This window comes from Dromiciops gliroides, chromosome 3, assembly GCF_019393635.1.
Source record: "Dromiciops gliroides isolate mDroGli1 chromosome 3, mDroGli1.pri, whole genome shotgun sequence".
NCBI classification, from domain to species: domain Eukaryota; kingdom Metazoa; phylum Chordata; class Mammalia; order Microbiotheria; family Microbiotheriidae; genus Dromiciops; species Dromiciops gliroides.
Window position 1 is genome coordinate 652,526,169 of NC_057863.1, and position 71,964 is coordinate 652,598,132.

The following is a 71,964-nucleotide window of genomic DNA, read 5'->3' on the forward strand; positions in this document are numbered from 1 at the left end:
CCACTTGTTCTAATAAAAATTAGGAGTGTGCCAGATTTTCCAGAAACAGGGTACTTTATAGGATGTTGTTTAGTCACTTCAGTTGTTATTCATGACACCATTTGGGGTCTTCTTGGAAAAAATACTGGAGTGGTTTGCCATTTCTTTCTCCAGCTCATTTTGTAGATGAGAAAACTAAGGTAAACAGGGTTAAGTGACTTTCCCAGGGTCACAAAGCTAGTAAGTATCTGAGATCAAATTTGAACTCAGGTCTTTCTAACTCCAGGCAACAGACAGACAGACAGATAGACAGAGATAGAAATAGAGACAGAGACAGAGAGAGATAAACAGAGATAGAGATAGACAGAGATAGAGATAAGACAGAGATAGAGATAGAGAAATAGATAGATAGATATATACATAGAGTAATAAACACCATTAAACCACAATTTGCGTCAGTTGGTAGATGATAAATTCATCATTTTAAGGGGTTCAACTAAAATATGGCATTCTTAATCTTTTCAGTCATAGATCCATTTGGCCACCTGCTGAAACTTATAGACCATTTTTTAGAATAACATGTTATATCCAGAAAAGTACATGGAAGCCCTAACAAAGGAAACAACAAAAAAATATTGAACCTGATGATAAAGAAACCACTTATACTGAAATATGATTTTCTTTTCTTTTATTTTAAGTTCACAGACCACAGGGAAAGAGTCTTTGAAATACAATTGGGATGACAAATAGGGGTGTTATGTAGTATTAGGTGTGTATTAGGTGTGAGGTTGGAATAGATGACTAGTAAGAACCTTTCAATTTAGCTATTTGAAGCAGTATGGTGAGATAGAAGGAGAAGATATCTGAGTAATGTGAGAAAAGGAAAGAAGCAAGAGAAAGGGGAAAGAATAAGCATTTATATAGTGTCTATTATCTGGCAGGCACTGTACAGTGCTTCTATAAATGTTTTCATTTGATCTTCACAATAATTCTGGGAAACAGATGCTATTATTTAAAAAAAAATTTTTTGGTGAGGCAATTGGGGTTAAGTGACTTACCCAGGGTCACACAGCTAGTAAGTGTTAAGTGTCTGAGGCCAAATTTGAACTCAGGTCTTCCTGAATCCAGGGCCAGTGCTCTATCCACTGCACCACCTAGCTGCCCCCAACAGATGCTATTATTACCCCCATTTTACAGTTGAGGAAATGGAAACAAAGAGAGGTTAAATGACTTATCCAGGGTCACACAGCTAGTAAGTCTCAGGCTGTATTTGAACTCTGGTCTTCTTGATTCAGCACTCTGTGCCACTTAGCTGTCCAACCTAAAATTCATAGTTATACAGAATAGTACCTGAGGCTAGATATCAACTCATGTACTCCTGACTCCAGGCCCAGAAACATATTGAATCACCTAGATGGAAAGGAGTTATTAGCAAATTGCTAATTTAACAATTTTTTTTTCAGTGAAATATGTGAGTTGAGGTTCTCAGCTGAGAGTTTGGGGGCCAATATCAGTGTGAGAGCCTTGAGGTATCATCTGGAAAATTTATGAGAGTGACAACTACAGTTTTCCCTTCCACATCTTGACTTTCTCCATTGTGGTTTTGATATAATTCAGATTGGCATAAGAAATTAAAAGGGTGGGGCAGGTAGGTGGCACAGTGGATAGAGCACTGGCCCTGGAGTCAGGAGGACCTGAGTTCAAATCCGGCCTCAGACACTTAACACTTACTGGCTGTGTGACTCTGGGCAAGTCACTTAACCCCAATTGCCTCACCAAAAAAAAAAAAAAAAAGAAAGAAAGAAAGAAAGAAATTAAAAGGGAATTTGTGAGTTTTGCAGAAGCTGCAGATGATATACAAAAGCCAGCAGATAACAGAAAAATGCTTCAAAACTCAGGAATACATAACATATGTGCAGTATTGTATAATATCAACATATTTTACCTTTTAAAATAATTCAGGGGTCAGCTAGGTGGCACAGTGGATAAAACACTGGCCCTGAATTCAGGAGGACCTGAGTTCAAATCCATCTTCAGACACTTGACACTTACTAGCTAGGTGACCCTGGGCAAGTCACTTAACCCTTATTGCCCAGGAAAAATAAAATAATAAAACAAAATAATTCAGACTTCTTCTCTGGCACAAAGGGAAGGCCAAAACGCTTTATGTGGATTTTCTGGATCACAGGGATGCCATGTCCCTAACCCCCATGATGTGGAAGGCACAACCATATATCTTTTCCAGAGTTCACAAGTTGGAAAGAACCCTTACCTGAAAGATATCTAACTCTTATCCTTGTGAAGACTAAAGAAAACTTTGGTTTGAATGATTGCAAGAAACTAAAATGTGATTTTGAAAATTATTCTTTCTTATTCATAATGTGTCTTTTCCCATTGTAGTCCTTCTTCAAACCCTGACTTAGTTTGCTGTTAGGGCCACAGATTCTAGAAGGCCATATTGGTGCAGAACACTCCCTGGTGTGGTTTTCCTCCATGGAACTACTAGAGTCATACCCCTGAGTCTGATGACAGCTAGAAGGATGTTAAGAAAAAGTCTATGGGGGCGGCTAGGTGGCACAGTGGATAAAGCACCGGCCCTGGGTTCAGGAGTACCTGAGTTCAAATCTGGCCTCAGACACTTGACACTTACTAGCTGTGTGACCCTGGGCAAGTCACTTAACCCCCATTGCCCTGCAACAAAAACAAAAACAAAACAAAACAAAAAAAGAAAAAGTCTAGGGAAGAATTGTGTCAATGTGCCAAGAGCCAATCTAACCTAAGTACTCAAAGGCTCTTGGAAGGAAGTTTGGCAACTTAGATGATGAATGGATTTTAACCATAATGACTTGGGAAGACCTGTCTACTCAGAAGAAAGACTACCTGCAAGGTTTTCTACTTATTTGGGGAGATAGGAGCGTGGAGGAAGGGAGTAGAACTGTTCTATAGTACTGAGATGAAATATTCAAATCCAGCCTAAAAACTTAGCACAATGTCTGGCACACAATAGACAAAATATATACTTGTGGGTTGATTAAGTAAATACCAATTAAGGACAGAGAATAAAGAATAATGTAAATGGTGAAAATACAAAAAAACAACAAAGGACTGTCTCACATTATACTAGTCACTTACAGGAAGGTATGTTCATGATAACTTGAAGAGGGAGCAAGTAGCAACTAGAGAATCAAGAATTAATTCTTGTAGGAGAGGTGTCACAGACTTAAGAGCATTGAAGGGAGATCTGGATTGTGAGAAATAGGAAGGAACAGGCATTCAAATTATGGGAATCATCCTGTTCATGGCAATAAAGAAGAGACATAGGAAATCAAAATAATTCATCCCACCATGAAAAAGTAGTAGATAAAATACTGAGAGAGGAGAATCATATAGGCCAGTTTATCTGGAATATGGAGTGAAAGATAATGTGCAATAAGGCTTGCACAGAGAGGCTTAAGGGCTTCAGATGCCAAATTGAAATCTCATTTTGTCCTAGGAGTAATAGGGAGTCAGTGATGGTTCTAGAGCAGTGGAATATCATGAGATTTGTTTTAGAAACATATTTTGACTTTATGGGAGCTGGATTGGAGAAGAGAGAGAATGAATCTGCAACCCCTATTAAGGAGATATGAGGACTGGAACTAGGGAGGTTGTTGTATGAATGAAAAGAAAAGAATGAACGTAAGAGATGTTGTAAAGACCAAAATGGCAAGACTGGTAACTAAGTGACTATGTGTGGAAAAGGAGAAAAGTCTGGTATTAATGAACATTATTCCTACCTGATACATTAATGACTGTTGTTCATCCATTTCAGTCTCTGGTTTCAGAGGGACATGGAAAATTGGTGTGTGTTGGTTTCTGGAGGTCAGGTCATAAGTAGGTCCAAAGTACAACATTGTAGAGGATGAAGCATAACAATCATTAAATTTACGTCTTGTCCGAGAAACATCTGGAAAGAAAGAGAAGAAAATGAAGACCTCATTTGCCTTGACTCATTCAATCTCATACACTAGAGAGATTGAATTCGTAAGAGGGAGAAACAAAACAGCAGGGACTTTGAAGGCACTGTTTACCTGGATTAGCCAGAAGATGCAGACTGATTTATTTTGAGGTCTTTGTTCATATATCTACAAATCTTACCTTTCTTCCCCACCAAAATAAAGCAGAGACTTAATCAGTGCTGATGCAGCACCTTGAATATTATAGCAGGGTTGGTGCTACTATTGTTGATCAATCATTTCAGACATGTCTGACTCTCTGTGACCTCATTTGGAGTTTTCTTTTTTTCTTGTTTCCTTTTTTTTTTTTTTGCAGGGTAATGAGGGTTAAGTGACTTGTCCAGGGTCACACAGGTAGTAAATGTCAAGTATCTGAGGCTGGATTTGAACTCATGTCCTCCTGAATCCAGGTCCAGTGCTTTATCCACTGTGCCACCTAGCTGCCGCCCATCTGGAGTTTCCTTGTCAGAGATCCCAGAATGGTTTTCCATTTCCTCCTCCAGCTCATTTTACAGATGAGGAAACTGAGTCAAATAGGGTTAAGTGACTTGCCCAGATTTGAACTCAGGTCTTCCTGACTCCAAGCCTGGGGTTCTATCCACTACATTACCTAGCTGTCCCTTTTTAACATATAAAAGTAAAAAGTGGAATATAGTCCTGGAATCATGCTGCAGAATCTCTATTCTGTTTGCCTAGACATCTGGACCTAATGCCATTCTATTGAAGGATGAGAAGGGAAATGGCAAACAGTAACAAGCAAAGATGGGATTCTTTTTTAAAGATGGGATATTGTTCTCTCCAGAAGTGTCATCCATGTCCAGTAGTGTAATAGATGATTATCTCCCATTTTATCTGAATATTGAGGATGAAAATTATTACTACAAGTAGAAACTCTTTAATCCATTTGTGTATTTTTTCCTCAACCATCCACACTAATGGTCAAAAAAGTGGTTGGATGAGTCTTTGTTCAATGGCCAAGTGATAGGAAATACAGCTTTCAGGGAGATGATTCTAATAATGCAGAAGTGAGAGACAGCTAAACAGGCCAAGTCACTGAGGAAGAGCTCACAATTATCTGGATGAGGGGCTCTGTGAGGAGTATGAACGCCGGGGGGCAGCTAGGTGGCATAGTAGATAAAGCACCAGCCCTGGATTCAGGAGGACCTGGGTTCAAATCCAGCCTCAGACACTTGACATTTACTAGCTGTGTGACCTTGGGCAAGTCACTTAACTCTCATTGCCCCACCAAAAAAAAAAAAAAAAAAAGGAATGTGAGCATCTTGAGGGCAGGCATTGCTTATGCCTTTCTTTTCATCCCCAGCACTTAGCTACTGGTAAGCACAGAATCTATATTATTTGTTGGTTGGATCTGGCAGATGTAAACATAAGAAAGGAATTTTGACCAAAAGAAAATCAAACTTCTCTAAGTAATAATTATTACCTTCTTCAAGTCTTATAGCTCGTGGAAATGGCTGAAGCAATCTAGGTTGTAGGGTTCCTGAATTATGACCCTTTCCACAATCACATCTTGGAAATGGGCATCTTTGGGGTGAGACCCAGAAGGAAGAAGGCCACAGGAAGGGATCTGGCTGCAAACTTGGGGATGAAGCTTCAGCACCCTCGGGTTGCCTTTGGAAGAGAGGGTCAGCATGATAAGGAATATAAGGCAGTGAAGTTCTTGGATTGGAAAAATTTAAGAGGTAAATAGGGATGGCTGGGGAATAGGGTAGGGAGGGAAAATGATCTAATGAGTGACTGAAGGAAGGCATCGAGCAGTGAGAAGGCCTGGGAAGTGTAGAAGGTGTATAAAAATAAGGAAAATGTTGGTAACTAGTTGGATCTTCAAAGAATCGTTGAAATTTTGAGACCTGGAGAAGAAAATAGGAAGATTAGTGAAAAAACAAGTGGTGACTCAGTCCCAGACTTCACTCCTAAATATTACCTTAGACTTCTCCTTTGAGTGTCTCGACCTGTCCTAGAAATAATCGATTTGCAGTTTCATGTGCAATCTTTTATTGTTATTATTATTATTATACTATCTTATGGAAATTTGTTTTAATTCAATAAATTTAAAATAAAATAATAAAGATATCAGTAACCTTCCCAAACTTGTAGTTTGCCAGCCTCTTACATGCTCCCACTCCCACTCACCTATTTCCAACACACACACACACACACACACACACACTCTTTTCTGCACTCTGAAGATATTCCAGCTGACCATATCTTTCTATAAGAAATATTAAGCTATGCTAAGGTTATAATTCCTTGGAGGACATATAGTAATGTTGTATGGTGGATTGAGTGTTGGGCTTGGAGTCAGGAAGATTTGGATTCATATACCACACCTCTGATCTTGGAAAAAGTCACTCCCCTTCTCTAGTTCTCAATGTCCTCCTCTGTAAAATGGGCTGAGGGTGGGGCAGCTAGGTGGTGCAGTGGATAGAGCACCGGCCCTGGAGTCAGGAGTACCTGAGTTCAAATCCGGCCTCAGACACTTAACATTTACTAGCTGTGTGACCCTGGGCAAGTCACTTAACCCCAATTGCCTCACCAAAAAAAAAAAAAAAAAAAAAAAGAATCTGTGATTTCAAACAAGTAAGTGCTCCCTCCATTAATGAGATTGCAGTTGGTCCTCTCCTCCCCCATGTCTTAATAGTCTAATGGGTTACTATGGTTTAGTTTGGTTTTTTTAGTGAGGCAGTTGGGGTTAAGTGACTTGCCCAGGGTCACACAGCTAGTAAGTGTTAAGTGTCTGAGGCCGGATTTGAACTCAGGTACTCCTGACTCCAGGGCCAGTGCTCTATCCATTGCACCACCTAGCTGCCCCCTCCCTGCTAGGTTTCTAAAGCCCCTCATAACTTAGTCCTTTTTACCCTTTCCAGACTTCTCACAATATCACTTGTTTCCAAATAATCTGACACTGGCTTCACTGTTCCTTACACAGAACAGATACTTCACCTCCCAAATCCAGGCATTTTCAGAGGATGTCTGGAACTCTCTCCCTCCTCATCCCCACCCTCATTTCCTTCAAATCTCTGCTAAGGTTCCATCTTTGGAAGGAAGAAGAAAAAAAGAAATTTAGCCCTGTAGTAGAAATTTAATAAATGCTGATGACTTCCTTGGCTTGAGGCTGCTTTCTCCTAGAAGCCCAAGGGGTCCCTTTTTGACCATCGTAGACCTAGCCATCAGTTTCTCCTTTTTGAAATACTACTTCGGTAAACTGACTGGAATATAGGACTCAGTGTGAGATTTGGGAGGGTAAAGTATACTTTCTGGTGAAGAAGAAAGTGAGTGTTGAAGGGGAAGGGCAGAGAACCAGGAATCTTTACATACCTGGATTCTGGACTCTGAGGTGCTCCTTCTACTAATATCCATTACTGAACTGATGGTGTTGGTAGTGTTAACTCTCCTGGCCTCACTATTCCTGGTGTTACTGGCCACTGTTGTTGTCATTGTTGTCACTGCTGTCCTCTTTCTCTGGTAATCATTGTTGTTTGCATTCTTCTTCAGTTCTGGCAAAAAGAAAGTCCCAGAGAAGTTGGAGTGGGGGGGGGAGAGAGTAAAGTTCTCTGTATCCTTCTGCAGGCCTTCGGGGTCAGGAGATGTTAGTGTGAAGCTGGAGGAGAATGGGGAAGGTGGAGTGCAGAGGATTTGGCAATTGACAGCCTACATTAGTCTACAACTCCTTGGTTTTTGCTTGTTTGTTTTTGCAGGGCAATGGGGGTTAAGTGACTTGCCCAGGGTCACACAGCTAGTAAGTGTCAAAGGCCAGATTTGAACTCAGGTACTCCTAAATCCAGGGCTAGTGCTTTATCCACTGTGCCACCTAGCTGCCCCCAGCTCCTTGGTTTTTAATTCCTAAATTCATTCAAACATTCATTCCACTCTCCTGCCTTATGTCATTTCTGAACATGGAAGTCTACCCCTGTATAGCTCCTTCTGATAAAATTAACTCCCTCTGGGCCATCTAGGTGGCACAGTGGATAGAGCACCAACCCTGGAGTCAGGAGTACCTGAGTTCAAATCAGGCCTCAGACACTTAACACTTACTAGCTGTGTGACCCTGGGCAAGTCACTTAACCCCAATTGCCTCACCAAAAAAAAAAAAAAAAATGAACTCCCTCTGCTCTTGGTACTTTTAGAACTTTCTCTGGCTCTCCTTTGTACTCATCTCACTGTCTGCTTTGTCAGAGGAGCCCCATCTCCATGATCCTTGCCCGATCCTCTATCTTCCAGAAACATTAGGTTCCTAGTCAAACAGCATCCCCCATAGCCCCAACCCATTTGCTCTTACTCTTCATTGCTTATCTCCAAGGAGTAAAGGTTGACTGCTCACAAGGTCTGTTGTTGCTCCCAATGCCAGTGTTCTACTGGGGAGGGAGTGAGCAGTATTTATGCCCCTCTTTCCTGCCCTTTACCAAAGGTTTGGGGGCTGGGCTTAATTTAAAAGTAGGCAGCTCTCCTTGGCCCAAGAATGGGAGTTTTAAGCCTCTTCTGTTCCTGCAAGAGCATGATGGAGACACTCCCCTCTTAGAGGCTCAGTTCCCTCCTCTCCTGAATGAATGAATCAAGGAGCCAAAGGCTTTTTTAATCACTAAGTGCTTAGTAAGTGCAAAGCACTATGCACAAAGAAGGTTGAATGCTTAAGACAATGTCTCTTCAAGCTGAGATCCTCAATTTCAAACGACTCTATATTTATTCTTTTTATTTTTATGTTTCCTGTGTTATCCTCCTGGTTAGAAATAGAAATTATTTAATGTATTGTATTTGTAGAACTAGTGTCTGTCACTGGGCTTTTCACATATGGGCATTAACTAAAGGCTTGATTAAATCAAATGAGATAATAAGGCTCTTTCTAGGGATCCAAATTCGATAGCCACAGACGGAGAGTTCTTCTTCTAGGCCTCAAGTTAGCAGCATCTTGGCTTTTCTTTGAATATAGCCCAGGCTAGGGAGAGTGAATCAACTCTTCCTTCAATAAACAGTTGAGATGTAGGCCTCACCCTTCGAATCCTATTGTGTTTAGGTCTTGACCACACTCACCAGCCTCTCATATCCATGTAACTAAGAAGGGTTGGTTCAGCTGCCAAATGAAAATAAAGTCTTTCTTATTCTTCAGCCATCTTTAGCCTTCTCTTTGAACAGGTTTCTATGCCTCTAGTCACTCTTGATTTTACTCTCTCCAATTATTCATCATTCCCGCTCTCCTTCACTACCCTTTTTAATCAGTTTCTTAGTCTTACACAGCCTATCTCCAAAAATTTATTACAGTTGCCCCCTTTTCTCTCTCACAGCTATCCTATTAGCTCAGACTTTCATCCTCTTTCCAGTCTAGACTTCTGAAATGGCCTCCTAACTGATCACACACACACACATAGACAACTCACATGTATACATATATAGAGTATTGTTCCAGGTAGGGGGTCTTAATTAGGGTTTTTTTGTTGTCTTCATTGATTTTCTTGAGTATTTTATAGTTGAATTTCAATGTAATTTGGGTCCTTTTCTAAACACAGGTATTTTATTTTATTATTACTATTAATATTCTAAGAACCAGTCCATAGGCTTCCCATGCTTCTATAAATGTCCATGACATATGTGAAAAGGCTAAGAATCATGGATCTAAGGGAGATTCAAAACCCTAAGCCTGCCATTTAAAGGCCTCCACAATTTGACTCCCATCTACTTTTCCCATTTTCATTTATTATATTCCCATTACTAGTCTCTCTATTCCAGTCAATTTGTCTTAATTGCCGTTCCCCAAAAGAACTTCTATTTCTCACCTCCCTGACTTTGTCCCACATCTGGAATCTGTTTACATCTTGTTTTCTCTTCATACAAAGAACATCTCCTAAATTCCCCAGTTATGAGCACTCTCTCCCTTAAAAACATCTTGGATGTGGGGAACAGAGGGAAGAACTGATTTTCCCAATGGGAAAAAATTCTTTGATGAAAATGAGAATTGGGTTCTGACTCCAGATAATCCTATCAATTCTTAATTTCCCTATCTGGGTTGATGATAATGATTGGGTTATGAATTTTGCTATTGTGGTTCAGTTGTGTCCGACTCTTTGTGATTCCATTTTGGGTTTTCTCTTGGCAAAGACTAAAGTGGTTTTCCACTTTCTTTTCCAGCTCAATTTATATATGAGGAAACTGAGGCAAATAGGATTAAGTGAGTCACCCAGAGTCACACAGCTAGTAAGTGTTTGGGGCCTTATTTGAACTCATGAAGATGAGTTCTAAGCCCATTGTTCTATCCACTGCTCCAACTAGCTGCCCGTAGATTAAGAATCGTCAGTACTCTCATCACTTAGCACATATTTGGCATTTAGTAAGCACTCAATCAGCCCCTTAAAACAATTTCATAAAGACTTTTAGTCATTTGGTATGGAAGGTGTACCCAGAAAACACCTGGATAAAGTTAACAGCTGTTAACAAGTTTAAAGATTGAGTGTGTGTGTGTGTGTGTGTGTTTTCTGGTATTATATTGTCAAATCAATCAATCATTCACTCACTGGGATACAAAGACAAATGAATTGTACCTAAATAAGAGATCATCCCTATTTCTTTGGAGTCTCAAGGTCCTTGTGTGTAAAGTGGATACAATAATCCTTGTATTGCAGGTTTTCTAGAGTTGTTTTGGTGAATCATAGAATTTGAGAATAGCATGGAACCCCAGGTATCACCTAAGTCCCACCTAAACATAGAGAACTCCCCATCATAATGTATCAGATGAGTTGGTGTCCAGTTTGAATTCTTAGGAAAGTTTCTTTCTAACAAGGCTGAATTGCCCCCTTTTCTATCTCATTTTACTTGGTTCTACCTTCTTACAGCCAAATTGAATAAGTTTGATCCCTCGATCTCCTTTCTCCACCACAATCCTGTAAAAACTTGAAGACAGTTATCATTTCCCTCACTTCCAAACCCCAGTTCTTCTCTTTCCCAGGCTAAAAATACGCAGCAAAGTCTTTGAAAAACTTCAGCGCTATGGAGATGTAAATTATTCATTGTCTTTTTCTCCTCATGTGATATACACTAGAATACAGTTGGAATTGCTTATTGGATGATTTTGTATCCCACTATTCTTCTTTTTTAGGTTTTAGGTTCAGAGAACTACTGCTCAGATGGATAAAATTATTGTTGATGCTTTTTTACCCCCTGTAAGTGTTAGGATAATAATAAGCAAAGGATAACAATAAGGTATAATAAGCATGAACTCTCCTCTGTAGAGTCACTGAAAGCATCTTTGGGAGAATTCTAGAAGCAGATTGAATCATGGTGTCATTTATCTTGTTCTCACATCATTCAACTCAATTCAATAAACATTTATTAAGTACTTACTGTGTGCCACCATTGTGATAAGTGCTTGAGATACAAACAAAAAGACCCCTCATCAAGGAATTTACAATCTAATTGGGAAGACAAAACATACACACACACACACACACACACACACACACGCAATAAACTGGAAAGCAGGGAGAGTTATTTCCATGACATCAGGGTGATGTCATGACTTGCAGTGAAAGAAGGAGACTGTAGAGTGTAGCTAGTGAGGTGGGGCTTATCCTGGGTGGGGTGTCTTGTTCCATGGAGCTGTTGATGAAGAATGGAGAGTGCTTTGTGGTTTCTTCAGCAAGTTGTCTGCTTCTTTCTTCATCCTCATCCCCACCCCAAGTTGTTTATTCTATCTACTTTGGAGGCTCTATGTATAACATATGGAGATGCATGTTAGAAATATTGTTCCCATTTTGTTATGAGCCAATGATTTGAGTATTATCATTATTATAATTATTATTGTCTCCTTTGATCCATAAAAATAGCTTCAGTGGTTGCTACAGTAAATTATGTTATCTGCTCCTGTTAGGCCAGAGAATTCCTCATCTCTAACCTAATGGGGACCTATTGTGATGTTCTTCTCCAACTATTGGTACATATCATCAACCTCATATTATACAGACCCTTTCTGTTCTCAGCTTTGATTACTAGGCAATTGGATTATCGGGCAAATGTCAATCCATTGGCTTATGGTTCCACTCACCAGGCTCATGACTTCCCTGTCCAAAATATCAGTTTCTGGTCACCAAACCCCTGTCTATATGTGCTGCCTTTCCTCTCTGTGGGTAGGAACAGTTTTGCATTTGTACCCCTAATGCTTAGCACAACACCTGACATAGTAAATATTTTATAAATAATTTTTCATTTATTAACTCATTTATTTACCTTTTCTCCTAACACTGCTCCTAACTGTCTGGACTTTTTCACCTCTGCTCCAGCTGCCTCCTTCCACTTGACATGCGTCTAACAGACAGTACCTCAATTCCATCAAAAGTACCTTCCTTGGGGCAGCTAGATGGCACAGTGGATAGAGCACCGGCCCTGGAGTCAGGAGTACCTGAGTTCAAATCCGGCCTCAGACACTTAACACTTACTAGCTGTGTGACCCTGGGCAAGTCACTTAACCCCAATTGCCTCACTAAAAAAAAAAAAAAGTACCTTCCTTGGGGAACCTAGGTGGCACAGTGGATAAAGCACTGGCCCTGGATTCAGGAGGACCTGAGTTCAAATCCGGTCTCAGACTGTGTGACCCTGGGAAGGTCACTTAACCCCCATTGCCCCACAAAAAAAAAAAGAAAGAAAAAAGAAAAAATGCCTTCCTGCCTGAAACATTCATTTAAGGAAGTTCCCCAACCAAACCGAGTTCACTTCTCCCTGCCCTGTTACCTGCTCTGGCCTGCCTCTTGAGAGGTTCTTTGTCTCCATGGGTAATTTCTCTTCCGTCTCTGCTCTTTCACTCCCTCTTATGTGTTGTTGTCCCCTATTAGAAAGTAACCTCTTGAGGGTAAAGCCTGCCTAATTTTTCCCTTATATTTCTATTCCCAGAAATGAGCATAGTACTTAGCATGTAGCAAATGCTTGCTCTATGTAGGGATGTAGGATTTTTTATGTATTCCCATTTTGCAGATAGGAAGATTTGGGAAGAAAGAGATTTCAGGTTGTCCTTTCAGACATGGCTTGAAGTAGAAAAGAAGTCTCCATCAGAGATCGTTCTCAGTGTAAGATATTTCCTGAAATTTCTTCCTAATTTCACTCGAATTCATAACAGTTCCCTTCAATTTGACATTGACAAAAACAGTTCTCGGTTTCCATCACGGAGAGCCTGATCCTTATCTATTGGAGATTTTTCCCTCAGGAATCTAGAAACTTGGGAGGGTCTGGACCAGAGTGGATGCACATTCATAGCAGAGCCACCAGAGTCAAAGCTTCAGAGCTCGTAAGGTACTAGAGGCACCAAATCTAGGAGAATCCTTTGAATATTAGGAGCAAATACATAAGACATCTCAAGCTTCTGAAGCATCTAGAAGCTCTACAGTGACAGTGGCTGAGAGAATGGGAGTAAAGATTCGCTCTGTTTCAACTTCCTTCTGGTTTTTATTATCCCTGTCATCTTAGGCTCAGACTCTAGAGTATGACCTAGGGCCCATTTAGTACAATACTCAGAGAACTGGACACATTTTATTTCATCTTCCACTATCCAGGGCCTCAGAACAATAACAAAGCTCTAGCCTTAGGAAGCCAGAAGCATCTCTATGTCAATGATGTGATGAGTCCTCTTGGCATCCAGTATCTCTTGCTGCCTTGGAATGACACAAAGTGGGGTTTTGTTGAGTGTGAGTTTGGACTTACCTGAGGGATACAAACATCAGTGATTTACTTACCTACCAGTGAAAAGAATCCCATTTCTCTTCACACTCTCAATTTTTTGGCATTAGTCTGAAATCTGATTCCCTCCCTGGTCATCCATGTCACCAACAAGCTTATGCTGTCACTAATGGATGGTACTTCTTTCATGAGCCTGACACGCTTGGGCAGAAAGAGGAGAAAGCACATTGTGTGTTGTTCAGTCATTTCCAAATCATGCCTTTGCCATCATTATGCAACAACCTCTCTTCCTCTGGGATGCTCCTTCATAAGGAGAAGTTAGTGATATAAAGGGCATTAAAAACATCTTTTGTTTAAGGGAAGTGATTTGCATCTATTGTCAAAGTATGAAAGACATTACCAATGTTGTAAATTTTTACTTTAATTTTTTTTTTTTTAAGTGAGGCGATTGGGGTTAAGTGACTTGCCCAGGATCACACAGCTAGTAAGTGTCAAGTGTCTGAGGCTGGATTTGAACTCAGGTCCTCCTGACTCCAGGGCTGGTGTTCTATCCACTGCGCCACCTAGCTGCCCTACATATTCTTATTTTTTATGAGAAATATGAAAGAAAAAGAACTTTGTTTTAAAATTAGATGTCAATATATTTGAAGAAACAACATTTGAGATGGGATTTGGGGCTATATATTTTATCATTATCTTACAATTTATATATGATATTTATATTATGCATTATAAAATATGTAGCCAAAAGTCAACATTTTCATTCATAACTCTATAAACATGTATGCCCTTATACCAGCAAATAGATACATAAATATTCAAATCACATAAAAAGTGTGAGTACAAATATAGAAATGATACGTACAACATATAGTAACATTTTCTAATCAGAAAACATGGAGCTCAATAACCAGAAAGGTAATATCCAAAGATAGTAATATTATCAAAAGATAATAATTGACAATAATACACCACATACTAGCTGTTAGAGAATTATATTTGGTTCCATAATGGATGGAGGGAGGCCTTGGGTCAGGAAGACCTGAATTCAAATCTGGTCTCAGGGGACAGCTAGATGGCACAGTGGATAAAGTACCAACCCTGGATTCAGGAGGACCTGAGTTCAAATGTCGCCTCAAACACTTGACACTTACTAGCTGTGTGACCCTGGGCAAGTCACTTAATCCTCATTGCTCCACAAAAACAAAAACAAAAACAAAACAACAACAACAAAAAACCAAATCTGGTCTCAGACACTTACTAGCTGTATGACCCTGGACAAGTCACTTAACTCTGTTTTCCTCAGTTTTCTCATCTGTAAAATGAGCTGGAGGAGAAAATGGCAAACTACTCCATTCCCTTTGGCAAGAAAACCCCAAATAGTGTCATGAAGAGTTGGACATGACTGAAACAACTGAACAAGAACAACATGAGTAATTACCTCTCCAAAATGACTTGGTACAGTGTTGGCCAGCTTAACAACTGGTTTGCTATTTTTGTTTTTGGTTGTTGTTTTGTTGTTGTTGTTGTTTTTGCGGGGCAATGGGGGTTAAGTGACTTGCCCAGGGTCACACAGCTAGTAAGTGTCAAGTGTCTGAGGCCAGATTTGAACTCAGGTCCTCCTGAATCCAGGGCTGGTGCTTTATTCACTGTGCCACCTAGCTGCCCCTGGTTTGCTATTTTTTAAACTCAAACTTAGTTTCTTAATTTCTAAGTGTTTTATTATCACCATAATGTGTTAACTCTGGACTCTTAGATAATGTTAGCTGCTTATTATAATTGTCCATTTAATCAGCTCTGTCTGTACAACAGATTTCTCTAGCACAAAAGAGGGTAGTTTTAGGGTCCAATCCTCCCTCATTGTCTTTAGCACATTTGGTCCTCTGTCCTTTAAATGAGATGTAGTTGGTGGAATTCCTGGAACCTCTGATGGCTATCAGCATGGTATGAAATATTCAACATTTGAACTAGAATCTTCTTCAGTTCCAGAAAGACTTTTCTGTTCACTCATACTTTTATAGTGTTATACTTCCTATAGTTCTCTTTATTGGTTCTGGAGCACACTACTTTTCAGGAGTTTTGGTCTATGTTTCAAATTAGGAGATCCTTTTTATGTATCTCTTGGCTTCCACTTCAGTGTTGGGGCTTTTTCTGTGACCCCAAGCAAGTAAATGGAACCTCAGTTTGCCTTATTTTCCTCAATGGTAAAAAAAAAAAAAATAAATGGATAATTGCAGAGTTGTGAGGACAAAATGAGACATTTCTAAACCACTTAGCACGATTCTTGGCAGGTAACAAATGCTTTACAAATGATTGTTCCCCTTTCCTTCCCTGGCAAAAATAAATAAATGAATGAATGAATGAATGGATAGATAGATAAATGAATGAATAGATAGATAGATAAATGAATGAATGAATAAATGAATAAATAAATAAATAGATAGATAAATAGATAAATGAATGAATAAATAAATGAATAAATGAATGAATAAATACATGAATGAATGAATGAATGAATGAATGAATGAATGAATGAATGATAAGTAAATGGGGGTGGGGCAGAAGATGTAAAACTCTCCACCCTTAGGGGCAGAGCTGAGAATGGAAGCTGCTATCAGGGCTACAGCCACTGTTGCCTCCAGCATCACCTCCATGGCCACTAGCTAGAATGTCCAACTGGCCAGCCTGTCAGCTTGTGGAATAATCATCCTGCACCCTTGACTTTGATAGCTAATTTCCTCACCCTTCAAGGCCCATGACAGCTTCTAACATGACCACCTCAGTTCTCTGTGAAGTTTTCAAGTATAATCACGAGCCCACAAAGACCAATTTGAAGTATATGTGTAAATGGATAATGGATAAGGTGACCAACCAGAACCCCGTTTTGGTATGGAGCAAGAGTATACTTTCTTTTTTTTCTTTTTTTCTTTTTTTTTTTTTTGGTGAGGCAATTGGGGTTAAGTGACTTGTCCAGGGTCACACAGCTAGTAATTGTTATGATTGGAAGTGTCTGAGGCTAGATTTGAACTCAGGTCCTCCTGAATCCAGGGCTGGTGCTATATCCACTGTGCCACCTAGCTGCCCAAGAGTATACTTTCATGGGAACAAATGGATTCCCTTTTGGTTGGGTTCTCTAGGCCCCGGGGTCCATGTCACTGCAGCGTGGGAGCTGACAGAGCCTTATGAAAGAGATATAGTAGAAGCTCATTACCATGCTTACCAATATGCTGGAGTCAAAATTGGGCGGGGGGTAGGGTGCAGAAATGCTGAAGTAATGATGCCAACTCAGTGGGAGTGGACCTCCATTCAGGACCAAATGCACCACACACGACTGCTGCTCTGCTCACTGCTTGACTAAATGCTTGTCACTCTTGAGCTGGGGCAAATTCTCTCCTATTTTATATTGGACCATAGCCTTTAAGGCATTTTCTATTAACCATCACCCTTAAAAGAGTGTTTAGAAAGTGTTAGCAGCTTTCCTTAAGCCAGACAACTTTCATACTCACCAAACTGTCTATTCCTGGGCTCTATATACCCAAACAGCCAAAGTATTCACTCAGACAGCTGCTGTTGTAGATGCCTCCTCCCCATTTTTCCTTCTCAAACCAGAGGTGGCAGTGGAGAGCAAGCCTTAATTCAAAGCTTCACCTTAATCCACCTCTAGGTGGGGCTGAACACCAGGAGCTGTCTTGCTGTCCATGTAGCTCTTGAATCAGATTTGCTCTCACCAGCCAAGCCTTCTCTCAGAGACACCCCCTAATTTGCATAGCTCAAACTGAGGCTGAATTTTTTCAGGCCCCCTGCAGTGTCTCCACATCTTAGATTCCTCTCACACTGTTGTTTCTCTCTTTTGTAATAGTTATAGTTTAATGGCTTAAAAGAGAACCTTCTGACTCCTGGTAGCCTTTAATTAAAAACAGTTCCCAACAGTTTTATTTTTTATTATTTTTACTTATTTCATTAAATATATCCTAATCACATGTAAAAATAGCAATCATTAAAAAAAAATGTGGTTCCAAATTCTTTACCTCTTTTCTGCCTCCCTTCTCCTTGATAAGACAAGCAATTTGATTTTTTTTTAGGGCAATGAGGGTTAAGTGACTTGCCCAGGGTCACACAGCTAGTAAGTGTTAAGTGACTGAGGTCAGATTTGAACTCAGGTCCTCCTGAATCCAGGGCCGGTGCTTTATCCACTGTGCCACCTAGTTGCCCCAAGCAATTTGATTTTGATTATACTTGTGAGGTCATGCAACACATATTTCCTTATTAGCCATGTTGAAAAAGTAAACACACAACAAAACCAATAAAAAATTAAGAATTTTTTTAAAGTATGCTTTAATCTGCATTCATACTCATCAGTTCTAACTCTGAAGGTAGATAACATTTTCCATCTTTGGTCTTTTGGAGTCGTTTTGATCATGGTAGCTAAGTACTTCACAGATGATCATCCTTACAATATTGCTGTTACAGTGCATAATGTTTTTCTGTTTCTGCTCACTTCACTTTTCATGAGTTCATATATGTTTTTCCAGGTTTTTCTGAAACAACTGTGTGCATTATTTCTTATAGCATAACAGTTTTTCATCACCATAATATACCACAACTTATTCAGCCATTCCCCAATTGAATGTGAGTCCCCTTAATTTTCAAATCTTTGCTACCACAAAAAGAGCTGCTATAAATATTTTTGTACAAACAGACCTCTTTTCCCTTTTCTTTGTCCCCAGGGATATTAAGCATTATGATTATTAACTGTGGACTTCCCTCCATTCTGTTTTCTTCTGTTCATCCTTCTCATCCCTCTTTCTCATCTATCCATTGTTTTACATTATTTCAACACAATCAATTCACTCCTATACCATCTTTCTATGTAGGATTCTTCTAAGCTACCTATTGATAAAGTTTTTAGATGATACATGTATCAACTTCCCATATAGAAAGAAAAACAAAGTTTAACCTTATTGAATCCCTCATCCTTTCTCCTTCATGTTTACCTTTTTATGTTTTTCTTGAATCTTGTGTTTGAATGTCAGATTTCTATTCAACTCTGGTCTTTACATCAGGAATGCTTTAAAATCCTCTGTTTCATTAAATGTCCAGTTTTTCTTTTGATGGATTTTACTCACTTTTGTTGGGTAAGTCATTCTTGGTTGTAATGCCAACACTTTTGCCATCTGTAATATCATTTTCTGAGTTCTCTGCTTCTTCAATGTGGTAGCTACTGAATCTTGTGTTATTCTGACTGTAGCTCCATGGTATTTGAATGGTTTCTTTCTGGCTGCTTGAAATATTTTCTCTTTAGCCTGAGAATCCTTGAATTTGGCTCCATTCTGGGATTTCTTTTTGTTGTTGATTGGTGTATTCTTTCAATTTCAATTTTATTCTCTAGTTCTGTGATATCATGGGAGTTTCCCATGGTGACTTCTATATTTTCTCCCATTTTTTCTGTAGTGTATCTCTCCCCTTTCCTTTTATTTTTCTTATGTCTTCAAAATATAAAATATCTATTTCTAGATCTTTTTTAATTCTGTTTCAGTATCAAGATATCTCTATCATCCTTTGTGATATTAAGATTATGAAAGAACCACTTTAACATCCTCCCTTTGATTAGAATGTAAACAGTTCATCCTTATGAATTCCTTTCTGATTATTCACTTATTATCTTTCAATTTTTCTCTTGACTCTCATATATATATATTCATTCATTCATTCATTCATTTTTAAATTTATTTGCTTGTTTATTTATTTATTTTCAAATCCAGGTTTTTTTCATCAGATTTGAAAATCATCTCTTTTGTTGAAGGTCCATTTCTTTCCTTGTAGGATTTTACTTAGTTTTCTTGGGTAACTTATTCTCAGTTGCAACTTCTCTCTTTTGTCATACTTCATTTCTCATGCTACACTTCTACACAGTGATGCTGCTTATCATAGAATACTGCTTGATATTTGAATTCTTTCTTTCTGGCTGCTCTCTCCATTTATAGATGAGAAAAAATGAAGTCCAACAAAGGGAAATGACTTGCCAAGATTATAACTGGTAAGTTGAAGATCAAAGGATCATAAGTCCAGAGTTATGGGAGAAAATAACAGGGGTTTGGGGTCTTCCAGGGGCCCCCAAACCCACACCTACCTAAAAGCTTTGTTCCAGGTAGAGGACCTGTTCTCAGGGCTCTGGCATCAGCATGACTGCACGAACTGCCCTCAGATCCAGTGAACCAATAGATTTGAGTGATGCTAGCCAATGAGCTTTGAACAATGTTTATGGGCGGGCTCTGCTCCTGCCCTCAGCAAATTTGCATAGACACTCTCACTCTCTTTGGCTGAGAACAGGGTGAGTATAGACTCAGTCCTCTAAGTTTCCCCATTTTCTCTCTTCTCTAGGCTTTCCTATCTTTCAGAGGCATGTGTTCTTTCTCTACTAATATCTAATATACTTTAATAAATGCTTAATGCCCAAAACTGGTGCAGTAGCCTCTAATTTCTAAGTAACAAATATATTAGAAACCCCAGCTGATTTTCTCTACACTTGCAACAGGAATAGGCGACCACACACTAAATTTTACACATCACAGTTAGAAAGGATCTCAGAGATCATTTAATTCAAATACCTTCATTTTATAAATAAGGAAACTGAAGGGCAGGGACTTGCCCAAGATCATATAGTCAGCAAGCATCAGAGGCAAGATTTAAACCTGCTAGCTCTCTGCATGTACCAGTCCTCTTCACTCTTTCAATTGTATCAAAAGCTATACTTTAAGTCTTGCCTTTTAAATTTCATATCTTCAATAACACCACCCTTAACCCAATTCATTGATCATGTCTCTCCAAGTCTTCTCTTTTCTAGGCTAAATACCATCAAAATGTGCAGAACTGTTTCTCCTCACAACAAGAGTTAGACTTCCTTGTTAATTTTAGGCCAAACAAAAATGCTGCTGTTGTAAGTAAATACTGTGGGTGTGGGAAACAAATTGCATTAATTGTAATGTGAGGGCTTGTTCCCTTCAAACTTCATCCACACATTTCCTCTGGATTTCTCTTTTGGATTAATTCTATCCAATTCAACAAGCCTTTCTTGGAAAAATGCTCTGTGCAAGATCCTTTCCTAGTCACTGGAGAGAGAAAAACAAAGACAACCAATCATGTTGTTCGTCCAAGTATTCATCCTGTACTCCACCCCTTCTCCACCCATTAGGCACATTCACTATGTAGTTCTCAAATGCTGCCAGCAGGCGGCCCCAGATTTTCTATTTTAGTTTAGTTTTCAAATAACAAGCATTTCCCTATCCTTTGCACACCTATCACCCAACAGAACAAATAAAAGCCAAACGTTTGAAACAAATACTTATAGTTAAGATAAAATAAATTCTTTCACCAGAAATGTCCAAAAAGATATGTCTCAGTCTGTATATTGAGCTTATTTCCTGTCTATTTTGAAGAAAATTCTTTGTCAGATAGAAGGTACTAGCATGCTTCACTATTTGTTTTCTGGAGTCATGGTTGACCATTACTTTCGTCATAGTTATTAAGTTCTTCAAACTTATTTTTTCTCTATGAATTTAACCACAGTACGGTGAGTGGAAGTTGTTATTGTACAAATTATTCTTCTGGTTCTGCACACTTCACTCATATTTCACACTTCATTTCATGCAAATCATGTGAGTTTTCTTTAAATCCATCTCTTTCATTATTCTTATGGCACAATAACATGTTAATTCATTCACATGACAAGATCCATTCAGCCATTCCCCGATTAATAGACCCCTCCTTGGTTTTTAGTTCTTTGCCATGACAAAAAGAGCCTCTCTCTGTGTATGTATACACATATGTAAATACATTGTTACATAGATATACACGTATATATGACATTTACAAAAGGGTTATTGTAACATATAATATATAATATAAATTTATTTGTATGCATATATTTGCACACACATTCCTTGGGGTATAGGCTTTTTTTTATATCAATTTTTTTAAACTTTCTGTTCCAAATTCTTTCCCTCCCTCCCCCTCCCCACCAAGAACTCAAGCAATTCAATATAAGTTATACCTGAGCAGTCATACAAAATATTTCCACATTAGCCAGGCATTTGGAAATCACTCTCACCCTCAGGTGAACAACCATGCTATCCTGGTGAAACATGAATATGTGAAAACATTTCTATGATTCCCCTAAGCACATGGAGTCTTCATACAGGGAATTGGGCAAAATCTTGAGGTGCTTTTTATCACATGAGGCATGCCAAAAGTCCTTCAGGCTTCCAGAAACTTTATGGCAATCACATTAGAGGTTCAAGGAGATTTCCTCTAGATAAGTAAGAAAAAGAACAACTGAGGGCAGCTAGGTGGCTCAGTGCATAAAGCATCAGCCCTGGATTCAGGAGGTCCTGAATTCAAATTTGACCTCAGGCACTTGACACTTACTAGCTGTATGACCTTGGGCAAGTCTCTTAACCCACACTAAACCACCAAAAAAAACAAAAAACAAAGAAAAAAAAAGAAAAAGAAAAGAAAAAAACAGCTGAAAATTTCCCAGGCAACCCTTGCTACTCAAATCTCAATGTAATTTCAAACTTACCCAACAGTAGGACTAGCAGAAAAAGGGAGGGAAGGAGGGAAGGAGAGAGAGAGGGAGGAAAGGAGGAAGAAAGAATGGAGAAGTGGGGCATCTAGGTGGTACAGTGGATAAAGCAGCAGACCTGGATCCAGGAGTACCTGAGTTCAAATCCGGGCCTCAGACACTTGACACTTACTAGCTGTGTGACCCTGGGCAAGTCACTTAACTCCCATTGCCTCACAAAAAAAAGAAATTAAATAAAAAAAGAAATTTTAAAAAAAGAAAGAAAGAAAAAATGGAGGGGGTGAATTAGAAAGGAAGGAAGGAAGGAAGGGAGGAAGGAAGGAAGGAAGGAAAAAAGAAAGAGATAAACCCAGACCATGAATGGAATTCCCAAAAGAAAGGAAACTCTCACCAAGCAAGAGGGAGTACATATATAGCATTAAGATGTCATTGAAATCAGCACCTCAAATATATACAGCTTCCCAATCTAACACTCAGGATTCCCTGGAATCAGTCCCTCAAAAGTGATGGACAATCCCCTAGAAATGGCATCACAGCCACCTAAGCACCTCTAGGCTGAGGCCACTGGGGCCAATGACCTTTACCACTGTCTTTCCTCAAAAGCTTTCCTTGCATTCATTGCTCTGCCACCTCAATAGGGGGAGCTAGGTTCCCTGTTCTGTATTGCTGCAGTCCCAACCTAGCCTCAATTTCCTGAGTAATAATATTCTTTTTTGGCTCTAGTTTAACTTGATGATTTTATAGATGAGAAAACAGAGGCCCAAGGAGGTTATGAATATTTTGTGCATATTTTGTCCATGTTCCTATACCTGTTTTCTCTTCATATTTATTCTGTCACCTAGTACAGAAGACAAGGGAATACAGGATGGTCTCATTTTTCCCTTTGCACCCTCAGCATCCCTCACAATGCCTGGCATACAGCAGGCTCTTAATAAACGTTTCTTAATTGGTTGTCCAATGCTACAGAGGTTGGAGGTAACAGAACAGAGACTCAAAGCCAGGTCCTCTGACCTCACTGGACTTGAAGTCAGGAGACACCCAGGTTCAAAAGTCACTTCTGGAGAAGAGGGGAAGCTTTCAGTCTCTCCCCATGGGTCTAGCTCTTTGGAGGGGCCATGAGAGCCTTTTCACCATGGGCCTCCTGAGCCTCACTAGTTGTGATGGGAATTACTGCCCTAGGAAAAGGGAAAGGCAGTAATGGAGCAGCTAAAATCAGCATCATTAGGTGAAGTGAGAGCAATTGATTCAATAAGGGCCCTGGAGAACTGTCTCCCCTGAGAAGTAGCAACAGATGGAAGGAGGCAGGTGCCCCATCTCTGACAAGTACAACTTGCATGGTCTTAGGCAAATCGCTTTGATGGCTTGAGTCTCTGGATCCTTCCCTTCAAAGGAAGGAGATTGGATTAAATGTCCACTAGGGTCCTTTCCTTAGCAAGATGAATTCCCACTGAGATGATCCCTATAGATGTATGGCCTCTAAATTCTCTTGTGGGGACTCCGTGGTACAAGGCATAAGAGCACTGGGCCGGGAGTCTGGAAGACCTAAGTAAAATCCAGCCTCAGACACTAGCTATGTGACCTTGGGCAAGTCACTTAACTCTGTTTGCCTCAGTTTCCTCATCTATAAAATGAGCTGGAGAAAGAAATAGCTAACTGTTCCAATATCTCTGCCAAGAAAACCCCAAAGCGGGTCACAAAGTGGCAGACACAACAAGGTGAAAAACAACCAAAGTTCCCTCACAGATCTATGACTTAAAATTCTGAGTATTAGTCTTTGACATATGTGACCTTGGACACTTGATTAAATGAGCTCAGGCAGAACTCCTTGGACCTATTTCCTTTTCTATAAAAACGAAGAGACTGGAAGGACTGGTCCCTTTGGCCGTTGGATCTTTTATGCTGACAGATATGAGCCCTATAAGGAGATGGCCTGCAAAGTCCCCTGCAGATATAGGATCCCCATTTCTGAATATGAAAAGCCCTTTATGAGAGTCATGGTGATGGCAGCAGGGGGACAAGGCCCTTACATGTGCACGAACAATTCACTGTTGTCCTCATGGGATGATCTTCGATACTCGTGACCCCCACTCTAGACATGGATACAAGGGGGCAGAGTTTGAATCTTGCCAAGGATGTGTGTTATTAGGCACTTTGGGCCAAATACCTCCCCTTCTCTGAGATTCTGTGGCTTCAGCAATAAAACTGAGATAAGAAGACTTGAACAGGAATAATGTATGAAAAGTTCACATTTCAGTGATACTTCACTCAGTCATTTAGTAAAGTTTTAACAAGTGTCATAATGACCTGAGTTTGGAATATCAATAGGTATTCATGTTCATGATATGCTGCTGGTGCTCTTGCAAACCTCAGAAAAACTGGGGCTATAAAGTGAACAACTATGGAAACACAAACCTGCTTCCTCCCCCAGGAACAGTTCACCCAAAAAGTGACAGGGAAGCTGGGTGGTGCAATGGATAGAACACAGGACCTGGAGTCAGGAAGACCTGAGTTCAAATCCAGCCTCAAACGCTTATTACATGTGTGACGCTGGGCAAGTTGTTTAATCCTGCTTGCCTGAGTTTCCTCATTTCTTAAATGAGCTGGAGAAGGAAATGGCAAACCACCTGAGTATCCTTGCCAAGAAAACCCCAAATAGGTTCCCAAAGAGAAAGCCCTGAATGAAATGACTAAACAACAACAACTGACCTTCTATAAAGAATACCTGTGGGGGGCAGCTAGATGGCGCAGTGGATAAAGCACTGGCTCTGGATTCAGGAGTACCTGAGTTCAGATGCAACCTCATACAGTTGACACTTACTAGTTGTGTGACCTTGGGCAAGTCACTTAACACTCATTGCCCAACCCCACCCCAAAAAAAAGAATACCTGCAGGGTACCTGGCATCATCAGACCACATAGCTCTATCTAGCTGCTAAAGCCTGGTGTCATTGAGTGTACTATTTGTCTATCAGAACTTCAATGCCTTGTCTCCTGAGGCAAAGTACATCACACTCCATTGGGGCACACTGCCTCTTGTGAGAAGTAGCACAGGGCACAAAACACAGGGACAAAGGAATTAGATTTGAACCCAGCTCTGATATTTCTTGCTTTGAGATTGATGGGTGAATAAAAGAACTCAGTGGGGTGACCTTTAGGGTCCCTCCCCCTTTAAACATTCGTCTGAATGGCCATTTCTGAAAAAGAATCAGCCAGTCCATCCTTGAGAACATGCCAGGAGACAGAGTTCACTCCTACCTACTTCATTACCCAGCAATATGACTTTCTGTTCAGGTCTTCCTTTCATTGAGCTAAAATCTGCTCCACTGCAGATCAGAAGAAGCCAGTTCAATTCTAGCTCTGACACTTATATCTGTATGACTTTGGGCAAGTCACTTTCCCTGAACCCTAGTCTTCATCTGTAAAAAGAGGTATCCTCCAGCCCTGACATTCATCTCCTCCTCACCCCTTCATCCCCACTTCTCATCCCATTCTATCCCGCCTTCCATTTTTCTGAAACCTCCCTCCTGAACCCAAGGAAATGGAAATCCCCTGAAAAGAGAGGTCATGTCATGAGCCTCTGGGTTCCCAGAGATGATCAACATGCCTGGCTTTTAGTAGGTGCTTCATAAATGCTTGCTGATTGCTTGTGTGTATGGATAATCCTGGCCAAGTTACTTGACCTTGCTAAGCACAAGGATTGACATCTGAAAACCAGGGATGATAACACAGATTCTGTCTATCTTATAAAACTGAAGTAAAGTGCTTTAGAACAACACACACACACACACACGCACACACGCACACACACAGAAACAAGGCCCAGCGTGACTACCATCATTATTTCTATTACGGTAGCAATCCAATTCCAAAATTTCCCGGTGCTAGGGTCCCCTGAGCTTACTGACTTTTCCTCTTGAGGCTTTGGGTGAAGCTAGCTCCCTGTCAAGGAGAAATTGCTGGAAACTGGGGTCTCCCCAGAGCCTGCTTGGGAAGGATGGAGCAAAGGTCTCAAGGTGGGGGATAAAAGGACAAGAGCAGCCTCCCTGCCAGCATCTGCCAAGGCCCTGATTTCTGGGGCTGCAGGAGTTGCCAGGGGCTCTGTTTTCTCAAGCACCCCACTTCCAATATACACACATATAGTCTGCAGATAGGGGAGTACAGTTGGCCTGGAGATGATTCTCTGTCCTCTGCTTTTCCTCATTCTGTGCCCTCTGCCTGTCTCCACTTGCACAGAGCCCATGGATGGGGGGCTGAAGGTAACAGCCCAGAAACAAGAGAGGATGGGGGATGTGCTGATTGGAGGTTCTTTTCCCATCATTCCAATAAACTTCTCTTTTGCTGGTGACTTCACTTCCCCGCCTGCTAGAGGGAAGTCCATGGGGTGAGTATGAATGATAGAACATAAGTGCTTGGGACTTGAAAAATTACCAAAACACAGGGTGAGTTGTATCAAGGCTCTGAGTACATTAAGAGTTTCTGTCCCATAGGTTGATTGTATTTGTACCTAGAAGGACTTGGGGAATCAGGTCATCATTTTACAGATGAGGAAACTGAGCATTCAAAGGAACATCATGGGGCTCAGGGGTTGAACTTGACCTGCTAGTCTTCGGAAGATAAAAATGGGAACACTTGAGGTTTGGGGGAGGGGTAGGTGTAAAAGAGGCATAATGTGTTTCAGATTCAGAAAGCACTTCCTCATAATTAGAGTTGTCCAGAAGAGGAATGGGTGTCTTCAAAAAGCCAAGAGGTTTTCTATCAAGGGCTGGATGCTAACTTGTTGGGTAGCATATAAAGCAGATTCTTCTCCAAGTTCAGATGGGATGATATTCCCAGTAAGAGGTGGCATTATATATGGTGGAAAGATCCATGAATCAGAGCACATTGGTTCAAATCTCACCTCTGCCACTTACTATCTATGTGACATCCTGGGAATAGCTCCACCTCTCTGGGCCTTAGTTCATCAGCAAAATGAGAGGGTGGAACTCAAGGGCTCTCAAGCCTTGTCTTGTCCAGATCATGGATGATGCTTATGAACTCAGAGATTCACAGGATTCTGTGATATCACTTGACCATCACAGCCAAGTGAGGGAAGTAATGCCAGACTTGCTAGATTCAATTATACAGATGAAGCAGAGAGAGAAGTGACCTGTCTATAGAAAACTGCATACCCAGGAATTTTATCCAGGTACCCAATTTCAGGCCCAGTACTCTCACCATTCTACCATTGCTTTTCCCGTGAACACATTCAGAATTTTTGTCCCATCCTAGAAGGGGATCTCATTCAATCTAATACCCACTTTGCCCTCAAAGTTGAAAACACGTGAGCCCTTCCTTGAGGTAGGAGTGGGGGAGAAAGGGAGACACTGGCCCTCAAGAGAAGGGCATGTGGAGGGCAGCTAGGTGGCGCAGTGGATAAAGCACTGGCCCTGGATTCAGGAGGACCTGGGTTCAAATCCAGCCTCAGACACTTGACACTTACTAGCTGTGTGACCCTGGGCAAGTCACTTAACCCCCATTGCCCTGCAAAAAAAAAAAAAAAAGAGAGAGAGAGAGAAGGGCATGTAGAATGTGGAGGTCTTATTCAGAGTCAATCATTTTCTCAACAGGACAATTTCATTTACCAATTTAGAGATTTTTGAAAACAAAAAGAAATAAGGTTAAGTTTGGTATGACCTCTTTTTGATGAAACCAAACTCTCTCTCTTCCTAATTGTCTGTCTATCAATGTCTCTGTCTGTCTGTCTGTCCAGCAGAATTTCCTTTCTCTAGCCTTGATGAACTCTATTCTCTCTCCACAATTCCTCAACTCTCTACCTCCATATCAGAGCATGAGTATCATAAAAGACCACTGAGATCATGCAGTCAGATCCATCCCCCTTTGTTAATCAAATGAATTAGGGGATGAACAGGAAGCCTCCAGAATTATGATCCAACCAACACTTCTGAGATGCCCAGAAGTGGCCAACGCAAACAGTCTTAGTGTGAGATGTAAAGGGGAGAGTCAGGGACCTGGAGCCATCAGAGACCTCAGTCCATCTCTCATTCCACACACTGACCAGTTGTGTGAACAAAGGCTAGTCACCATCCCTCTCTAACCCTCTACTTCCCCATCTCTAATATGGGTATCTAATCATGTCTCCCTCACAGAGTTCTTATAGAGAGCATATCATATAAAATATGCTGTGTGTTTATCCAAGCTTACAATGCTATAGAAATGGAGTGGAGTGGGGGAGACAGGTTGAAATCATGGATAGTGTACTCGACTTACAGTCAGTAAGATCTGGATTCACAACCTGCCTCATATACTTGCTGGTTGGATGAAGGGGTGGGACTCCAGGATCTAGCATCACTTTCCATTCTCAATCTATGATAACTATGAGATCCTATGTCCCACCACCACCACCCCATCACCTCTACCTCATGTACTTAATCATAGAACCTATAGGGAATATAAAGAGGTGTTCAATGAATTGGGAAGGCACATCACTCATGACATCCCCTTAGAAGGAAAGTAAAAGTTCAGATTGAATTGGAAGGAGATACTGGTTATTAATTGATAAAATACCAGACAGATACAAATTATCTAGCTTTCTAGCTCCATATTCTGTCCAGGCAGAAACCAGCAATAGAGGGAAAACCTGGGTTTTGAAAGTCAATCAGCTGTAGGTGACTGATTTTCCCTTTCCTCCACCCATCCATGTAAATAATAGTCACCATTATTTCTATATCTGTTATCCCTACCAAACCCCACCAAAAAAATGAATCATTAGGTTCTTGAGCTCCCAACCTGTGTTCCATGCATCTGTGTTAGTGTAATGGTGTGGACAGACCAATAGAATCCGGTCCTTATATTGTTCCCAGATATCCCTGCTTCTTTTGAGTCCAAGCAACCACAGAGAATCTTGGAATGAGCCTGCTTCCTTGGGATTATGACTCTGGAGCATGTACTGGGTGAAGACAAAGAGCCCCCTAGTTGACTGCTGAAGGCTTAAGACCTGCTGAAACTCTATGGGTTTGCCCCAATCTCTTCCCCCTCCAGCCTTCTGCTTCTACTGAAGCAGCCCAAAGTAGGCCGGCCTACCCCCAGCCACAAAAGAAAGAAAACAACAAAAGGGCCCATTTCTTATTTGCTGTACCCATAGGGAGTAGCTCAGTCAACCCAGAGGTCTCCTGCCCTCAGCAGCCAATTAGGGGCCTGTGCTATCACATAGTACAAACCCCTGAATCATCCCTGCAAGAAATGGGCTCATCCCAACCTTCCAGGGGGGTGCTTGGACTAGAATCAGACAGGAAATATTTGAGCATGCTTCAAGAAATGGCCCTCATAGGGGGCAGCGAGATGGGACAGTGGATAAAGTACAGGCCTTGGATTCAGGAGGATCTGAGTTCAAATCCGTCCTCAGACATTTGACACTTACTAGCTGTGTGACCCTGGGCAAGTCACTTAACCCTCATTTCCCCACAAAAAAAAAAAAGAAAAGGATTGGCCCTCATAGACTCCTGCAGTCTGTTATACTAGTATCTTTGGTGCTGCTGAGCCCAGGATTTCATTGTGCTAAATGGATGTAGAATAGGTTTGTTGACCTGAATTGTTGAAGCTGGTGATAGTGGATGGGAAAGGAACAGAAAGTGGAAAGTTTGGGGAAGGAGGATAGCAGAGGAAAGCCAGTGTCAGTTCTGACACTTGGAAGTTGTGTCTTCCTGGGCAAGCCCTTCTTCTTTCTGAGTTTTAGTTTCTTCATCTGTAAAATGGGAATGATGAACACTGGACTAATCATTTAAATCATAAGGTTGTGAGGAGAGTCAATTATCAGCCTTAAAACATAGAAGGGGGAGTGTTATTTCTATGTTTGGAAATGATCACTACTGGTTAAATCACTGTGGAATGGGGGATGAGAGATAAGAGGACATTTTCACTACCATTATTTGTCATCCATACCCAGCTTTTCATCCTGGGGTTACGCAGCCTCCCAGGGTTTTGTCTTTGCCATTGAGGAGATCAACAGAGATGTCTACCTGCTCCCCAACCTCACCCTGGGATTCTCCATCTGGGACTCTGGGGACTCTATTGCTGGGGCTTTCCTGGGAACCATGGACTTCCTGACTGGGCAGGGGAAGCCTGTCCCCAATTATAGCTGCAGAGCCCGCCCTCCTCCGACTGCCCTCATCGGGGAACTTCGTTCTGCTCTCTCTATGCCTTTGGCTAGATGGTTGGGACTTTATAAATTCCCCCAGGTGAGTAACTGCAGAGCCCTTTCCTCTTCTCTGATAACCTTCTATCATTTGCCCAGTATTCTAGCTCTGGTCATATTACCTATGGCCCATCAGTGGCCTCAGTGAATGGAGAAGTCCCGTACACCAAAGTTACCTTAATAACAGATTCTACTGAGGTTTATTGGTTCTTTTTCTCTCATGTATATATCATCGTCATTTCCCAATATTGTTGACTTATTGACCCCTCCCTTATAATATTAAATGAAACAGTTAAGCAAATTTAGTGAGCACAGTCATTCCTTCTGACACTGTATGCAATGACTCATACCTGCAGTCACCCACTTTTCAACTAGATAAAATTTTTATATTGCATTCTTTTAAAAAAGTGTTTTCTTTAAAATATCCATATGAGTTGGGTTGTGGATGTATTTTTATACTCATTTTACCAAAGAAAGAATATAATAGGCAATAAGCAATAGGGTATCAGTGGAAAGAACTACATCTAGAGTCTGAGAACCTGAGACCACTCACATGTTACCTTTGTGATTCTGCACAAGTCACCCCACCTTGATAGACCTTCTCCTTCTCATCTTTAAAGGGGTGACGTTGACCAAGATGTCTTATGGGTACTCTGCCATGTTTCAATCTATCACACAGAACACATATGATTTGTCTTTGATCTCATAGCTTAAATACGTGTCACAGCTGGGATCCTAGAGAATCATGGATACTCAGAACTTTGAGGAGACCTTAGAACAGGAATTTGTCAGATCTTAGTCTTTAATGATCAACAAAAGCAACAACTTCATCCTTGGGGAGATACGACTTTCTATGACTGTAGCTCACGTATTTTCACTTGGGTGTTTCCCATGAAGAACGTAGAATCTGAGGGTCACTGAGGTTCCATGATTTTCCCATAGTCCCTCAAATAGGTAGGAAATCTCACATCTGGGATTTATTCCCAAGTCACTGGACTATAAATCGAGGATTATTGTACTCGACCAGGGTGCCTAAAATTTTCTATATTCTACATTTTTTATTCAAAGAATACAACAGTTCTTTCAGATATCAGAGGATTATGAAATAGCAGGTAGGACTACAGAGAATTATAGTGTAGAAAAAGGGGCTGGGGTTGGTCCCCATGCAGGGAGGTTGGGTGTAGGCACACAAACCATAGGTAATAGAGTAAAAGCTACCCAGTGAGGAATATAGGGGCATACTTGGAGCACAGAGAATAATCCGGGTTATCCAGGGTGGAATGTGTGTAAGGGTATAGTATGAAATAATACAGAATGACCCCAAACAAAAAAATGGATGTCTTAGAAGAGGCTGAGTTCCCCATTCCCTCAGATATGCCAGCAGAGACTGACTGAGTGCTTTACAAAGATATCATAGAAGGGACAGCTGGGTGGTGCAGTGGATAAAGCTCCAGGCCTGTATTCAGGAAGACCTGAGTTCAAATCTGCCCTCGGACACTTGACACTTACTAGCTGTGTGACCCTGGGTAAGTCACTTAACCCTCATTGTCCCGCAAAAAACAAAACCAAACAACAACAACAACAAAAACAGCAGCAGCAGAAGCAACAACAACAACAACAAAACCCAAAGATGTCATGGAAGGGATTCCTGCTTTCATATGGGTTTGACTAAGTGCTCTCTTCAGTCCTTTCAACTCTACATTTCTGGGATTCTATGAATCGAATTGAATTCTTTCCTTCCAAAGAACTCTACCAATGTAATTACCGTGACTATTATTGTTGTAATTATAGGCTTGAGAGCTTAGCTTTTCTATTTGGAAAAATTGACGGATTTTGTGTCATAGCATTCAAACTCCCAAATGCTTACTTACTTTGTAGACAAATAATCACAATATTCATCTGAAAGAAGAAAGGTCAAGGAACTCAAGGAAAACAAAGGAAAGAGCAGAAAAAGAAGAAGCTTGCAATCTAGATGTAGAGTTCTGACATAAAGTTGTTCATAGCCATGTTATTCTTGATTGAATTTAAAAAATACAAGATTCTAAAGCAAAGAGATATGTAAACAAGGCCCAGAAGCAATCAACATTAGTGACATCATATTAGAAAAAGTGAAGAACATTAATTACTAGGCTAAGAAAAAAGGTAGGGCATGGAAGAAGCATTAATATAGCACCTCCTATGTGCCAGGCACTATGCTATGCATTTTAGCAAATATGTCCTCATTTGATGTGGTTACAATGCTGGGAGGTTCTTATATTACCCCAATTTTATCTCATGGTATAATTTATAACATCATAGCTTTTGGGGGGAGGCAATGAGGGTTAATTGGCTTTCCCAGGATCATACAACTAGTAAGTGTCAAGTGTCTGAGTCCCGATTTGAAATCAGATCCTCCTGAATCCAGGGCCAGTCCTTTATCCACTGCACCATCTAGCTGCCCAGCATCATAACTTTAAAACCAGAAAGACATATGTTTCAGCCTCATTTCTAAGTAATACTGACTCTGTGACCCTGAGCAAACTGCTTAAACTTCTCAATGCTCATGTTAGTGTTATATAATCTTTAAAATTATATATTGGGCAGCTAGGTGGCGCAGTGGATAGAGCACCAGCCCTGGATTCAGGAGGACCTGAGTTCAAATTTGACCTGAGACACTTAACAATTACTAGCTGTGTGACCCTGGGCAAGTCACTTAACCCCAATTGCCTCACCAAAATAATAAGAATAAGAATAAGAATAAGAATAAGAATAAAAATAAGATTATATAATGAAGAAAAGGTGTGGGAATGCAAAGGGGTGGGGCAGTTAAGGGAATTTCCTCACTGATCAAATCTAAATGTTAGTGAAATTATAGATCAAGTATTAATTATATACTCATTTGTTATTGGGAGTCTTCCACTTGGGAGGGAAGGGAGTTTGTGGATAAGAATAGAGATGGAAAAAAAGAGAAAGGAAGGAAGAAAGGAAGAGAATCAGGGAAGAAGGGAGGGAGGCAGCAAGGGAGAAATGAAGACTGAAAGACAGAAAGAAAAAAGAAAGAGAGAGACCAGAGAGAGAGAGAGGAAGAAAGGAAGGAAGGGAGGGAGGAAAGAAAGAAGGAAGGAAAAGAAGGAGGGACAAAGGAAAGAGGGAAATAGGGAGAAGAAGAGAGAAAGAAAAAGAAAGAAAGAAAGGAAGGGAGGAAGAAAGAGAGGAAGAAAGAAGAGAAAGAGCAAGAAAAGGCAAGAATGAGAAGGAAAAAGATTAAAATGGACAGAAATTAGAATAGTCATTAAGAGATGACACTGGGGGCAATTTGTTATTATCAAGATAAATATTAATGTTATTAAAATGTTATATAATGCAAGTTTATGTTCTCATATGCTATTTTTTTTTATTCTCTTTGTATATTAAAAAGTTCATGCCTGTCGGCAGCTAAGTGGTACAGTGCATAAAGCACCAGCCTTGGATTCAGGAGGATTTGCGTTCAAATCCGGTCTCAGATACTTGACACTAGCTGTGTGACCCTGGGCAAGTCACTTAAACATCATTTCTCCTCAAAAATAAACCAATTAAAAAAATAAAGTAAACCATTCATGCTTGTTGCTATTTGTTACATTTAGAATAGACATGTAAGTAGGTAGATAGATGATTCAGAGATATAGAGATAGATAGAGCTTAACTTTCCATGGGAGGGGTCAAACAATTGAGAATGCTTACTGAAATGCTAGACAGGATAGAAAATATTTACTCCTATTAAATGTTGATCAATTGACACTTATGTAAAGCAGAATATTTCTTGGACTTCTCTCTTCCTGGGAAGTGTTATTTCATCCCTAGGAAATGTGTTTTCCTTCCAGATCAGCTATGGATCCAGTATTATCAGTTTGAGTGACAAGACCAACTTTCCCTCATTTTTAAGGACAGTTCCCAATGACAAAGCTTGGGTGCAAAGTACTGCCATCTTGCTGAACCACTTTGGATGGATTTGGGTAGGAATTGTTTTTCATGATGATGATTTTGGGCATGAAGGGAGTTCCCTGATGACTGATGAGCTGGAGAAATTTGGCATCTGCTGGGAATTCCTCATTGATATTCCTACTTTTCAGTTTCCAGAGAGGTTCCATCAGGTCCTATTTATGTTTCAAAAATCAACAGCCAAAGTTATCATTGCAATTCTAAGTAGTTGGACCTTCATTAACTTTTTAGATTTCTTCTCATTAAGTGATATTTCTGGGAAAATATGGATAAGAAGCGATGTCCAATGGGATGAGAAGATGGGGCACAACCTAGATGTTCCTCAAATTATCAGCATTTCTTCGCCTCAACCAACAGCTCAAGGGTTCCCCAAATTCGTCAGCCATATGGATCCAAATCGGGCATCAGAGGACGTCTTTCTAAAAATCTTTTGGGAAAATGTCTTTAACTGTACCTGGCAGGACCAGAACCCTATATCCCTGGGGAATAGAAGAGAGACTGGAAGAGAGCAATTTTGCACAGGATCGGAGCACCTACAAGACAAATATGGCACTGCACTCAATGTGGAGAAACTTAGTATAAAGTACGATGCCTACAAAGCAGTGTACAGTATAGCCCATGCACTCCAGGACCTGAGCTCCTGTGAAGTAGGAAAAGGGCCCATTGGAAACAGGATGTGTCCAGATGTTAATACTGTAAGACCCTGGCAGGTGAGAAAGCTCAAGTAAGATGCATAGGTAGAGAAACACACATATGTATATATTATAACTATTTATTTGTAACCATTTGAGATGGGAGGAAAACTGACTGTAACTCCACTGACTCTTGAGAGCAAAGCACAGACGTGACTATGAGGACAAATCTCGGAGAGAAACCTACCATATTGAATAAAAGATATAAATAAGGAAAGGTCTTGACAGGCTGGAAGGTTGGGGTGACTAGTATGATTCAATATAATAGGCACATATAAAAATTATTTTTCATGGGCTCCAAAAATCAACTACATTAAGTACTAGATGGAGAAGAATAGCTGGATGTTATTTAAGGTGAAAATGATGGAAGGAAAAATGTCCTAACAATTAGAGCTATTCTAAAATAGAATGTAGAAGGTTCCCGTTTTCTGTAAGTCTTCAAAATTGGCTATATGACCCCTTATCTGGTATACTGTATCCATGATTCAACTGAGGTATGTTGTTGTGGCTGTTGATGTTGGGTGGAATAGTTGTGCTCAACTCCTCATGAACCCATTTGGGGTTTTCTTGACAAAGTTAATGAAGTGTTTTGTTGTTTCCAGCTCATTTTACAGATGAGGAAACTGAGGCAAACCAGGTTGAGTGACTTGTTCAAGGTCCCACAGCTAGTATATGAATGAGGCTGGATTTGAACTCAGGTTCTCTTGACTCCAAGGCCAGCACCCTATCCACTGCACCACCTTGCTGCCCCTTCTTGAGGTATGGGTTTGATCCAATTGTCATTGAGGTCCTTCTCAAGTCAGAAATTCTATGAAACTGACTTTGTGACATCAGAGTTTCTTTGGACCAAAAACTTTTCCTGAGAATTTCTGTTTATCTATCCATTTCCTTATTGTCCAAACCTAGGGTTTCACTTGAGTATGAACCTTGCATGAAGGAAATGGTTTTCACCAATCAACAAGATGACATCCATTACGAAAAGGTATTTACCCAGAAGGTACAACACAGACAGTGATTACCAGACATTCCCCCCAAATTTGATCCCTCCTCCTCTTACATACACAAAGTTCTTGAGGAAGTTAGATTCCAACTTTAAGTAAGAGATAATGAGGAAAGCATGGAAAACAAGTAGGGTAGAGGAGTAATCAAAACTTTTGGCTCTAGTCCATTTTTTCCTTCTGCGGACTCATAAGATTCCACTTTGGATGTATCCCTCTTCTGAGGATTTGGGTCTTTCTGGAGCCTATAAGCAGCACTTCTCTACCTCACAGGAGGTCGTTATCCCTGAAGCCCTGAAGCCATGGCTACTCTTGGGTGACTTGTCATTCCAGATCTTTCTGCTGATGCTTTCCCTGTCATCTACTTCTGCTCTCACTTCCAGTGGCTGTTGGGTCCTCTGATAGCTATTCCATCCATTAAACATTCTCACCATCAAAACCCGATCAATTCTATCTCTGGATATTCAGTGGCCTGTGATAGGAGAAGAGAAAATAGAAAAGACAGAGGTACCATGTGTTCATTAATGCAGAGTAGCTGGTGAGATGATGATGTTTACAGACCTTTACAATAGTTCTTGCCTAACTTGTGGGAAGAAAAAGAGAGAAGAAGGTTATGACTTCCATATATTAACCAAACTGAGGCTCCAAAAGTAATTATTAATGCTTCTCTTAGGCAATTAGAAGTCTATTTGTCATTACACAGTACCAACCTCTCCTATGTTTGAGAACAGTACTTTCTACATGGTCACTTACAAAGATTAAAGCATATTTTTGCGTGTGGGGGGGGCAATAAGGGTTAAGTGAATTGCCCGGGGTCACACAGCTAGTAAGTGTCAAATATCTGAGGCCTGATTTGAACTTGGATCTTTCTGAATCCAGGGCTTCTGCTTTAGCCACTGTGCCACCTTGCTGCCCCAATTAGGGTATATTCTAAGGACTGGGCTGTCATGGTGAAGTCCAGAGATTGTAATTGTATAAGCTTCAGCAAGAGACTTCACCATTCCAAGTCTCATATTTCTTACTTATCAAATGATAGTTGAACTAGATGACCTACTGAAAAAAGCAACAAGTTACTGTCTAGCTGTAACATTCTTTAAAATTATATTTTTAAAAAGAGTGTTTTAAAGGCATATTGAAGGAAGGAGGAAGACTGCAGAAAGTGAAGAGTCATCTGGGGTTCATAGACTTATTACAACAGCCAAGAAAGACAGGGTAAGAATATTGAAAATTTACTTTGCTTCATTTCCTCTGCCAAAGAGAATTATTTTTGTATCAGATGGACAGATAAAAAGAATACTCACCAGGGAGTCAGAAGCTAATAGAATTGCATTAGCTATCCTCATTGATTTCATCAACATTCCTTAAGGAATCATAAGTTTGGGTTCTCAGCCACTGTCTCTGGATTTCTTTCTTTTTTTTTTTTTTTGGTGTGACAATGAGGGTTAAGTGACTTCCCCATGGTCACACAGCTAGAAAGTGTCAAGTGTCTGAGTCCACATTTGAACTTAGGTCCTCCTGATTCCAAGGTTGGTGCTTTATCCACTGTATCACCTAGCTGCCCCATCTTTGGAATTTTAAGCTGGGAGAAATACAAAGGGAAGGGATAAGAGTAAAGTGATCAATTAGATGGTAAAGGGAAAGGAGAAATAGACTTTCTAATAGTGAACATGTATATAGTGCTTTAAAGTTTTCATTTCTAGCAGATCTCTAGAATATATTATTTCCAATGTTTAGTGAAAAAGAAGTTAAAACGTAAAAGTCAGAGAGATTCTTTAAGGACACACCATGTTAGACTAATTTCACTTCTGTATTTGAGAATATTACATGCCAGGTAGAGAGGCAACATGGAATATTTGATAGAGTTAGTCTTTGAGTTGGCAAAACATGAGTTCAAGTTCACCTTCTGACACTTACTAGTTATATGAGACTGGACAAGTCATTAAGTCCCCTAATGCTTTTAGCTAAAACTATCAAAAATTATAAATTGGTGGGAAAGGGCGTTACTTCATTTGGGAGGTTTCTATACCAATGACTGCATAGGCTCCATTCTTCTGTTTATTACATATCTGGCAAAATAAATAAATAAAGGCGGAGATACTATAGTTTAGTTGGTTTTAGTGACACATTTGATAAGTTACCATACTATTCTTATAGAAAACCTTGGGGCACATAGGTGGCACAGTGGATAGAATGCTGGCTATAGAAGGGGCGGCTAGGTGGCGCAGTGGATAGAGCACCGGTCCTGGAGTCAGGAGTACCTGAGTTCAAATCCGGCCTCAGACACTTAACACTTACTAGCCGTGTGACCCTGGGCAAGTCACTTAACCCCAATTGCCTCACTAAAAAAAAAAAAAAAAAAAAAGAATGCTGGCTGTAGAGTCAGGAGGATCTGAGTTCAAATTCAACCTCAGACACTTACTAGCTGTGTGTGACCCTGGGCAAGTCACTTAAGCCTAGTTGCCTTAAACATCTGAGGTCATCACCAGTCTTCCTGATGATATAGCTTGCCACTGGACCCAGTTGGCTCTGTTGAAGAGAGTGAGGTTAGTGACTTTGCAAATACTTTCCTCACTTAACTCCAACTCATTGCAAGTCATGACATCAGTTATGGTCCTCTTTGAGAATAAAAGACAAACAACAACATTAATAACAATAGACAAGGTGGAGGGATCTGGAGTACAGGATAGTATAATTAGTTGGATTTAAAGCTAGTTGAAGAGATAATCCCAATGGTTAGTAATTAAAGGTTCATGGCCACTTGGTATATATTTTATTTCCCATTGTTCTGTTTTTATTGTTCTGTTTCTATTATGTACCATTAATTTCCTTATTGATTTCCTGCTAAGATGGGAAACAAACAAACAGCAACAATTATATACAGGATCCAAGAGTGCTTGTTTTCTGTGTTGAACACCTCCATTATTCCAAGGTCACATTAAGTAGGGCATGGACAGGATGTACCTGGTTTCTGATTGGAAAATAGCAAAACCCACATGACCCTTGGTAAGTCAGCACTATCCTGAAGAATGAGACATAATTAATGGATATATGTACACTGATTCTCTAAAATAGTTACTTGCTTAATACTTAGAATTTGTATCTAAAAACCGCCAGACTGAGGGTGGAACTCCCTAAGATGTAGTTTGTTTTGCTGGACAGGGTTGAGTAAGAGGCTATAATTTTGAGCCACGGCAGAAGTTGAATTGAATTGTTGAAGGATCCAGTCTTTGCATTTCACCAGAGAATTAATACCACCTTTGCACAAGAGGTCCTTAATAGGTGGTGGTTGTAAAATGGAGTGGAATTCAAGGCAAGCCCATTATTCTCGATTTCTCCTGTCTCTAGCTCCTTCAATACATCAGGAAGGTACATTTCCAGACTCCTCAGAAAAGTGAGGTTTTTTTCGATGCCAATGGAGATCTTCCTTCTGGGTATGGAATTAGGAATGTGCAGAAGAATTCCGAAGGCTTCTTTGACCTGGTCAATGTTGGCTATGTGGACTCTACAGCCCCACGTGGAAAAGAAATTATTGTCAATGTCAGTGCTATCCAGTGGAAAGGAGGAAAGACCCAAGTGAGTCACAGTAGTAAGTTGGGGGAGGGGAGGTAAGGGGGGGAATGACTAACTTATGGGATACCATTGGTTTTCTCTGAGTCTTATCTCTATAAAATAGAGAAATGAATTCTTAGACAATCTCCCTCACAGAGCTATTTCTGGAAAGTGATTTCTAATCTGTTTCTATAGAGAGACTTTCTGTCAAATTTAATTATATAAATACAAGTGAGATGGCTAATGAGTATTTAAATCACCTGGATTTGATTAAGCTGCCATATCATCCAAATGAATTTTATGAGACCTTGGATTAATAGGAGCAAAAAGCCCTTTTGGCTAAACTTCAACTAAGTCCCCATTCACCATCTTCTTTCCCCAAGAGAGTAAATAGATCTTATTGCTCTCCTTCTCAAATATCTAGGCATTCTTAACTTTGGTAAAACCCTTCCTGTTTTCACATAATGTAATCATAGAATCTGCTTTTAGTTGGACTGCTAAACTGATTTGTATAGTTTAACTGATTTATGTTTGTAATATTTTCTTTAGCTTGATTTGTAGCATGCTAATGAAACAGAGGTTACCCTGTAACCAGTGAGGGGAAAATAAAAGGTTTAAATACTGTTACAAAAAGGGAAACCTTTGGGAACTTTGCCTTTGAAAAGTTCTCCACATGTCACACTTGCTTGTTATCGGGATGAAATAAATCTATGCTTAGTTTTCCTCCCAATTCTCTGATCTGGTTTTCCATGAGGTGCTTACTTCCTGTAGGATAGGAAGAGATAGCCTTCTCTGATCTGTCTATGTGAGTTTCTGGTTTTGTTTATTTTGTAGGAGGATAGGGACAAAAACTACATTTAATTTTTGAACAGTGATAAGTGATAATTACCATTTCTATAATTATAATGTCAAAAGTCAGTCTAGTTAGATGGACAAGGTATATCTTGCTGCTCCTGAAAACTAGACAATGCCATATAAAGTAATGAGGACATCAGCAGGGAATGTTGTATAGTTGAAGTGAATTCAAAGGAAACCTGAGGGCAATTCTAGCAACATGGGGAAAGGCACAAAAACATTTGAGCCCATGGAATATTAAATACAGTCAACTGAGAGAACTGTATTAGGAGTCAACTAAAGTACACAAGGGAGGCTGGGAGGACCTCAGGAGTCAAAGAAAATATCATGTTTGAGTATCTTAGAATACTAGAATTCCAGAGTTCTAACGAACCTCATCATGCATTTAATTCAGTCCCATACATTTTTTTAATTTCACTACAACAAAATATATTTTAATTCAACCATTTCTTGAAGACATACAATGAACATTTTCTTAACATTAAGTTCAAATTTACCTCTTTTCATCATTTCTTAAAGGTATTAATATGAATGTGTGGATCACCTGGATTTGATGGAGGTGCCTTATTTTCCAAAGGTATTTTTTATGAAACCCTGAATTAATAGGAGCAAAATGTCCTTAACTCCAAACTGAACCCAGAGAGCTGACAGATAAAAGTCCCTACCTGGTGACTTCTTTTCCCTCAGGATACTAATTCTCTATCTTATGGGGACATCTGGGTGTCCTCATCCTAGCCAAACTCTTTTTGGAATCCTGTAATATTGTCATGATGCTTCTGTATTTCTTCCATATTGAAATTCTTAAACTGAGTTTGCTTCTGGGTTGATTTTTGTATCATACTATTGAAACTGACAATGCCCTGTAACCAGTGCATGGAAAAAAAAAAAAAACAACTCAAAAAGAGGGAGTCTCTGATCTCCTTTTGGAAGGGTTCTCTACATGATCATGAGTTCTTTATTCTTGGGATAAAATAAATTGGTATTATGTTTTCCTGTCTGTCTCTGCTCTGGGTTTTTCATGTAGGAGACATTATATTCTCTGATCTGGTTTTGCTCTATAGGAGACATGTCTTAGTTTATTATTATTAATTTTTGTGGGAGATATTATAAATTGATTTCTCTGATCTAGTTATAGGAGACAGGCAGATGAAACTATATATTTAATCTTCTACAAAGGTCCATGTCCTAAGACCAAAGAATGAAGTCTGAATCCTGTTCCACTTTATATCCCTTTAAGTTTTATAAGAATAGCTCTTGGGGCAGCTAGGTGGCGTAGTGGATAAAGCACAGGCCTTGAATTCAGGAGGACCTGAGTTCAAATCCGACCTCAGACACTTGACAATTACTAGCTGTGTGACTTGGGGCAAGTCACGTAACCCCAACTACCTTACCAAAAAGAAAAAGAAGAAGAAGAAGAAGAAGAAGAAGAAGAAGAAGAAGAAGAAGGAGAAGAAGAAGAAGAAGAATAGCTCTCATGTCTCCTATGAGTCTTCCCTTCTCCATGCTAAATACTTCTACTTCACTCAAGTGATCTTCAGATGGCTAGGACTCATGGTTCTTCTCCATCTGTTAAGCTCAACTGCACATTTTTATGGCAAAACTGCAGCTCCCCAAAATTGGTATGTCTCCCTGATTTTCTTCTCTGTCTTTTTTTTTTTATGTGCCCCTGTATAATGTGTTAATACTCTGATCTGTATAAGAAAGTGATCCAAATTGTAACATGGCATGATAAAAGACAATGGATTTGGAGACTTGGGAGGTCTGGGTTGATTCCCAGTCCCTCTGTCTCTTATACTCAATAAGTATGTGACCATAGGGTTACTTCACAGCTCCAGGATTGAGAGGAAGAAGAAGAAGAAGAAGGAGGAGGAGGAGGAGGAGGAGGAGGAGGAGAAGAAAAGGAAGACGGAAGGAAGGAAGGAAGGAAGGAAGGAAGGAAGGAAGGAAGGAAGGAAGGAAGGAAGGAATAAAAAGAAAGAAAGAGAGAGAGAGAGGAAAGTCAGCGCTGGTAGTATGGCTTGGGTATAAAAGAAAAGTGACATCATGGACCTGGAACTGTTAACGATAAGGGAAAAGTTAACCAATCAGAATCCCAAGTCTTAAAATTGGAACCTTGGCATGCTTTGGAAATGGCAAAAAAATGACAATGATTTTTAAGTCTCATTGTTTCATCAGGAATATCTGTATTAGAAGTTAAAGTCCAATGATAAAGAAACAAGTAAACACATAATTATAAATAGAAAATCAATAAATATAATTAGTGCCAAATAATTTGATGCAAGTTTCAGAGTGAGGCCACCAGGAGATAGAAAAATCAGAAAACATATCCATAAGGTAGCATTTGAGCTTCACCTTGAATAAGAAAAAGGAAAGAATCATGTCTAGGTTTTTTTTTCCTCCAGAAAAAAACATTTATTTAACATGAAAAAAGGAGGAAATAAACCAAAGAGGCAAAGGTGAGGATGGAGTACATACCAAAGCCCAGTGCAAAGGCATGAAGATAGGAAATGGAATAACACAAATAAAGACCACAGAGAAGGCAAATCTGGCTTTGTGGGACGGAGAACAATGTCCACTGAGGCTAGAGAGATAGTCTGGGACCAGATGGTGATGGTCTTTAAAGGCTAAACACAGGAAGTTAGATTTAACTTAGAGGCAATTGGGAAACCCTGGAGTTTATCTTTATTTTATTTATTTTTAGAGGGGAATGGCATGATGAGGTCCATGTCTGGTAGAGTCACACAATGGACATATTCCATGTATCTGTTCCACAGGCTGTAGACTAGCCTTCCCAACCAGTTGGCTCGGGTAACTCATAGGTGTATCTCTCTTTAGCCATTGAGCCACAGAGAAAGATGCAGAATGGCACTTCCCTGAGTAGGGAGTGTGGTTCTAGTCACGTGTCTGCTCTGGTTCCTGCCAGGTTCCTCAATCAGTCTGCAGTGAGAGTTGCCTTCCAGGGTCCATCCAGGTGTCTGCAAAGCGATGGTTGCACTGCTGCTTTGATTGTGAGCCCTGCCCAGAGGGACAGTTTGCAGACCATACAGGTGAGAGCACATTGTTGGCAGAACGACTGTCTTTGGCCCAGGCCATTCTCCATCCTTTAGTGAGCTTTAGGCCCCAACAGGGAAACTATAATCAAAATAAGGAACAAAAATGAAATGGATGTAGAGCTTTGGGGTGTGGTTTCTACTCTGTTTAGATATGGCTCTTCATATACACATGCTGACTGTGTAAACCTAAAAAAGCCACCGTACCTCTTAGTGACCCAGATAACTAAGACAATAGGTTGTAGATTAATCATCTGTCTACATTGGGCAAAGGAGTTTACACACTGGGAGCTCTCTAGACTAATGAAATAAAATAAGAGAAGGAAAAGAGGAAGGAGTAGAGGAAGAGAAGAATGGGGGGAAAGGAAGAGAGGAAGGAGGAGGGGAAGGATTCAGTATTATGAGGATTTCATGAACACAAATTCACCTTTTTCAAATGCAGAAGGCAGCCGCTCCACACTTTAGGAAATCTTTTGTTTTCCAGACCTCAATATAAAATAACAGGAACTGGTGGCTCTATCCACTGCAGCACCACCTAGCTGCCCCTCCCCATCCTTCTTTAACACAGGCTTTAATTTCTGCCAGGAGGCAGAAGTTCAGCCCCTCTGCTCTTCTGAAAGACAAGGGGTACTGGGCTAGAATGACATCTCTCTATTCCCTTAAATGACAGTGAAATTAAATATTACCCGATAGGAGGTGATCTCCAGATTTGAGTTAAGTGTCTGAACACTGTTCATTATTGGGGAGAAGCAAGACCCCAGGTTTTATACCCAAGACTTGGCCCCCTTCTCACCAAATACCAGTTCCACAATGAATACACATAGTAAATAACAAAGACACCCATTTATTTATGTCAGTAGCAAAACAGAAATCCGAGAACATAGATAGATAGGAGAATATCTACCAAAGAAGATAGAATGAAGGCACTCTCTCATTTGGAGGGAGACAGAGAGAGACAGAGAGAGACAAAGAGACAGAGAGAGACACTGAGACAGAGAGAGAGTCCTAGAGTTGTGCCACTGGCTGGGGACATGATGGAGACCACTAGCTCAGCCTCTCCCCAGAATCTTTTCTATCAGCTACTAGAGGAAGGATTAGCCACATCTATCTTCTCTCTCAAAGCTGGAAGCCAGAAGTGCCTAAATTAAATGGAGAACCTGAAGCAAACTCAAAGAAACTTGAAGAAAGTGAAGAGACTCTGATGAAAGGGATGAGGGCTCCTCCAGATTTTAATCCTCACTGCTCTCACCAGCGCTGTCTTGTCCCTTATGCAAACCAGGGTCACTGATCTCCACTGATGAGGACAGAATCCCAATCCCACAGACTTTGGGACTCAGATTACATATACAGACATACACACACAGAGCAAAGCTGCTCCCATCTGCATTGGGAGAAGGAACACTTGTTTTACACACATATATGTACACATAGACATGTACGTATTTGCATAAATTTATAAAATATTTTAAAGATATATACATATACACATGCACAAACATAAATACACACGTGTGTGTGTGTGTATATATATATATATATTTAAAATAATGTTTGTTGAGTAAACTTGATTTGAACAACTTGACTCCAGTCCAGGGGCTACCAAGATAGGAAAGAGCACTGAATGCCTCCTCTACAGGCACGCAGCTTAGTATGGTGGGAAAGATATTGGAGATGAAATAGTGAGACAAGTTAAATCCCAGCTCCTATGCTTTCCATGTGTGTGACTGACCTCTGTGGACCTCAGTTACCTCATCCATAAAATGGATTTGTCATGGAAGGCCTCTAATATTCTCTCAACTATCAGTCTATGGTCTCATGATCTTTCTCCCTAGAAAAGCTGAAGAAAATAATAGTGGTCATGTGATCCTCCTAAAAGTTTGTTATGATCAGTAGCAGTGGGGCTAGGACCTGTTCCCATGACCTGAGCATTCAGAAATGGGACCTACATGGGAGTAAGGCAGGGAGTGATCACTGGTTCTGCCCCCACAGATATGCAGCAATGTGCAGAGTGCCCAGAGGACCAATATCCCAACACACACAGAGATGGCTGCCTCCCCAAAGTCCTGACTTTCCTGGGCTATGAAGAACCTCTGGGGATGACTCTGTCTTGTTTAGCCCTTGCCCTCTCTCTCCTCACAGTCATCATTTTCTTGATTTTTGTGAAACACCGAGACACCCCCATAGTCAAATCCAACAACAGAGCTCTCAGCTATACTCTGCTTATCTCCCTCACCTTCTGCTTCCTCTGCTCCTTGCTCTTCATTGGCCGCCCAACCACAGCCAGCTGCCTCCTCAGACAGATGACTTTTGGAATCACCTTCACAGTGGCCATCTCTTCTGTTTTAGCCAAAACCATCATTGTGGTTCTGGCCTTCAAAGCTACAAGGCCAGGAAGCTGGCTCAAGAGGTGGGCAAGTACACGAGTGTCCAGTGCTGTTGTCCTCATCTGCTGCCTCATCCAAGTGACCCTCTGTGTTATCTGGATAGCCACATCTCCCCCATTCCTAGATGTAGTCACTGACTTTGAGCCTGGCCACATCCTCATTCTTTGTAATGAGGGCTCCATGACCACCTTTTACTGTGTCCTGGGCTACATGGGATTCCTGGCCCTGGGGAGCTTCACGGTGGCTTTCTTGGCTAGGAACCTGCCTGACACCTTCAATGAAGCCAAACTTATCACCTTCAGCATGTTGGTGTTCTGTAGTGTCTGGGTCTCCTTCCTCCCTGCCTACCAAAGCACCAAGGGAAAGGCCATGGTGGCTGTGGAGATATTTGCCATCTTGGCCTCCAGTGCTGGCTTGCTGGTCTGCATCTTCATCCCCAAGTGCTATGTGATTCTATGGAGGCCACATCAGAACACCCTGGAGTGGTCCAAGGGCCACCCTCATTCCCGGGGAGCAGTTTCACCTTAAAACGATGTCTCTTTGAGCAGAACCAGAAGAACATTGTACACAGTATCATCAACATTGAGTGTTGATCTACTGTGATGGACTATATTCTTCTCACCAATGCAATGATACAGAAGAGTTCCAGGGAACTCATGATAGAAGAGGATCTCCAAATCCAAGAAAAAAAAAAAACAACTGTGGAGTATAGATGCTGAATGAACCATACAATTTCTTTTGTTTTTGGTGCTGTTGTTTTTTCTATTTTGAGGTTTTTCATCATTGCTCTGATTTTTCTCTTATAACATGACTAATGCAGGAATAGGATTAATGTTATTATGTAAATATATATATATATATATATATATATATATATATATATATATATATATATATATATATATATATATATAACCTATATCAGATTACCTGCTGTCTAGGGGAGGGGGGAGGGAGGGAGAAAAATCTGAAATTGGAAAGCTTGTATAAACAAAAGTTGAGAATTATCTTTACATGTAATGGAAAAATAAATAAATAAGTAGATAGATAGATGGATAGATAGATAAATAAATGAATGAATGAATGAATGAATGAATGAATAGATAGATAAATGAATCAATCAATCAATCAATAAAAAATAAATAAAAAAAAACAGACTATGTCTCTTCAATCTCCCTATTCTGTTTTGGTAAGGCCTCAGGATCCCAGAAACAATGACCTTCACATGGCTAAAAGAGAGAAGGACTCAGAATCCTATCTTCTTTGGTTTATAAGTATTGATTGATGTGACAAAGAGCAAAATCCAGAACTAAAATAATTTAGAAAGATATTTACTAAGTCATCTGGCAGAAGGTATAGCCAAAAAAGGGGTGGCCTACTCTGCCTGAGCCTCTCTAAGTTACATCATAATATGACCCCATATAAATAGGGTTCAAACAAAGGTACAAGAAAGTAGTAGCTCACTGGCCAGCACAGAGGTAGTTTCCATATAAGACACATGGATTGCTTGAGATACATAGCTGGGGAAAACAACTCACATTAATCTTTGGATCTGAAAGATTTCTTGTAAGGTAACCTAGGTTTTGAGTTTAGCATTAAACAAATCTGATTTTTTTTTTTTGGTGAGGCAATTAGGGTTAAGTGACTTGCCCAGGGTCACACAGCTAGTAAGTGTCAAGGGCCTGAGGTTGGATTTGAACTCAGGTCCTCCTGAATCCAGGGCTGGTGCTCTATCCACTGTGCTGGACAAATTTGATTTTTAAGCAACAGGTCTGGCTTCTCAGCTGTGTGGGGTAGGTTAAAAAAAAAAAAGGTTTCTAAAAATTCCAAAAATGTGTGGGGCTAGGTCAAAACAATATAGTTTTTTCACAGTATCATGTTTTGGGCTAAGCTGCAAGAAGCCTGAGGTTTCTAGAAGAAAGAACAAAACATTGAGTAATGATGACTATGTCATACCAGTGACACCAGTGTCATTAGAATCAGAGGATTCAGAGTTGGAAGGGACATAAAATGTTTTCTTGTCCAACACTTTCACTTTTCATATGAAAAAAACAAGACCCAGAGAGGTTCATTGTCTTACCCAACATCACACAGGTAAGTAGCAGAAGTGGAATTTTAAGAGGCAAATGTGCAGAAGGCAAGAGATTAGGAATGATGAGAAGCCAAGTAGAAATCCTGTCTCATTACTTACAATCTACCTGAGCTTAGCACAGGAGAGCAGTGTCCCTACAGTACAAGAGGCAAAGGAACATGGATATCACATATGAATACACAGAAGAGTTCAAAGGGTCCGACCAGCCAATCAGATTCCCCAGAACCACAGTCCTCAGCCATGAAGAAGCCTCACTTACCCCACTGCCTTCGTCTTTCCAACTCAGTCTGATCTATGGCCAAAGAAGAAAAGCCAACTCAGGGTCTAATTTCAGCCCAGAGGCATCAGTTCCCCCACAGTTAGGAAAGAGGTAGGTGCCCTCCTTGCTGCTGGTCATCTGCAGCAGGTGCTGACTTCTGCTCCCACAGCTCAGCTGCCCTGACTCTGATTGTGTGAAAGAGGTCTGAGCACGAACTCTTCTCATCTGTGTTGCATCTTTTTTGGGGTTTGGCAGGGGGCAGGGGAAAGCCACTGCTGTCAATGAATGTCATGTTTGAACTCCATGCTTTTTCAACTTTTGAACTCCAATTACACTGTGAGTTTAAGGAGGGCAGACTGCTTTTGATTTTCCTTGTGTTCCCTATGTTTATTCCAGTGTCTAGAACACAGTTGGTCCTTGATAAATGTTCATTGACTGACTGAAGCTTCCACAGCAGCATTTAGTGTTTGGGGATCCTGGCTGATACCCCAGCTCTGCTATTTACCAGCATGCAATCTGATTCAATTCAGCAAATATTGGTCATCTCTGTAAATGCTCACTCTGTTATAACTAAATCCTAATATTGTTCTGAATGATCCTACTTACCCATACTGCCCACGTGAACCACAGAAGGGCCCCGTACATTTTTGTGAGATCTGCCTAATCTAACCTGCCATCCCAAAGCTCTGTTGGGGTCTCTGAAGATAGGACCTGGGGAACCTTTCTGTATCCTTGCCCAGGGATGGTCCCCTGCTGCTGCTGCTTCATCCTCTACCACTCAGTCACCTCAGTTTCTGTCCTGGGGGCCAAAGTTCTACTGAGACAGTGATGCCAGAATTTCTGCTTAAAGAGATCTGAGCAGAGTGAATGACTCTGACCAACCCCACTTCAATGAAGGAGGGAAATAAAACAGGGACCCAGCAGATAGGAGGGACAAAAGAAAGCACATAAACGTAACAATCCTGATAGATTTGGATAGGGAGAAATAGAATGCTCACTATAAGGGTAAAAAAAACCAAACAAAATAAAAACTATTGTGAAATCATTCAACCCATTTGGAATGCACCTATCATCTAATCAATCCTCCATAAAAACCATGTTCAGTTGGGGCGGCTAGGTGGTTCAGTGGATAGAGCACCGGCCCTGGATTCAGGAGTACCTGAGTTCAAATCCGGCCTCAGACACTTGACACTTACTAGCTGTGTGACCCTGGGCAAGTCACTTAACCCCCATTGCCCCGTAATAAAAACCAAAACAACAACAAAAAAAAAAACCATGTTCAGTTATTCAATTGTTTTTCACCTGTGTCCAACTCTTTATGCCCCCATTTGGGGTTTTCTTGACAGAAATATTGGAGTGGTTTCTAAGGGATTTAAATGGGCAAGCCCACACCCAAAACAGCTGTTATGTAGGGTTGGGGGGGGGGGCTATAGTGGGTCTGATCAATTTCACCTGGATGTCACTTAACCTCAATCTACTACTTCTCTTATTTACTTTTAGTTTCATGGACCCCAGAGTAATCCAGGGTTGTTTGTGATCATTTATTTTGACATAATGAAGTTATAATAGCTTCTAATTAGCTTGTGTTCTACCCCCTCCAATGAATTAAATCAATTATTTAATGAACTGGTGAAAACTTTTTCCAATGGGAAATACGGCGGGGAGAGACTTGGAACTGGTTTGGGGGCTAGCTTACCCAAAGAATTGGAGGCTCATCAGGCAATGAGGGTTAAGTGACTTACTTGCCCAGGGTCACAGAGCTAGTAAATGTCAAGTGTCCAAGGTTGGATTTGAATTCAGGTCCTCCTGAATCCAGGGTCAGTGCTTTATTTACTGAGCCACCTACCTGCCCCCATCATCACAAATCTTGCAAAATAAAAATAGATTTTTTATTTATTTATTTTTTTTTTAGTGAGGCAATTGGGGTTAAGTGACTTGCCCAGGGTCACACAGCCAGTAAGTGTTAAGTGTCTGAGGTCAGATTTGAACTCAGGTACTCCTGAGTCCATGGCTGGTGCTCTATCCACTGCGCCACCTAGCTGCCCCAATAAAAGTAGATTTATTAGGAGAGGAATATATGGCAGGGGGACAAATCACTTTGGTGACTGTCCAGCTGGAGTAAGAGAAGACCAGGTCTTTTGTATCTGTTATGGGAGTATTATGTATCCTGGTTACCCCAGAAGTTGTCTGGGGAGGTCAAGGAACTTTTTTCCTTGAAATCCCAAGAGTTTTCTCTTGAGATCAAGGAACCTTCTCCTTGAAAGTAAAGCAAAGGACAGACACACCCAGAGAGATAAGCAGCACCTGATGGGACTAAGCCAACTCCAAGACCACCACCCTGCATTCCAGTAGTCCTCACCAACTCAGTGAGGTAATCCTGTTAGGCCTGGTTGCACCAGGAGAGGACAGAGCAACTGCCCCCACCAGGAGACTGTTGAAACTCAACAGGAAAAGAAACAAACCCAAACCATAACTCATTATCTTTCCCCTTAAAGCCTCCCCCTCCCCTTACCTTCCCTGTTACGGTCAAGGGCACCACCCTCCTTCCATCCCTAAGGCTTACACCCAGGAGTCATCCTGGATTCCTCAAGATCTCCCCCCACCCCAAATCCAAGCTGTGACCAAGGCCTGTCGATTTCACCTTTGCAACATCTCCTGAATAAGCCCCCTTCTCTCCTCTGACATGACCCCACCCTGGTGCAGAGCCTCAACACCTCATGCCTGAATTATTGGAATGGTCTGGTTGGGGGTATTGCAGGGGCAGGGGGAGAGTCCTGTCTTCCTAGAGTTTCTCCCCACTCTAGCCAATGCTCCATTCAGCTAAGTGATCTTCGAATGAAGGCCTGACCATGCTGTCTCTCCATTCGGTGAACTTTGCCTGTCCCTTTCAGGATCCAGTGTAAAATCCTCTCATTGGAGTTCAAAGCCCTTCATTACCTATCTCTCTCCCATCCTTCCAGGCTTCTTACACCTTACCGTTGTCATTTCCCCTTCATTCTATTGACACAAGTTCCCTTGTTGTACCACAAACAGGACACTTCATCTCCCAACTCCCAGAATTTTTACTATCCATCACACTTGGAATATGGACAACCAGGTGGTACAGTGGATAAAGCCAAGAAGACCTCAGTTCAAAATTTGGCCTCAGAATAGGTATGTGACCCTGGGCAAGTCGAAGCACCCTTTTTGCCTCACTTTCCTCATCTGTAAAATGAGCTGGAGAAGGAAATGGCAAATCACTCCAATATCTCTGCCAAGAAAACCCTAAATGAAGTCAAAAAGAGTAAGACAGGACTGAATTAAAAAAACAACAAAACAACACATGACTGGAATGTTTTACCTCCCCATCTCTGCCTTCTTGCATTCCTAGCCTCCTTCAAGTTCCATTTTTTGTTAATGGAGTTGGCAAAGGATGGTCAAAGGCCAAATCTGGCTCACTGCTTATTTTTTTTACAGGTCCATAAGCTAAGAATGGTTTTAAAATTTTTAAATGAAAACTATAATGAAGACCTGAGTTCAAATCTAATCTCAGAAACTTAATAGATGTCTGACCCTGAGCAAGTAACCTACCCCCATTGTCCCCTCAAAAAAAAATACCTTCCTTCTGTTTTGGGGGAAATGGGGTGGGGGGTTTGGGAAATGGGTAGGGGTTTGGGGAAGGGATGGAGTATGGGTTTGGGGTTCTTAGGGGAAAATAGGGTAGGGAGTTTGTGTAGGGGTAGGGGTTTGGGGTCCTTAGGAATTCCTCTTTAAAGAATTACACCCTCTTGTACACTATATAAGACAAAAGCAATAGAATAAGATAGTAGTTTATTTAGAGGAAGAGGAAGGGAAGGGAAACTAAGAGAGAAATTGTTCTTCTCATGGGGAGAAAGGCATGGCAGAGAGCATGGCTCTGAGATACCAATCTCCTCAAGCAGGAGACAGGTAGATACTTTTATAGAGGACTGATGGGGGTGATCATCTGACTGTGGAAAATTCCCCTATTGATGGAGGACCATCCCCTACTGGTGGTGGCTGGAGGAGTTGGGTCGGGGGTGGCTGTAGATCTATCAAGCCATCTCACTCCTCAGGACAGAAAGTCAGCAGCCACACAAAATCTTATCTCCCCAGGGGTGGAGGAGACTTGAATGAAGATTGGGGTCCCGGAGCTAACTCAGTCCGATCTGGTTCCACTTATCTCTTTAGGTGTGTCTATCCTTTGGTTTAGTTTCTCAAGGAGAAGGTTCTTTGATGTGCCCCAAAGAACTTCTGGGGTGCTCTGGGCCCATAACACTTCCATTAGTTATTTCTTATCTATCTTGTCTATAGCTTATTTGTACATTGTTGTTTGTTGTCTTCCCCATTAGACTATTTGAGAGCAAGAACTTTGCCCTTCTTTGTGTCCCCTGGTCAATTCTATGGATACACTGTGCTTACCACAGTGCTTGGTGCATAGTAGATTTGACAAGTAGTTTAAAAGATGCTTCTGGTTTCAACTAGCAAGCCAAAACTTGTTTAGATATTCCTCAATTGATGGATATCCCCTCAATTTCCAATTCTTTTTTTTTTCAGTGAGGCAATTGGGATTAAGTGACTTGCCCAGGGTCATAAAGCTAGTAAGTGTTAAGGGTCTGAGGCCAGATTTGAACTCAGGCACTCCTGACTCCAGGGCCAGTGCTCTATCCACTATGCCACCTAGCTGCCCTCAATTTCCAATTCTTTGCCACCAAAAAAGAGTAGTTATAAAAATGTTTGTACATGTGAGTCCTTTTCTCTTTTTTATGGTCTCTTTGGGATATAGACCTAGTAGTGGCATTGCTGGGTCAAAGGGTATGCAAAGGTTTAAAGCCCTTTTGTCATGGTTCCAAATTGCTCTCCAGAATGATTGGATCAGTTCACAATTCCACCAACAATGCATTAGTATTCCATTTTTCCCACATCTTCTCCAATATTTACCATTTTCCTTTTTTTATCATATTAGCCAATTGGATAGGCAAGAGTAGTTTTAATTTGCATTTCTCTAATCAGTAGTGATTGAGAATTTTTTTTTTCACATGACTGTAGATAGCTTGAATTTCTTTATCTGAAAACTGCCTTTTCATATCCCTTGACTATTTCTCAATTGGGTAGTATCTTGAATTGCTATATATTTGATTCAGTTCTCTATATATCTAAGAAATGAGGCCTTTGTCAGAAAAACTGACTGTAAAGATTGTTTCTCAGATTTCTGCTTTCCTTTTCATCTTAGGTGTATTTGTTTTGTTTGTGTGACACCTTTTTTAATTTAATGTAATAAAAAATTATCCTTTTTGCATTTCATAATGTCCTCTATCTCTTGTTTGGTCATAAATTCTTCCCCTTTCAATAGATCTAACAAGCAAATTATTCCTTCATTTTCTAATTTGCCCATGATATCACCCTTTATGTCTAGATCATGTATCTCTTTTGATTTTACTTTGGTATACGGTGTAAGATGTTGCTCTATGCCTAGTTTCTGCCATACTATTTTCCAGTTTTCCCAGCAGTTCTTGTCAAATAATGAGTTCTTATCCCAGAGGCTAGAGTCTTTGGGTTTATCAAACAGAAGATTGTTGCATTCATTTACTACTATGTTTTGTGTGCCTAACCTATTCCACTGATTCATCATTTTGCTTCTTATGCAGTACCAAATAGTTTTGATGGTTGCCTCTTTAAAATAGTTTTAGATCTCATACAGCTAGGCCACCTTCCTTTGCATTTTTTCCCATTAATTCCCTTGATATTCTTGACCTTTTGTTCTTCCAGATGAATTTTGTTACTATTTTTTTTCTAGCTGTATGAAATGATTTGGGGTATTTGATTGGTATGGCACTGAATAAGTAAATCAATCAAGTGTCCTTAGTTACCGATCTGTGCTGTGGCTAAGAACCTTCTGCTGGTTTGCTCAGACACCCTCAGAGCTGAGCTGACTCCCTTTTTTTTTTTTTTTTTTAGTGAGGCAATTGGGGTTAGGTGACTTGCCCAGGGTCACACAGCTAGTAAGTGTTAAGTGTCTGAGGCCGGATTTGAACTCAGGTACTCCTGAATCCAGGGCCGGTGCTCTATCCACTGTACCACCTAGCTGCCCCCCTGACTCCCTTTTTACCCAGGTGAGAACAGATCTTTCCTGAAGACCTCCTAGGCTATCTTAAACCAGAAGATTGCTTCACTCTATAGCTCCAGAATCTGTTTAGAGGCCTAATTTAACATTTTTTCCAAGGGAAATTTGGTAGAGCTCTGCCAACTTCTTGGCTTCTCTCTGCCATCTTGACTCCACCCCACCCTACTCCCATCATTTCTTATGACAGAAAATATGCCATTTATTCATATGCCACAAATTATTTACACAATCCAATTCATCAAACATTTATTAAGTGCCTACTATGCAGGTACTGTTTTAAATGTTAAAGATACAATTAATAAAAAGACAGCCAGTTCCTGCCTTCAAGGATCACACAATCTTTTTTTTTTTTTACATTTTATTTTATTTTTAACATTAAAAAAAATTGAGTTCCAAACTTTTTTTCTCTCTTCAACCCTCCTCCCACAAACTGAGAAGGCAAGAAACATGACACTTATTATACATGTGAAATCATGTAAAATAAACTTCTATGTTAACCATGTTAAAAAAAAAAAAAGAAAACATGAAAGACGTCTGGTTTTAGCATTCTTAGGGGGTTCATTGGGATCCACAAGGGAAGTTCTAACTTCATTGATATGAGCAAGTCAACATACCTCCCTGAACTTCAGGCTTTTATCTGTAAAATGAAGGTGATAATGCTGGCATTTCCCATGGAGCAATACTACCCCACCCCCTAATCTCCAGTTCATCACTAAAAGGTTTATAGGTTGGGTTACCAGGAGGGGCAGCTGCTACCCTCAAATCCAAGGTTATCGTCTGGGGAATATGAAGCCTACCTCCCATATTTCATGAAACCCCACTTAACACTTAAGTGTACACCTTAACAACTGGACGTGGTCACAGTTAGCTCAGAGCAAATAAAATTTTAAAGGTGGCACATGAGATAATATCTATGGGGGCAGCTAGATGGTACAGTGGAAAAGGCACTGGCCCTGGATTCAGGAGGACCTGAGTTCAGATCCAGCCTCAGACACTTGACACTTACTAGCTGTGTGACCTTGGGAAAGTCACTTAACCCTCATTGCCCCACCAAAAAAAAAGAATAGGTTCATGCAGGGCAGCTAGGTGGTGCAGTGGATAGAGCACCAGCCCTGGAGTCAGGAGGACCTGAGTTCAAATCCGGCCTCAGACACTTGACACTTACTAACTGTGTGGCCCTGGGCAAGTCACTTAACCCCCATTGCCGCACCAAAAAAAAAAAAAAAGAAAAAGAAAAGAAAGAAAAGATATAATATCTGTGATGGGACTGAAGAAGCAGGTGGTAGGGGTGGGAAGTGGTGTTTGCATGATCTCCAGGACTTGAGTCATTGGCCCATTATAGGCTCTTCAAGATGCTTTTCCCTTTCCCTGAAAACAGTAACTTCAGAGCATGCTCCTACAAGTTGAGGAAAAGGTCTCCTACAAAGATGCACCCCCTCAGTGGGAAGAGTAGGCACAACCTTGCAGCTTATACCTCTTGGTACCTCTGGGCCATAATGGCCACTGTCTCCCAATTACAGTCCCCAGCAAACTCTGTGTTTGGTTGTTATTGCTGTTTGTTTTGTTTTGTGAAGTTTCCAGAGTCTATTCCTCTCAAACTGGAATCTCTGTTTCCAGGATGTAATTTTCTCTCAAATGGGTATGTTTCCCTGCAGCCAAATGCCATTCTCCCCAAAGCTTCTTCTAGAGGGTAGGCCAAAAATCATGATCTTTTAAGGACATTCAGGGCAGGGGGGCAGGGCAATGAGGGTTAAGTGACTTGCCCAGGGTCACACAGCTAGTAAGTATCTGAGGTTGGATTTGAACTCAGGTCCTCCAGAATCCAGGGCTGGTGCTTTATCCACTATGCCACCTAGCTGCCCCCTTTAATGACTTTTTTTTTTAGTGAGGCAATTGGGGTTAAGTGACTTGCCCAGAGTCACACAGCTAGTAAGTGTTAAGTGTCTAAGGTCGAATTTGAACTCAGGTACTCCTGACTCCAGGGCCAGTGCTCTATCCACTACACCACCTAGCTGCCCCCCTTTAATGACTTTTTGAAATTTATTTTTCTTTCTTTTTTTTACCATCCATGAAATTTGATTTTTCACATGTAATGTATTTCCTATATATACTGAAATTTAAATTAAATATTGAAACCCCTTCATGACTTTTGGCCCACCCTGTAGATTCCAGTACTACCTCTCCTTTTTCTGATTTAATTCAGAGAATGGGTGTGCTCCCACAATTGTGCCTTGAACTCTCTCACTGACAAACTCTCTTCTTGCCAAGTAGGGCATCCTCTCCTGGGAGGGTGGCTCTCACACCAGACGTGACTCAGGAAAGGGGGGGAAAGAAAAGCCGCTTCATCTCTGATGCTCTTTCTTATGTCAAAGAACACATGTTCATGCATCTTAAAGGGATAACCAACAGGGTAGTGACACTTCATCATCATATTTAACCCTTATCGCTTCTGGTTTTCTCCGAAGTCCTCAACTCCTGCCATTCTACCCGGCACAAGGTGATGATGGCATCTTCCAATACAGTGCCCTCCCTTTGGAGATGAAGAAGGTGAGGCCAAGGCTCCAAGTGACTATTTTATATTGATTTTTTATTTAGTTATTATATGCATGTTGTCCCAACCAATAGAATGTCAACTGTGTGGCTGCTGGGACTATTTCCTTTTATGTCTTTGCATGTCAGAGCCTGGCACAGTGCCTGCACTTGGCCAATGCTGGGTAATTGATTGCTTGCTCAAAGGCATATTTGTGTGTGTATGTATGTATGTATGTATGTAGTAAAAGTAGCAGATCAGAAGCAAACCCAGAAACTCTGACCTCAGATCCATTTTCCAATGGACTGAAGTGAGGAGAGGCCTGAGTCCAAATCCTTTTTATGTGACACCATACAACAAAGGGCTTAAAAGGAAAGCAGGCCAACTCAGGGAAAAGGGGAGGTGGTCTCAGGAGCAGCTCTCTGCTTCTTCCCGTGGGCCCAAACCTTTGGGGGATTCTATAGGCCCTTTGCACAGCCCCTTTAACCCTCCCCCACACACACACACACAACACCCAGCATCAGGATTTTCTACTGGCCTCAGAGGCAGGGGAGGGCCAGAGTCGAGCTGCTAAATTCAACCTCATTAAATGAAGGGGCATCCATTGAGGAAATGACAGCCCTGGAGAGCTGGTCTCCCCAGAAGGAATTGCTGAAGACGCCAGATGGGCACCAGGAGGTGCCTGGCATCTGGCTCAGAGAGCTCAAGGGGCCTTGTCAGGGGATCAGGGCCTCAGTGGCAGGAAGGTGGGGGTGAGCGGGACACAGCTTTTCTCAGAACAGATGGACTAGATGACTTTTGCAGACCCTTTTGGCTACTCTAGCCCCTCTTTCTTTTCTCTCTCTCCTATTCCCTTCTCACATTTCATCTCCTTCCTCAGTTACCCATCACGTTTTCTCTCTTCTATGTTGTATCCCATATCCATGGCCAGGGTGTTTCACCCTGTTGGCCTCAGCTTTCTCACCTATAAAAAGCACATCATTCAGTCCAGAAAAGCTGGGGGTCTTCAGTTCAAGGACCTGGGTTCAAGTTTCATCTGTCCCACTGTGTGACCTAAGGCATGTTATGAGAACTCCCTGGGGGTCAATAACATCATCACTTTTTGTTTTGTTTTGGGTTGTTGGTGGGGTGGGGGTGGGGAGGTTTGGAGGCAATTGAGGTCAAGTGACTAGCCCAGGGTCACATAGCTAGTGTCTGAAGCCAGATTTGAACTCAGAGGCAGTGCTCTATCCACTGTACCACTTACCTGACACTAGCATCATCTTTTTTTTTTTTTTTTTTTGGTGAGGCAATTGTGAGGCTCACACAGCTAGTAAGTGTTAAGTGTCTGAGGCCGGATTTGAACTCAGGTCCTCCTGACTCCAGGGCTGGTGCTCTATCCACTGCACCACCTAGCTGCCCCTCATATCATTATCTTTAAAGTGATGATGTGGGGGCAGCTAGGTGGCGCAGTGGATAGAACACCAGCCCTGGAGTCAGGAGGACCTGAGTTCAAATCCGGCCTCAGACATTTGACACTTACTAGCTGTGTGACCCTGAGCAAGTCACTTAACCCTCATTGCCCCGCAAAAAATAAAATAAAATAAAATAAAAAAGAAAGTGATGGTGTTAGGCTGGCTGGCCCCTTCCACCTCTAGATATATCATTCCCACAGATATAATGCCTATAAGCATAGCCTCCAAGGATCTTTCCAGATACAAGATCCTCATCTTTCCGTGTGAGCCCTGAATATGTGTAGCCCTGGACATTAGTGAACTGTGTGTGTTTAGACAAGTCATTTCCTCTCCCTTGGTCTCAGTTTCCTTATCTGGAAAATGAGGGAGTTGGACTGTAGCTCCTCTAATATCCCTTTCATTTCCAAGCCTATGATGCTATGAATAACACCCCCCCACCCCCAAAAAGAGTGATCATCCAGTCTCTGCTTGAGCATCACCCACAGGGAGCTCATTACCTCCCAAGTCTTCCTGTTTCATTGTGAAATAACTTTAATCATCAGCCAGATGTTTTGTCTATTGAGCTGGGCCTGTTTTGCAATTATAGCACCCATCCTATTTTCTAGCCAAGAATATGGTTTCCTTCCTTTCAGAACAAATACTTGGTACAGCTTTATACATAGTTTACTGTATGGCTCACCCATCACTTAGCCTGGGTCTTGGCAAAGAGCTTCTTCATCTTTTCGATTTAGAAAGATTGCAGGGGGCGGCTAGGTGGCACAGTGGATAAAGAACTGGCCCTGAATTCAGAAGTACCTGAGTTCAAATCCAGCCTCAGACACTTGACACTTACTAGCTGTGTGACCCTAGGCAAGTCACTTAATCCCCATTGCCCTGCAAAAAAAGAAAGAAAGAAAGATTGCAAAGATCCTCTCTAGCTCTGACATTCCTTGTTTTCACTTCTCATTCCCTTTAACCCCTCAGTTCTTTCATCCCCCCCACCTTTAGCCCATTTCCTCCCCTGCCCCTAACTCTACACCCCCTTTCTTAATGTAATGTAATGTAATGTAATGTAAACTTCCTGAATACAGAGCTTGCTTCACTTTGTCTGTGTGTTCTCAGACCCTAGATCCATTCCTGGAACATAGTAGGTATTTAATAAATACTTGTTGGTTAATCATTTGTTTACATCTATTTGGGGTAGCTAGATGACGCAGTGGATAGAGCACTAGTCCTAGAGTCAGAAGGATTCTGAGTTCAAATCTGGCCTCAGACACGACACTTACTAGCTGTGTGATCTTGGGCAACTCACTTAACCCTGATTGCCTCAAACATCTGGGGCCATCTCCAGTCATCCAGTCTTGGCACTGGACCCATATGGCTGTGGAGGAGAGACTGAGGCTGATGACTTTGCACAGCCCTCTCTCACTTAAATCCAGTTCATTAAAAGTCATGGCATCACCTCCTGATGTCATAGTCCTCTTCAAGAATGAAGGATGAACAAAAATAAAAAGAACAGCTTGCTTCTATCACAATGAACAAGTCACTTAGTCTCGCTAAGCTTCACCTCCTTCATCTGATAACATTTTCACTGCCCACCTCACTATGTTTTAGTAAAGAAGTTACTCAACACACTTTAAAGTACTTGGTGACAATATGGCTTTCATTATCATTTCATTATCATCATTATTCTTGTTACAGCAGCAATTCCAGTCCTCAGTTCCCCAGGGTTTAAGTCCCTTGGGCTGTTCATTGACTCTTCCTCTTGAGGCTTTGGATGAAGTCAGTCCTCTCTCAAGGTGCACTTGCAGCCCCTTGGGGTCTCAATAGAGTCTCCATGTAGGCAGAGGAAAAGAGGTCCCGAGAATGGGGATAAAATACCAGGAGCAACCCCCCTGCCAGCCTCTGGTTAGACCCCATTGGCTGGGGCTGTGGGAGTCAACAGAGTCTCTCCCTTCTCTATACCTCTCCCCTCTCTCCTCTCTCTCAAGAAGGGCATTGTTGGTCCAGGGATGGGCCTCTTTCCTGTACTGTTCTTACTTCTTGTCTCTCCTCCTATTTCCACGTGTGTAGAATTTGAGACTGGGAGACTGAATGTAGCAGCCAAGCGATATGAGAAGTTGGGAGATGTGCTGATCGGAGGCACCTTTCCCATCCTGAGGATCAATACCTCATCTACTATTAATTTCACCACATGGCCTGCAAGACAAAAATCCACAGAGTGAGTAAATATGGCAAATGACACTGCCTGGGGTTTGAATGTTTGCCAAGGAACACAGTGGGTTCTTTTGAGACTGAAAAAATGTTTTGATTCTATAGACAAATGAGACTTGTACCTAGAATGAATAGGAGGCCATCTAGATAGCAATCCTCTCGTCTTAAAAAAAGAAGAAATTGAGCATTTGAAGGACTATCACTTGGTTGAGAACTGGAATTGCTATGCTTAGCCCAAGAATTAGGAACACAGTGGGGAATGTTAAAAATAGGCAGATTTGGCTAACAATCAGTAAGAACTTTCTCACTACTAGAGTTATACAAAAGTAGAATGGGCATCTTCAAGAGGTAATGGGTCTAGGGGAAGAAGTGTCCAATTCTCCATTCCAGCTACAAGCTTCCTTAAAAACTCGAACAAGATTAAAACATCATTGGGGAATGTGTGACAAAATAAATTAAAAAGACAGTAAAACATAGCCAATGTTAATTTGTGCTTTTCCAAGTCAATATGCTGCCACAGTGATCATTTGCTATCTGAGTCTGACACCCAGTGGAGAGATTTCTCACAAGGTCTGGCTGGCCATTCTTTGGGTAGGCTGTAGAAGACTCTGGTCTGAATTCAGACTGGACAAGACAGCCCTAGAAAGACAGCATGAGGGGCAGCTAGGTGGCGCAGTGGATAAAGCACTGGCCTTGGATTCAGGAGGACCTGAGTTCAAATCCAGCCTCAGACACTTGACAGTTACTAACTGTGTGACTCTGGACAAGTCACTTAACCCTCATTGCCCCTCCAAAAAACAAAACAAAACAAAACACGAAAGACAGCATGGATCAGTGAAAAGAGTGATGAGTCAGGGAAGCCCAGTTCAAATCCCATCTCTGCCACTATTTCCTATGTGTCCTTAAGAAAATAGCTTACCCTTTCTAGACCTCAATTTAATCACCCCCGTATGAAAGGGATGAAACTAGATGGTCTCAAAGGATGGTCGAACTCCATCTCTAATTCAATAATTCAGTGAGATTCTATGTTCTTACAAGATCCTCAAGTTCACGTGTGGAAGATCAGAGAAAAGGAAGGCGCTTCAAAGTCTTTGACTCAAAACTCAAATTTCACAGATTGAAAGAATGAAGTTGAACTGCCACATGACTTACCCAGGGTCACACAGCTCAAAAGTATCAGGGACAGAAAGCAGACACAGGTCCTACTGACTCCAGCTAACTGCTCAGTCCACTAAACACTGCCTTTCAAGTAGCACATGTTTCCTTCCTCCAATAGCCAAAGGAAACGTGAAGGAGGTCAGTCTCTGGATCCTCTAGTACATGGAGGAGAGTGAGGCATAAGAAGTCTAGGAAAAGGTCAGGTTATAAAGGGCTTTAAAGACAAAAGAAAGGGTTTTAGATTTACTCTTGGAGGAAACAGAGGGAGTTTAGTGAATATGAGAGTGACATGCTGAGACCTGTGCTTTAGGACGGCCATTTTGATAGATGAGTTGGGGATGGTTTGGAGCAGGAAGCACAAGGCTTTGAACAGAGCAGACTTGAATTATTGGTGGGTTTGGTTGAGTTGTAAAGGCATTATGGGAGCCTGAATGGATTCTGGGCTTGGGATTGTCTTGGATTAATGCATCATCGAGAATAGTCAAGTCATTTACAGTTCTTCATCAAACAATATTGTTGTCTCTGGTGGGGGAGGAGAGTTCTGGGAAGGGTTCAGGAGAAAGATAGATATAGATAGATAGATAGATAGATAGATAGATAGATAGATAGATAGATAGATAGATAGATAGATATACATATGTATGCATTTCTATACACACACATAAATATATATGTTGCACATATATGAGTTAATTAGGTCTTATTTATATAGTAATTATACTTAAACAAATTTGTCATATATATTATTTATATAAATTGACATGCATACATTATTTATAAAACAGTTATTTTAAGATTTCAAATACTAAGTTATATGTATTAGAATATATCCAGGCATATCTCAATGTAATAATGTAGAAAATTTACATTATACATGTCATATATATGTATATGTATGTATTATCTTATATCTGATATAAGTATAAAATATAATTATATATCACCAAGTCTCACATGTGAAAGCTGTGTCATCCGGTTTCCTTACCTGCAGAATTGGGATAATAATCACACTACTCACCTCTACCATTGGATTGTTGTGAGGAGAAGGTTTTGTTAAGCTTAAAACATGATGGAAAGGGAAACTCTTTTTCGTATGACTGGAAATAGTTACTATTGGGGAAATCAGTGTAGAGTGGGGGATAGAGCAAGGAGGACATTTTCTTCCCTATAGTTATCTGCAAGTGGAAGTAAATACTAACTTTCTGTATTTCATCCTCACTCAGCTTTTCATCCTGGGGTTACGCAGCCTCCCAGGGCTTTGTCTTTGCCATTGAGGAGATCAACAGAGATGTCTACCTGCTCCCCAACCTCACCCTGGGATTCTCCATCTGGGACTCTGGGGACTCTATTGCTGGGGCTTTCCTGGGAACCATGGACTTCCTGACTGGGCAGGGGAAGCCTGTCCCCAATTATAGCTGCAGAGCCCGCCCTCCTCCGACTGCCCTCATCGGGGAACTTCGTTCTGCTCTGTCTATACCTATGGCTAGATTGTTGGGACTTTATAATTTCCCCCAGGTGAGTGATGCCAAGGCCTTTTCCTATTGCTTTCAATCCTCCTTCTATCTTCCATATTCTTGCAATCTTTGGAAATATTAAATATTCTCTGACTTCACTGAATGAAGAAGGCCTTTACACACCAAGTTCCCATTAATAGTCAGTCAATAATATTTATTAAGCATCTACTTACTATGCAGTGCTAGGGCACTTCCTTCAGTGCTTGGCAGGTGTTTAATACATAAGGATACATAAACAATAATACATAAAGATACATAAAGTAGCTAAACACATTCCCTACACTCTGGGAGCTCACAATCAATTGATACTTCTTTCTTTTTATATCATGTTCATTTTTCAATGTTATGTTTCCTGAACCCTCTCTAGGAATATAGAACCAAATTTAAAGTGACTAATACAATAACTGCTTTTGACATTGTATACAATATCCTGCATCTGTAGTTCACTACCCTTCTCTCAGAATATTTCTATACCATTCTTTTTGTTTTGTTTTGTTTTGTTTTTGTTTTTGTTTTTGCGGGGCAATTGGGGTTAAGTGACTTACCCAGGGTCACACAGCTAGTAAGTGTTAAGTGTCTGAGGCCGGATTTGAACTCAGGTGCTACTGAATCCAGGGCTGTTGCTCTATCCACTGCGCCACCTAGCTGCCCCTTCTATACCATTGTAAAAAAAGAAAATTACAAAACATTTTCCTCCAAATACCTAGTTGTGGCATCATAGTAGAAATATCATTGTGCCAATTATTACAATGGAAAACATGCAAGATTTGGAGTCAAAGGACCTGGGTTTGAATCTCAACTCTGATGGTCTTTGTGCTTTGGGGCAAATCATTCAACCCATCACGACTTCATTTCCCTAATGTTAAAATGACGGCATGGGACTATAATCATAACCTTCCAGTTCTTTCTAGCTTTGAATATATGACCCACACAGATTGCAAACCTCATAATTTTCACAGATGGGATTCCATAGAATCATTGAATATCACAGATACAGAGGACCTTAGAACATAGAATGTCAGACCTCAAATGATCCTTGGAGATCATCTAATCAAAAGGCTTCATTTTAAAGATTAGGAACTGAACTTTAAAATTAGTCCAAAAAACAGCTGGTTAGGCTGGAATTTACACCCCTTGTCACCAGCCCAAAAATTCAGGTTTCTCTGCATCCCACTAGGGTTTCTACATATCCATCTAGTCCACACTTTTCTTTGCTACACTCATCGGTTCTAGATTTCTCCATCCTGCTTGCTCAGGGAATGATGATATTCCAGCTGGAGCCACTGTGGGAGAAGACCTGGGATGCCATGACAGCTACTTCCAAATATTTGAAGGATTGGCATGGAGAAGAGAGATTAGATTTGGTCAATAGGCAGAGAGAATGGGCCCAAATATTCTAACCATAGCGAGTGGTGGGAAAATTCAAGGCATGTAAATAAGGGCACAAAAAATACAGTGAATTTAGACATAGCAGAGGTGATGGAAGAATAAAACATCAACTGAAGTAGGGTGAACTTAAACTGTGAAATTGATTGCCTTGGAAGGTAATGGGTTTCTCATTACTTGAGATCTTCAAGCATAGGTTTGGTGACCACTTTTCAAGGTTGTTGCATTTGCACTGAGGCTTTCTCTTTGCATATGGAATGGACTAAATGTGCTATGAGATTCCTTCCAATTCTAGATTTTGATTCTATTGAATTGAGGGCTGGGTCTGGAATCAGAAAGACCTCACTTTGAATCTTGCTTCAGATACTTAACAGCTGTGACCCTGGACAAATCAAAATTAGCCTTTATCTCTGTTTCCTTCATGGTAAAATGAGGATAATAATAGCCATTACCTCCCAGGTTTATTTTTATGATTAAATGAGATAATATTAATAAAGTGCTTTGCACAGTGCCTGGAACAAAACAATTGTTCAATAAATGCTTATTTGGGGGCAGCTAGATGGCTCATTGGATAGAGTGCTAGGCCTGGAGTCTGGAAGAGCTGAATGATCCTGGACAAGTCATTTAATCAAGTTTGTCTCAGTTTCTTTGTCTGTAAAATGAGCTGAAGAAGGAAATAGCAAACCACTCCTGTATCTTTTGCAAGAAAACCCCAAAAGGGGTCATGAAGAGTTGGACACAACTGAAATGACTGAACAACAACAAAAATGCTTATTTCCTTCTTTGTTTTTAATTTGACATGGGCAATGTGCTTACTAGTTTACTGGACTAGACTTATTTCTTACAAAGAAGGGTTTGCATTTGGTGTGTGGGGTTAGCAATATAGATGAAAGAAGCTAAGGAGCAAAAGAAAATAATAAAAAACAAAGTACACAGAAGAAAAGAGAAAGACATATCAGAAGGGATGACCACAAACACAGCATATTTCCTCTACCATGTTCAAATTGATGTAAATGTAAAATGTAAACTAAAGAGGTTAAATTTTCATAAGCAATTGTTGCTTTTTATCTTTTATTATTCTTATGACATTTGTTCATGATTAAGTTCATAAGTTTAAAAAATGGAGAGTAACTTTACATGCTGGGAGAATTGGAAATTTTAAGGCACATGATGGCTACAAATACAGTAAGTATTCATTAATGTTAGTAATGTAGCACAACGACCACCACAGTTTCATAGACCTCGTGATAAAACCTGTTCCCAGATAGAGAGCTAATGGACAGCTAATATCAGATTGAAAGATATTTTCTTTCCCTTTTTTTTTCTTCCTTTATCTTTGGACATGGCTAATATAAGAATTTGTTTTTTATGACTATACATATTTGTAATGAGTTCTGTTGCTCTTACTTTCTCAATGGGAGGGAGAGAAAGGAGAGAATAATATTGAATGAAAAAAAATTTACCAAGGATTAAATAACTAATTTGCATGTGGCTTGTATAAAATAAACTATAATCTTGGAAAGAAAAATATCTTTCTGAGTGTCTTTCATCCCCAGAAAATGTCTTTTCCTTCCAGATCAGCTATGCATCCAGTGTAGTCAGCCTGAGTGATAAGACTCACTTCCCTTCCTTCCTGAGAACAAACCCCAGTGATGAAGCCTGGGTCCGAGGTGTTGCCTCCTTGCTGAACCATTTTGGCTGGATTTGGGTAGGAATTATCTCAGATGATGATGATTTTGGTCATCAAGGAGGCTCCCTGGTGAGTGCTGAGATGGAGAAGTTTGGCATCTGCCAGGAATTCCTCATTTGCCTTCCAAACTACTATTTGCAAGAATCTTTCCAGCAGGGCTTCCATGTAGTGATGAGATCGACAGCCAAAGTTATCATTGAGATTATGAGCACTTTGAGTTTACTTAGCTTCTTAGATATGTTCCCATTTCATGATATTGTTGGAAAGATCTGGATAAAAAAGTATATCCAATATATTGAGTTGAGGAGCTATAACCCAGATAGTTCTCAAAGTATCAGCACTTCTCTGCCTCAACAGACAATTCAAGGATTCCCAAAATTTAGTCATCAGTATCCAGACAAGACCCAAGCATTTTGGGAAAAGAAAATAAGACAGAGTCCTTGTCCCATAGGGAATCACACCAAGATGGCAGGACAGTTTTGCTCAGGATCAGAGCATGTGCAGGGCCAAGACATTCCCTTGCTGGATATGGGTCATTGTACTATAGCCTACAGTTCCTACAAAGCAGTGTACAGTGTGGCCCATGCACTCCAGGACCTGAGCTCCTGTGAGCTACGAGAGTTGCCCATTGGAAACAAGATGTGCCCAGAGGTCATGACCTTCAGTCCCTGGCAGGTGAGAGACCCCTTGTAAGATTATGACCACGCATTTGTAGCCACTTGAGATGGGAGCAAAGTGGACAAAACATTTAGCTAGTTTTAAGGGTACCTCACAATGGTGAATATAAATGATCCTGTTGATTCAGGATCTAAAAAGGATCAACATGGCTGTATATTGGTACAACTATAGAGATTAAATATGAGGAAGATAAATAGAAGTAAATTCTTGAGTTTAAAAAAAATTGATTACCCAAATACAGAATGGGGAGGTGTGTCTAAAATGTTTAATGTAAGGAGAAATATCTTAATAATTAAAGCTACATCAAAGTGTAATGGGCTGCTTCAGGAGGTAGGGGGTTCCCTTTCATTAGAGGTCTTTCACCAAAGATTGAAAGGACAATTATTTGGCAATTCTTCACTTGCCCAATGACTACTGTTATGCTTTCCAATGCTAAAATTTCATCATTCTCATTCTATGATCTAGGGGTATAGATCACAAATCCTGCATGAGAATCTCTACTTTTATTCATTTGTTCATTCATCTATTTGTTTGTTTATAGAGTAAGTGGTTGATTCTTACTATTCACGTAACCTTGGACAAATGACTCAATCTCCCAAGGCCTCTGTTTCCTTATCTACGAATGAGAGTCTTAGACTAAATGGCCTGCAAAGTGACTTCTAGATCTAGGACCATGATGCTGTGATCCTAGGACCTCTGATTTCATTAGTGTGTGAATATATGATTGAGAAAATTCCCTCAACCAATTCATTGTTGTTCAGTCATTTCAGTCACTCATTTGTTTTGTTTTTTGTTTTTTTCTTGTGATAGATACTAGAGTGGTTTGCCATTACCTTCTCCAACTCATTTTACAGATAAAAAAACTGAGGAAAGAAGAATTAAGTGAAGTAAACTGAGGCAAACAGGGTTAAGTGACTTGCCGAGGCTCACATAGCCAGTAAGTGTCTGAGGCTGTATTTGAACTCAGATCTTCCTGACTCCAGTCCCAGAACTCTCTTCAATGAGCCATCTAGTTGCTCCTCCACTAATGCTTGGCAGCAACTGTTGTATAACTTACAGAGAATTGTATGAGGAAGGTGAAATAGGTAAGATTTGAATCCAATTTTGGTAGACACTATATCATGGTGACTTTCATTCTGAAAACTTCCAGGAAAGATTGAGAAAGATCATATTGAGGATGTGAATCAAGCCATCAGAGCATCTTTAAAGAACTCATTCTCATCCGAGGTCATCTATGACACTTCTAGAAAACTCAGATTATTAACTTCTTTCTCATAATAAACCATAATCGGCTTTTTCTGTAATACCCACCAACTGCTCCCAGTTCTGTCTTCCTGCAGCCAAGTAGAACAAATCTTCTTCCTTCTCCACTGAACAACCTCTGCATTATTTGAAGGCAACCATCACATTTGCCCAAAAGCTTTCATTCCTTAGGCCAACCTGCCCATATTCCTTCAACTCATCCATCTCTGGTGTGGTTTCCAGTGCCCTAGTCATCAGACAGGAAACATGGTACCTAGAATTGAACACAGCACTCCAAATGTAGACTGTCTAGCTTAGAAAACTGCAGGACATTCATTTCATCATCTCTGTATTAATACATCCTAAAAACATAAAAAAAAACCATTTTTTATTCTCACAAATGGGGTAGACATGACTTTCTCAGGACAAACCTTTTAAACTGTGTACAAAAAACTTATGTTTAGAGCCAACCAGCTGAGTGAGAGAAGACTCCAAATTTCAGAGCTGAGAAAGAATCACTCCATGTCATACAGGGCAGCTAGGTGGCTCAGTGGATAAAGCACCGGCCCTGTATTCAGGAGGACCTGAGTTCAAATCCAGCCTCAGACACTTGATACTAGCTGTGTGACCCTGGGCAAGTCATTTAACCCTCTTTGCCCCGCCCCCCCCAAAAAAGACTATGGTGAATGGGATATTTGCTTCAGTAAGAGAGAAGGGTAAATGTTCCGATTTAGAGGGAGTGGGGAAGAGTGTATATATGAATAATACAGACCAGTGAACTTGACTTAAATTCCTTTCAAGATTGCAAATCAAATTATTAAAGGGATGCTAAACAAAGATGTAAAATAGGAAACAGCAATTTAAAGAGCTAGCTAGTTTCACCAGATTTAGGACATGCCAACTTCTTTCTTTCAAAGTATTTTACAATCCTGGTAGAAGGTGAAATACTATAGATAGAACTTATTCAATTTTTACAAAGCATTTAGGAAAAAAAATTTGTTTTGGAAAATGTGAAGAGATTTGGATTAGATAAAAATACAAATAGGTAGATTCAGAACAAGTTGCGTGATTGGATGCAATAGATATTAAAAGGTTAATTGTCAACTTAGGGAAAAGGTCTCCAGAAGTGTTCCCCAGGGATCTGAATTTACCTCTGTGCTATTTAATATTTTTATTAGTGTCTTAGATAAAAGCATACACGGCATACTTATCAAGTTTTACAGGTGACATAAATAGGATCCATCACGTTGAATGACGCTGTGATTGTTTAAAAAAAAAATATCTCAGGGCAGCTAGGTGGTGCAGTGGATAGAGCACTGGCCCTGGAGTCAGGAGTGCCTGAGTTCAAATCCGGCCTCAGATGATTGACACTTACTAGCTGTGTGACCCAGGGCAAGTCACTTAACCCCAATTGCCTCACTAAAAAAAAAAAAAAAAAAAGGAAAGAAAGTAAAAGAAAAAAAAGATCTCAACAAGCTGGAATAATGGATAAAATGTAATATGATTAAAATATAGAAGTGATCATGTACATTTTTACAGTGGGGTTGAAAAAATTAGTCTGACAAGGTCAAGTTGGGAGAATAGTTGGCCATTCCAAAAATATCTGCAGGATTTAGGGAACTACAAGTTCCACCTAAGGCAACCATCTAATATGATAGTCAAAAAATAATAATTAATGTTCTTCTAGGGTTCACTGAAAGAGGCATAGCATCCATCAATCCAGGCCTTTGGCCTGGGTCCCAGTCAGGCCACATCGAGGGTACTGGGCACCAGACTTTAGGAAAAGCACTGAAAAACTGATGCTCAATCACACTCTAGCATTGAGCCTAGGGATCCTTATCCTAGAGAACATAAGATCTATGTGAAGGACTGTCAGAGGGAAGGGTCATTATACTGGTATGGTTTGGCCCCCTAGAGAAGAACTAGAAACCTTCAAGGAAAGGTGCAGAGACGTAGTGTCCGGAAAATTTTTAAGTCCGACGGAAGAACGAAAACAACAAAGTTTCCAGGCTGAAGCAAATAGGTTTATTGAGAGAGTTTTAGTCTCCCAATAAAGCCGGTCATCCAGGCTTGCACCTGAAAGACCCAGAATTACAAAATCCATGAGTTTATATACCCTTCCAAAAGTTACACTTGTACAACATTTTATCATTATTAGTTGTGCTTCTAAAATTAAAAGATATTCTTAGGAAATATGAGGAATTACCTAAATGACTATAAATGTCAGCATTATGATAACAATAGGGTGGGTCACTGTTAGGCCACTGGTCAGCAACGTGAACTCTTTATAGAGAAGTATGTCACTCGTGATTACTAAAATATAGCATTGCTGACTACTATATCTTGTGATATTACCTAATGCTTGACATCAGAAAGTTAGACAGAGGAAAGACTTAACCTTTTGACCTTATGTAATTGTAACAAAATAATATCTAAATATAATAAATCACAATTTTTTAGTTAATATATTGATTATTATTTTAATCAAATTACTTATAACTATGGTGAATCTCTTATAACTAAGGGATGGGGAAAATCTCATTCACATTATATTAAAGCTCAATGTCAAGTGAAATGCCAATTAGGTGGATCCCAAAGTGGAAAGGGCTACTTCAAGAGGAAGGGCAATTCTTACAGCATTAGCATTGGTCAGCAATGTTGTGGAGGGAATTTTTGTTCTGATACAGGTTGGACTAAGTCATCAAGTCAAGAAGCAGATTAAGTACATACCATATACCAGGCACTGTGATAAATGCTGGGAATATCAATGTAGTCTCTGAGGTCCCTGTTAACTCTAACATTCTGAGTCTCTATCCCAAAGCCTTTTCCCCAGACCTGACAGAACATTATTTTAAAAATATTATTTTCTCTGGGTTAAAAAAAAAAATTTCAATCTACAGTTATCCCTTCCTCATCACCTGGGTTATGGCTGTACTGCTCTGGCAATCTGGATAATCTGCATAAAAATATTTGGCCCTCCCTTCATGCCAGAGAAGAAGTCTGATTTTTTTTTCCTTTATGGGGTGTTTATAGTACCTTATTATAAATTTGGGTTAACTATCTGGTCATAGGCTTTGTGTTGTCTCCTGGCCTTCATGCATCATCTGCAGCTTCCACAAAACTCCCCCCAAATTCCCATTTAATTTCTTATGCTGACCCATGACATATCAAAACCACAATGGTGAAAGTCATGATGTGGAAGGAATAACTGTAGTTATTCTTCCCACACCCCCACCCCCTGCCTTCCAGAGAGCCATCCAATAACAAAAATAGTATTTTTAGAGAGGAAGAAAATTCAGCAGAACTAGTGTTCTAAACCCCACTCTAGCTTCTACATGGCATGTTCTGACATTGCTCCATCTTCCCAGCTCTGACTCTATGCTCCCAGGCCCAGTCCACTTCTGATATTTTATTTTTCTAGTTCTGATGTTTTGTAATTCAGTGATTCTTATGCCTAACATGGTCTTATTATTCTTTCCCTTAATTCTCCACTAAGGCTTTTCAACCCCAGCCTTGGATCAGTGGTAACAAGGAAAGAAGGGTTTTCTTATGTCTTAAAAAGAGGAAAAGAAAGAGCCTTCAGCACCCTTAAGGTTTGGGCTTAGGGTGGTGATAGCAAAGAAATAAAGGGGGAAAAAAAACCTCCCTGAAAGATGAGTTTTGGGTCATTTAGTGATTGGGTAGACAGAGACATATTCCAGAAAGCTTTCTTGTTTCTAAGCTGGCATTTCTTCCTATGGGAAAAGTT

At 40.6% G+C, this 71,964-nt stretch overlaps 2 protein-coding genes across 2 annotated transcripts in view; both read left to right on the top strand.

Annotated features, from left to right (window-relative positions):
• Window positions 1–26,599: 26,599 nt before the first annotated feature.
• LOC122748298 (vomeronasal type-2 receptor 26-like) lies at window positions 26,600–57,089 on the top strand. The gene is made up of 10 exons (XM_043993961.1): window positions 26,600–26,604; window positions 30,166–30,457; window positions 34,254–35,081; window positions 39,407–39,634; window positions 43,389–43,512; window positions 45,505–46,381; window positions 52,298–52,419; window positions 55,989–56,061; window positions 56,768–56,918; window positions 57,051–57,089. The coding sequence occupies exons 1-10, from the start codon at window positions 26,600–26,602 to the stop codon at window positions 57,087–57,089; spliced, it is 2,739 nt and encodes a 912-aa protein (XP_043849896.1).
• A 5,856-nt stretch (window positions 57,090–62,945) lies between these two features.
• LOC122748299 (vomeronasal type-2 receptor 26-like) overlaps window positions 62,946–71,964 on the top strand; it is a 23,688-nt gene continuing 14,669 nt past the window's right edge. Inside the window, exons 1-2 of the mRNA XM_043993962.1 lie at window positions 62,946–63,221; window positions 66,183–66,971. Of these exons, the coding sequence (XP_043849897.1) occupies window positions 63,078–63,221; window positions 66,183–66,971 (933 nt within the window). The 5' untranslated portion in view covers window positions 62,946–63,077. The remainder of the gene's footprint in view (window positions 63,222–66,182; window positions 66,972–71,964) is intronic.

Excerpts from the sequence above, each read along its gene's own strand:
- LOC122748298 (XM_043993961.1), top strand. Across the intron at positions 43,513-45,504 it reads ACAGTTTGCAGACCATACAG|ATATGCAGCAATGTGCAGAG; the intron begins GTGAGAGCACAT and ends CTGCCCCCACAG. Across the intron at positions 56,062-56,767 it reads CCCAAAGCTTCTTCTAGAGG|GGATAACCAACAGGGTAGTG; the intron begins GTAGGCCAAAAA and ends TGCATCTTAAAG.